This window comes from Sinohyriopsis cumingii, chromosome 19 (assembly GCF_028554795.1).
Source record: "Sinohyriopsis cumingii isolate HCF-2022 chromosome 19, ASM2855479v2, whole genome shotgun sequence".
NCBI classification, from domain to species: domain Eukaryota; kingdom Metazoa; phylum Mollusca; class Bivalvia; order Unionida; family Unionidae; genus Sinohyriopsis; species Sinohyriopsis cumingii.
In genome coordinates, this window is record NC_142979.1 from 32,811,165 (window position 1) to 32,873,609 (window position 62,445).

The window sequence follows — 62,445 nt, forward strand, 5'->3', positions numbered from 1 at the left end:
GGTGTGCTATGCTGGCATTTTGTTGGATAATCTTTTCTTAATAATTTCACACCTTCATTTGTATCAGTGAAAGGGACTAGTATTGTTATTAAATGTACATCATTACCTTGTAAAACAAACAACAATATATCTAGCAATTTGCTAACATGTAAACACCCAGTGGATGTTAATTTTCTCCTCGAAAATCAGCTATCTAGTTTTTTGCCAACTACATCAGTTTTTGCTGAAATCATGAAAGTTATAATTGATAAGAACACAACCAGCATAAAATAGAAGGAATTAGGTTTTTAATCAAGAAAATTCTGATGTGACAGCATATCAGAATGTAACATATTATTATGATTCTATTGTCTAAATATAAGTAATGGAAAACAGTGAGAAGCAACAAGTTTTCTAAAATTCAACAACTAATTTATTTTCTTAGAAAACAAAGTGAAAAATGTACAGAGAACTTACGTTATTGTGAAATAAATCCCAAATAATCCTAAAATTTCTAATCCAAGTCCTAATTATTAAAGTTCTGAATAAACTTTAGTGGTATTCCAGAATAAATCCAACACTGGAAGTATTGATGTGCCTTTGGTGGCCTGTGTTGTGGTGATGTACCAAGTCTTTTGTTGGATCACAATAATACAATACAAGAATATATCCTTATTTGAAATTTGACTATAAATCCAAGTCTCTATTTCCAAGACTCTTATTTTTTTTATCACTTTGTATTTCCTGAGAAGAATAGCTTGAATTAAATAATTTGAAATAAATTTCAGCCAAAATGAAATACTGGACACAACAATAATTCAGCTGATTCTTCTTAGATTTTACAGCACAAATGAATAATTTCTACCAAGGCTGGATAACTGCAGCCGGTATCATGTAGCACGGTTTCCATCTCACCATTAACCGTAGCTACCGCTGTGTTAGTAAACTCCACTGTTATCTGTTTCTTAACAGTATTCGGAGTTACCGTTGTCAGACGATACTTCCTACAATCCTTAACGACATGGCCTGGTCGGTTGCAGTCGTAACACACCAGCTCACCTTTCCTACCCTTTATATCCTCCTCTGCCCCCTGAGTCTTCCCCGACCCACGGAAATGTCCTTGGACGAGATTTTCGGCCCCTGGCCTCCCACCATTCTGACCATTCCGTCTTTGGGGTACCACCTCAGTGGTCGTTCTACGCTCGCCGATGCCAGGTTGGTCCCAACCACCTCAGGTGGTTGGACGCGAGTTCGCGCTCCCATAGCACTCGTCCATCAAGCTGAAATCATCCAAGGTTGAAAATTCACGCTCCGCTAAGAACACTATTAAGTCTTTTCTGTATTTACTTAAGACGTGCTCTTTCAAAATTTCCTCGCGTAAGTCTTCATACGTTAGCCCGGTACCAGACATTTTCTTCCATTTATAAAAAAATTACGCGTATGCGGCTATGGAATTGCGCGTGCGTGTCGGTAGCTCTCTTCGACGAATCTCTAAACAGTTTCCGAAACGTTTCCGCCGATAGCTAGTGCTGTAGTAGCGCTTTCTTCAGAGCGTCGTAGTCGTCTACCTCGTTCGGTGTCATATTGTGGTAAACGTCTTTCGCGGCTCCCTGTAAGAATGCCGAAACATTGATATCTCACAGATCTTTGGGTAACTGATGAACTAGTGCCAACTTTTCGAACTGCGTCAGAAAGTTGTCAATGATTTCGTCCTTGTCGTTGAATATGGAAATGGTGATCTGTATTGGTCGCCTGTCTTCAGATCGCCTACTTGTGGGTCCTGAACATTCATTCAGGTCTTCACCACTTCTGGACTCTGCTTCGTTCCTCAGCCTCTCCATGGCTAACATATGTTGGCGTTCTCTAGATTTCTCTTCGGCCTGCAATCTGGCTAGTTCGAGCTCTCGTTCACGCTCAGCTGTTTGTCTGTCTGTCTTTCGGTCAGCTGCTTGTCTGTCTTTCTCTTGTTCGCGCTCAGATGCTAGCTGCTCCGTTGTATTATCTAACACTCCGCTCAACAAATTCAGCTAACTGGGCTCCTTCGAAACCTAATTATCTGTCTGTCGCCACCCTGCTCTACTTGTACGGTGACACAAGAATTAAGTCCTTTACCTACACTTGTTTTACTGCCCTACTCGAAAATAGTCCCACACGTATTTATCCTACTTTTAGTATGGCCTACTCAATTAAACCAAACTATTCTTCCACCAACAATCAATAAACGGGAAGTACACGGCTTTAATGTCTGCCCAAATTCGGCGTAATGCTTACACACTACAGGCGTAATTACTACTGCGGGGTTGGCCCGAATATCTCTTCTCTCAAGAGGATACAAAGACAATTCTTCACAAATTTAGAATACGACCTGAACCACAAGGAATTTGTCTCAGTCTCTTACAATATTTTCATCACAATATGAAAGAAATGGCAAGAAAATTACATGCACAGATTATTAAAAGAAAATGAGCAGACAATGATTCGATTCACTCTGATCGCTATTTTTGGACAAGTACTATTGAAATTATCAGTTTAGATACTTATTATGTTCTATATTTGCTCAGACTCTTTACTCGAATCAAACGTTCTGATCCCTAGACGAGCGCCCACTTTGTAGCGGCTGATACTAGTGGTGTGGTATTATGCGATAGTACCTTCTTACAATGTGTCCGCTTTATTTTGGCTATCGTTATATAGAGGGTGATCGCCCTCGGTATTGTTGTTGCACGGATCAAGTAAGTATTAAGATAAAGTGTGAAACTTACAGATGGAATAAATCTAGATCTGAGCAGACATATAGAACAGAATGACACGAGCCCCCGTCTATGGAAAAACAAAATTTAATCAATTACATAAACAACTGTGATAATACATTACATTAGGAAGATACACTTACTTTTAAAAAAAAAAATCTTTCACCGAATGACAAACACATATATATTTATATAAATAGCCGATCTGTTTTAAATGGTAGAATTAGTTGATCATATAATCGAGTGAATGATCGAAGTCGTTGCCTTGTACAACTTAATAACCTGCTTATTCTAGTTCACTCCAACTTCACTGTGGTGGTTCCTCAAGGTCCTTTCGCTTTTTCCCTTTTCTGACCTCTCCACTGTCTCGCCTCTTTTCGGCCCTCAAACTTGTGTGGGTAGGTGGATACGTTAAGTACGTCGATACTTGGATAAGTAGATACATGGGTACGTCCGTGGAGCTATTTCCACTTTCAAAATAGAAAAACAACCTAAATATTCTATCAGTTGTCCTACTGGAAACAGATCATTACTCCCCTCTCGTTATGTCAGATATCGTTCTATCGGAATTCAAACAGACCAAAGGCTGTCGGGTCAAGCTAAACATGGCAGACCATAAACAAACCTGGTTTCACAAGATTAATATACTTCCTAATGGCTATTTCATTACTGATTCCCATTAACATTACACAAGACATAACGTTTCCGTTCTGGTCTCAATTACACAAATGAATGAATGAAATGTATTAGATGCCTTAACTACATTACACACATTCAAGTCTTTAGCATACGCGAAATCAACTAAGATCGGTGAGTTCACACGGATTCTCTTAACTCGTATCAACTAAAGTAATGTATGAAATTCTTAGATTCCTATAACAATCAAGACGACAAATTCAAACAATTCGTCAAACTTATATAAAGAAGATCATTGTACTGATTCAGATAGATTAACTCAAACACAAGTTAGTTTGATGGACTAAACGAAACAAAATTCTGTCTATAAGACTTTGGAACAACAATTTGATAAATCACTGACCACTCGTCACCAGCAAACACATCAGGTTATTTCCATTTTCTCATAAGGACCCCATTTTTAACTAAATAAACTGGTACTTCTGTGGATTAAGTTTCGCTAATAGCTCTCTGAAACAAACAGATCTCAGGATCTTTTTCCAGTTCGACGACAAGTAATTGTCGTTTGTCACCCTGATTGGAACAAAGAGAATGAGTAGTAAAAAGAGGATCACAGTGATCAATACCTTTGATTGATCAATACGGGAAGCAAAAGTGACCTTCTCATCAAAAGCCTGGACAATACAATATCAGCTAAAGGAATAATTTCCTGATAAACATCATTCTCAAGTGCTTTCTTTGCCATAGCTGTAGTAACTGCATAAGTTGGGTATAAATCAATGATTTCGTTTTCAGTAGGATCGACTTTCTGATCTAAACAAGGCTTGTCAGTTTCAAGTGGATTGACCGCAATCTTATCTCCAGCTAGGTAATTGCCTAGTAATAAATGAATACCCTCGATGGGTAAGGACGACATGGTTCCGACTTTCACGGATCTTCGAGACTAAGTCTGGTGACCAGATAACACAATGGAAAAAGCAGCACTCTACTCCCTGAATAAGAACACTCATTAGAATAAGACTGGAAAAGGTAAAGTACCTGGTGATAAAAGATTCTGAAAAGCCCATGTGCCCTTACAGTTTTAATAGGGATCTGATTGGCAGAATTACTAATGAGTGACATAGAATCGTGTGACGTAAATGATTCTTAACTGTCCATATTCAGTCAGACCGTGGTTTGTTTGACCCACCAAGAAATAAGAGCATTTGGAATATGTCTCTCTTGATTTTGTTGCTTATGTTTTAATTTGTAGCAATCAGAAATAACATGCCCTTTTTACTTGCAATAAGTGAAGAGACAATGATTACTGGTCAATCTTATCAGACATTTGATTCCTAAAAGTTGTGCCAGTTTGAAATTTGGATGCGCTGAAATCGATTTTTTTAAAACCAGATGAATGCTGTGTGGAAGACGTACTGACAAAATAAACTTAATGAGCTGAGAAATACTCGTCAACTGTAAGAACAGTATTTTCTAAAGTTTAAACCTTGTGCTCATCAGGGCAATTTTTAATTTGTATGGACGCAAAACTTGAACTCTTCAACTAATAAGAGTTGTCTGAAATTTTCGCAATCTTGACCAATGTTCTTGACTCTCTTTCTCTCTCTCCAGTTGCATTTGTTTATCTTCTTTTTCAGTGCATTTGTCCCTCCTCTCTCTCTCTCTCTCTCCGCTTTTTATTCTTGTATTTTATTTTCAATTCTATAACTTGCAAGTTAGATCCAGATGGAGACCTACTAATGAAACTCAAAAAACTTTAATCCAAAAAAAAATAAATTATTTTCTACTAAATACTGAACCAAAATGTTATTTCTTGCTTCGTTAAAGAAGTCTTTGCCTCCGAATGATCATATGCTCTGGCAAGCTGGGGCAATTTATCCTTTTTCAAGGAGTCTAACCGTTCCTGGGTAGGATTTTAAATAAGGCTCTCCACTTTAGATGACATTGCAAATGCTAGTTGGTTTATTAAAGTATTCAAACATGAGAAATAATACCGGGGACTTAGAAAATTCCAAAAACAAGGCGAATTTTAAATTCAAAATCAATATTTTCTTAAATATTTTAAGAAATTTGTATCCCGGACGAGACCACAATTTAATAAGATGACTCTTTAGTCTTCAAAGAAGTTGCAGAAAAGAGTCAGAAGCGACAAGCTTTGTACAATTAAACAAATAATTGATTTCCATGAAATACAAAGCTGAAGGTACACTAGAAAAAATCGTAGTTATTATATTATAAGAAGGTCTGTTATTAAAAGTATGATATAAAACGTGGCAAACAACAGGTAAACCGGCATTTTATGGAGAATTTCCAATGTTCTGAACTCAGATTGAGATAAAATAGTTACTAACCAAAATCGACGATTCATGTCAGGTAGAAAATGAGCTTGATTTTGGGCAGGATCAAATCCAAAATACAGTTATTCATAGCATATAATTCATTTTTAAAAAAAAACTAACAACGAAACAATGCAAATTAAATATTTATAATGGTATGCTGACATCAAGCACTTCAGGTAAAAATCATATCAATTTACCGTCGAAATTGCTCATTGCTACTTAAAATAAGAAAACCTTTAAACAACGTTTCTAAGAATTGTTGCATAAAACAATTGTATTGAAGGGTTTTGAAATAAAAGTAATCTACATACACTGGTTCTTTCAGAGAGTATAAGCTATTCTTTTCAGGAATGTTGACAAATGTGAGGACGTGTGAACACAATGAAGTGCTGTTCTCATCCTATATGTACATCCTGTATAAAGTGTATACAGTTGTCTATGGCCTGACGATATTTGATACCAGGTCTCGAGTCATTGCACCTATAAAGGGAGGAAAAACGCATTTCTTCCTTATATTCTATGCGATCCTAGGAGTGTGAGGAATCCTCATTTCATCGATCCAAATCATATTGGATCTTCCTTTTCCAGAGAGGAGTACTGTCACATTGCCCCATGTTGACAGTTTCCTATCAAATCCAAGGAGATTTTAAATATAACTCCTCTTATCTGGGGGTATGGGATTTGTCTCTCCTGAAGTCCAAAGACGCAATGTTCTTAAATAGAAACAGAACATTATCGATCTAAAAAGGGTGTAGACTCTGTCTGGCAAAGTCAAGAAACGTATATCTCCTGATCTGACAACATTCCAGAACTCTTAGCAGGGTGGGCAATCCTCGATCCCATGACCATGTTGAATCTGTCTCATGTCTCGCGGAGTAGAGAGATGTAATATCTCTGAAAAGTCTCAGTACTCTGCAGTACTCTCTCGTGGGGGAGGAGGTGCGCAGACCCAGTTAATGTGTCAGAGAGCAGATCGTGCTACCGTGAAAATGGAAAGCGGCGATATCACTCTGGATCTTTTTATGGAAGATAGGCCATCAGGTCATTGTCATCTGAAAGGGATCGATTCGACAACATCCCGTCCCCATTCTACCGTTCAATTATGTTGAAGATTGGGAGTTGGCGTATATTTATCTGACTTGGAATGGGATCGGATTGGCATTACTCCTTTCCTTTGTTCACTTTCTATCCCTACAGCATGTCGTAAGATCCATACCGCGGAAGCGAATTATCCGTCCCATAAACGGCGCAATTGATGCCCAAGCTTTATCTTCAGAACAGATTAAATATGGCAGGTCGCTGACCTGTATATTTGCTCATTTCGAGCTCCAAAAAAATGAGTGAATAGAGCCCAAGCCTTATATCCCAAAATTTATATTCAAATGGATTATTTAATGTTTTTGTTTACGGTTTCTCGCTGCACTGCAGTAGGCATCGACTACTTCGGAATTCTAAAAATTTAGTAAGTACTAGGAAAGTACTTAAGATTTTACAAGAATAAATTGGGAGAGAAAATGACGCAGGGAATGTTTCGAGGCTTTTTCCTATATCCTCTTTTCTAACTGGGGCTTAGTACTCCCCAAAAGAAGGATATTTTCGAGTGATGCATCTTCTTTCTTATGCTGGGAATGAAATCCTTATTTATTATATAGATCTTGATATGTGCTTTATGAAGTACATCAGATGATTTAGTAGAAATGGTTTAGAATCTCGATCCTTGGGCTCTGCTTGCAAAGAGAGCTTGAGAAATTAATCAGACTGCAACCAAAAAAAATTCAGTGTGAAATAATGCTTGAAGTAATTTCAGAAACTCCTATCAACAATTTTCTGCAAGTGTGGAGACCAGATGATTTGATAGTTGTAAGTAGAAAAATAGTTCGAGAAAAACTTCAACAACAATTATTTTTGTTACATAAAGAAAAAAATTAAAATCTACCTGTACCATTATGTTATCGCATTTCAGATACTCGACGGCAAAATATCGACGTTGAAATTCCAGGTTGTGGTAGTAAACACAATCTTGTGTTAATTGATATTGTTTTACTTCTTCTCAGTGTTGTTGAGAGCGCGTTAACGATGGATAAAACTCCATGGACGCTAGTATATGCTATAACGATTCATTCGTCACAAGGATTAACTATTTCTGATACTAACATTTGGATTGTTGATGATCGTATTGGGTGGTCACATTTAGTTCATCTCGCAGTGTCTCGAGGCTTATCGTAGACTTCAAAGAAATAATAATCAAACTGCTGGCGACAAATGCGAAGTTGTAGTAAGAAACAGTTAGTAATACACAGTGTGATAAAAAAAAAATAAACGGAAATAAATCCACTCTGCAGTTTACAACAATTATTATTTACTCAGTATAATCATTTGTAGGAATCCATCATAAGTAACTTAATAATAATTTCTGAAACATATTAGCAAGTTTGGTTCGTTGGTACAGTTGTAGCGTGACTGATTCTCATCCTCTTGGCCTGGCGTTCCAATCCCGTGACTGACAAATGTCGACGGTGGCGAATATTTCGCGGTATATCGTTTAAAAGGTTGTGGCTTCAGCCCAGGTATTTCGTACACACCTGCTAACCACGTCGAACAACGTTGTGAGTGCGTTTTGCACTCTCCACGGGTCTTGATATTTGGGTGGGTGTGTGTGCTTGAAATTGAAAGGCCTAGACAACCCTCTAAATCTCAAAATTTTCGTTTCGTTTAGGGATTTGCTGGGGGTGGGGTGTCTATATAAGATTTTGTCGAGCCTCCATAACTAAACAGTAACGTGATGTGAGTTCTCAATCCACCCCTCATAAAAACTTCATAAAGAATGTCAGCCAAAACGAAAAGCCTTCTGGGGTGCCAAGAAGACCATAAGAAATGTCTCACCAAAGGAAAGGGAAAAAAGACATTTAAATCTCTATTTATTATATAATGATTTTTGAAAATAGTAATGCTATTATTTCTGCAATTAAACAATTAAAACATGACGGTATAAAAATATATGATGAACTGAATCCTAGAAAAATTATTTGTGATTTTGAGTCATTACAACAACGAAAATTTAAATATAGATATACACTACCAGCAGAATAACATTTCATTAAGCTAATTCAACAATATGTTTCAATCCTTGGCGACAGTTAAAGATACAGAAGTTGAGAAATTCGTATGTCTCTCACAAGCGATTGAAAAAATTACGAATTAAAACCATTATTAATACACGGGTAAGACAATTGGGAAAGATAACGTGTGCAAGTATTTCTGTTACTGGTGAAATCAAAGCGATGTTATCAGTGACCGTAGTGATTGTGAAAGTGAAAGTAGTGAGAACGTCACGAAAGGGGATTGTGAAAGTGAAAGTTATGGCAACAGCGAACGTTTCAGCTTTGTCTGGGGTAACGGATTATGAAAATGAAAACAATGACAGTCATTAGTGATTGTGAAAGTGAAAGTGTTAATACCAAATAATAACACATTATAATATTTAATCTGATAATACTATTTATTCTGATTATAATATTTTTATTCAGATCTTTTTTCAGATTATAATATTTATTTTTATTCAAAATCAGATTATAATATTTATTATGATAATAATATTTTTTTAAATTCCGATTTATTTTTTTATTCAGGATTAGATTATAAGATTTATTCTAAATATAATATTTATTCTGATAATAACATAAGTTATTTTGTTATTCTGAGGAAAGTAACCAGGTCATTCATGTATATATATATATATATATATATATATATATATATATATATATATATATATATATATATATATGTGTGTGTGTGTGTGTGTGTGTGTGTGTGTGTGTGTGTGTGTGTGTGTGTGTAATTTTGGCACTTTCCTCAATATTATTGATTATTGTTTCATATTAAAACTATCACGTGATGATATGTTATATAATACCCCTTTGATTAAATCAAGAATAACTTATTTTTGAGTTCGTAGATTCAGAAACAAATTTTACAAAATCCTCTTCGAAGGAAAAAAGATCTATGATCTTACATACGGATTCAAATTCAAAACATCAAACCGTAAATCCTAGCATTATAAAGTTTAATAAATCTGCTTCATCTACTTTATAATGATTAGCAAATAGTTGCTTAAAATTTATTATTTTCCCCTCTTTTTACAGAGTAGAAACATTTGCCTCCCTAACAATAATTTGATTAGCACATTCATTGTTGATGTGTTCAATTTGATAATTACCTGTGGGGATACAAACAACTTTCAAATCGATGGTTCCATCTGGTTTATTTTTATGTGCAAATACCAGTAAATTATTTGCGTGCAACCCACCGAATGAATTTGATCCTATGTTTGGCAAACTATGATATATTCGTAATTTTGCTACTGCTATTTCTTTAGCTGAAATTGCAGTTGGAAAGTTGACGCTGAACTCAGGACTGGTTGAGCTTGCTGATATCATCTTGGTTTTTTACGAAGTTGTATTAGCGACGATATGTTGTAGTAATTCGTTCGACGTTGACATTATTTATAACCCCTGATTTTAAACCCGGACTTGTAATCCCCTATTTTCTTAATCTGACGTAGATTCTGACACAGTCATTGCCTCGTTGTAAATCTTAATCATTTCTGTGAACTCAGTATCTAATATTATTCCATCGCTAAGGCCTGATGATATCAATGAAGATAATTTGGAATACCTAACGTCGCTGTATGCAATTTTATTATATATTCATATAATTTTGTATTTCTGCACGTACATAATTTTTGCTTTACTATTAGGATCACCAGCAATTGTTGTTGCAGCTGAAACACAAATTGTTATATCTGCTGGTGATGTCATTTTTATTGTTGACAGGAATACGCCGGTTCCTGCGATAACAGCGGACAACGAATAAACAATTATGTCAGCGAAAAATACACGTCTGCGATATTTTTCACTTTTACTGTATACTCGTCAACGATATTTTTCAATTTGGTTTGCCACTCACACACTTGACTACATCTGTAATGTTGAACGTTGATTGGGGAGCTCATTATATTTTAAGTAGGTGCTAGTTTCACGACTAATTCAAGACACCGATAATACAGTACAGTGTTACCTTTTCTTCAGGTTCCACCACGAATGTTCCCTCGTCGTTTTGATCCAACATAACTAACACACATTCAGTAAACTCGTTAATTGTATAACGCCGTGGTATTTTTGTGGATATTGTAAATCTTGTAAGGCGAGGAATGAGAAGCTGTTTATGCTGGTGACCTCAGCGCGATGTTTAATTGATTTGTTGAGTGGTGAACATAATATTAATCTAGATGCTACCGTAATTACTACACTGTCGGTATTTATTTTTATGTCAGTGCGCTTGCGTCCCCAGCTGCATTCAGTCTCACGTTGCGGCTCTCGGGGTGATCAGTGGTATCCTTTGCAAATATCAATGACTGACCAGCTGACCTCGATTAATCATCGGAATATCTTGCCAGACCCAGTATTGTCGCGGCAACATCAACATTTTCGATATTTGTTTTCGTCAATCATGTATTTGGCGCTGTTAAATAACGAGATAACACCATTTTTAACAAAATCATATGGATCTAAAAGTCTGTACGCTGTATCATCTGCCTTCAAAAGTCTACCTTCGATCTCAGTGAATGTCTCAGCAGGTTAGAAATATCTTCTTGTATCCTGAACTTGCAACTCGATTCGTACTCGTGCTTTAGGTACACGTGAGTCATAAGAATAATACCGATAATCGCGCACAGATTCATCTTTGAGAACTGGCGCATCCATGTCAAATGCTGGATCAGATGTACGTTTGAACATTTGATTATAATTGTTGTCGTCTAACACGAAGACCACTTCCTGCAATCAGACTAGCAGTTATATTTTTCTTTTTCTGATAGTGGTACACCAGCCAGCTCTGCTAGTTTTTGATTTTTTTGCAGCTTGATTTATGTTTTTTTACTGACATTTGCAGGCATATCTTCGGTACTGGGTAATTTTACTGGCTGAGGTTTTGGTCGTATTAATCGTGCTAGTCTATCCTTGGTTGCTGAGAATACTTTGCTGGCAACATCACCAACAGCACTAATACCATTATCACGAACAACATCAAAAGCTTTCATCAATTATTGTTTTGCAATCGGTATTGCTTTTGGTGCTATCCTTCTAAATAGACTCTGAACAGCATCACCGAGTCCATCGCCGTAGATTGCTTTGTATGGTGGTAATCGCGAATTTATCACCCTGACCATTATCAGTCCACGTTGAACATAATGTATGATCATCTTATTTTAGTTATTGTATTTGACTACATACCCCCAATCACTGTGTTAATCATCAACGATTTCATCGATCAGAGACCGATAAACATTAATGTCCATGATACCGCCTGTGAATAATCTTTGACAAATATTAGCTGCTTCATTGATTATTTCTGCGGAATTATTACCGGCCCGTTTTCCGCAAATCAGAATTTCTTTCCTATCAACATCTGCAAGGACGTTATTGGGACAAGGTTTTTTGGGTAAGGGAAATTTTTTTTTACACTGCCAGTGTCAAGACCTTTTCCGGATGTTTTGCCTGGTTGTTGTAATTGTTGTTGTCGTTGTTTTATTTGTGCAAGATAGTTATAAATTCCATGGATAAATGCAATATATCTTGGATCACTATTTCGTGCCTTATCAACTTCGGAGTGTATGCGATATATCCATTTGTACCAAACTTCATCAGCAGCAGCATACTCTGGTTTCAGGATTTGTTTTTCGATGATTGAAACGGTACATGGCAAACGGAGATAACTCTTCCGTGTTTTTAATTTATTTTATGAAGGTAATACTATTTTCGGTAAATTTATCATTCACTTCAGTATCAGTTCTATCTCTTGCTTGTTCTGGTTCTGGTATAAGATCCTTTATATCAGCTACTTCAGAACGAAGCTGGTTAACACCCTTTAATATTTCATGTGTTTGTGGTTGATAAGTAGCACCAGCTATTTTACCTGGAAGTTCTTGCAGAATCTTTTTTTGTGTTGTCCTTTTTTGTTATATCTGTTATTTTTCCAGTTGCTTTAGCGGTTTGCTCCAACGTGGGAAGAAGACCTTCGGTAGCCTCTGTAACTCCTTCGGTAACCTTCGTAAACAGTTTAAATAATTGTTCTGCACCTTCTGCTAATTCCACCTGAGACTCCTGACGCGATTGTAGTTACTGCTTGACAGCGTCACGAACAGAGATATATTTCTTAATTGCCTCTTGTCGCTCTCGAGCTAATCTACCTGTGCGAGATTCCATTATTGATATAATAATTATTTAATTAGGCACACAGCAGGGAGGCTGAACGACCAACAATGAGTGTCCGACGGGTAAACAAACACGCATGCAAATTTGAAAACACGAACGACAAAGATGAAGTAACAAAATGAGCTAACCCGATTAGAGAAAATTTCGGTCAGTTAGAGGCTTCAGTTTGCCGTTATTAACCTTGTACTTTCAGTTTTCGCAGAAAGTTTTATTTTTCGCGAACAGACAATCCTATGAAAGGTTGGTTCACCCTCCCTGCTGCTACAACACAAAATGTTTCCTTGCAGGAAAAATACTCGCGTCTTTATAAGCCTTTAGCTCATATATATGAACGTCGCTGTCTTGCTGTATGTCTGCTGCTCGTGATATGAATCGAAACTACTTCCTGTGGCTTTTACTTCGGCCTTTTCTGCTTTACGCAGAGTATGTGAAATTACATCATTGTCTCGTGAACCAGATATATCCACCTTCTTTTGTTGTGTTGATGTTTTTATCTACCCCAACTCTCAACCACACTTAATGTAAATACCAATTACAGATTCCAAGACCGACCAAAACAGGCACTGGCACTATCTTAGTTTTAAAGGCAATTCGTAATATTTTCCCTTGTCCAGTTCACTTGATGCAACAATATTCATCAATACACCCCAGATGTCCAGATAAATCATAGTTATTCATTCATTTCGATACGTCTTCTTTCAGTCATTACCAATTCGCAGCAGTCCTCAAGCGAACTTTATGTGTTGTAAGAGCAACATTGGTGATGGTAGTGATTATAGAGCTGGTTTGTTTCGCATCGGGGCAGCAATGAGGCAGCTATGCGGGTGATACCTGACATAAAGATGTGGTAGAGGTGCTACATTCGATACATCCGTATTCTAATTTGGGAGACAAATAAGAATTTAATCAATGCAGTAAATAAGAACAGATATAGTTTCAAATATGTTTTAAAATACTCCTTTACATAGAGTAATTTTCGAACAAATGTCTGCACGGATTTGTCTTTTAAAATCTATTGTGTAATTCGTCACTGCCTGTCAAAGCATTTAAGTGATCATTGTTGAAATTTTAGCGAGTACAAAGCATAAACAGTATCTTTTGTGAACTCGGTGTTATTAACCCTAGAACAGACACGTGTATGATGTGACCTTTCCACTTGGAAAGCAAGTTGTCATAGTCGTCTGCATACATGTCATGTAGTTAACCGAAAAGAGTCGTTGTTTTATAACTGGCACAGAAAACCACAATATCAGACTGGAATAGCTAGAAAAAATTACAAAGGAATCTGATCAAACAACGCTTTTTCAGACTTCAGGTAAGTACTGATTAGTACGTGAGTCTTACAAAAGGAAATAATTGTCCGTAACAAAGCGATATAATGATAATAAAGTATATATTACAGTTTTCTGTAGATTTTTTTTTTTAAAATAAGGCTAACTATCCCATGCCTTTTGCAAAAGTGTGCCATTTCTAAATTACACGGGACAGATTTTACAATCACACAAATGGATATATTTCAAGTTATTATGGCAACCTGCCAACAGGTGAGCATTGCTGTAATGTAACTTAATGTATGTTAGCAATAATTTTAACTTGTATACCTACCTGATCCATGATTTTAAACATATTTACCAGTTGCAAATGTGTTCCTTTTTGTGGTGTTCATATATATCAAACATTGGTGTAATAAAGATGCAATGAACTTGTCATCATCGCTAAAGCATGATAAGGTGCCCCAACAAGTTATTTGAAATTATCAATGTTCAAATTAAGGATAACGAGTTATTAAGTCTTTCTTAGAAGCATAAATAAACATATATCAAAATCAAATTTGGTATGGACTTTGGTATCATCAATAGAGAACGAAAGCATGAAAACAAGCAAAATTTAACAAGGCCTGTAATTACAGGCTTGCTGTCGCTTGTACAGCTACCAAGTGTTCAACTGACTTTATCTTCCTGTCTATTGTATTTGTCCAATAGTGTGTGCATCCTACAGCAAACAAATTTGATTTTTTGTTGTTGTTGTTTTACACAGTTTACACAGCAACTCCTTCGCTGACTTTTCGAACCAAAAACATTTCTTGAGCCAGTTCGACTGGAAGTTATGGTTGTATTGTAGGTGGGGAGTCGCTGGCACTTGCAGTGTCGGTGGTGCTTCGTTCGAATAATTTGATTCCGCTTTATCAAGAGATTCTCTTTCGCCGTCTCTTCGTTCAAAATAATCAGATGTAGTTTTCTTCACTATTCCTCCTGAACCAGCATTTGCCAAACCATCATTAGGTGGCTATCAGTGCGCATGTACAATATTTCAATTCTGCCCAGGCACTGAGCACAAAATACATAAAAGCAAGCTTCAAAATAAAACGGAGAGTGTGAGAAAAAAGTTATGTTAAAAACCATAGTCTCTAAAGGTCAAACTTGTCATGGACAAAGAGTATAGACGGAAGGATCTTCTTACACACCGTTCCAATCATAACGCGCACGTTCTTGCAAAAACACGTCTGCTTTATGTACCATTTTCAATCTATTGATGTGTGTTATGGATAAAAGATCGTTTGTGGAAAGTCGATAGTTTTGTTTTCGAAAGGATAGCAAGTTACCTCCGAAAGCTTGGCCCAGACAAGCTGGTTATCTTGGTAGATGATTATTACTGGAGGAGGGTGTCTTTGTTTGAAGACCTCACAATGTGATATGAGAACATAAATATTTATTTTGCTGCATAGGCAAGTTAATTTTGGGTCGAAATCGCGTTCCAGAAGCAACTCTGCTTTATTATTTACACTAAATTAAATTAACTAAAGCGCACTGAACTGCACAATTTCATAAATGGACCTGGCCATATTAATTTATAAAGTTGATCTACATGGTCAAAGTGGCGTCTTATGTTTAACACGCTCTTTTCTCGCAGTAGAAAGTAGGTAATCCATGGGGAAACAATGGGGAAACGTATAGCATGAACAAAAGGTATGGTGCATTCAGCTTTTAACACAGAATCGATTTGGTAATCTCAATGTGACGCATGACAGGTCTGAAAAGGGATCACGGACTTACTGTGTCAGCTGAAACTGTGACTATGCTTCTATGCTTGTGAAAGTACACCGAATTGGCGGTGGGGTAGTTGTTCGTGTTTCCAGTCATTTAAAGTTCAAACGTAGATTAGATGTTGAACGTGACATCGTAAAACTGATATGTTCAAACTAAGGCCCGGATCCCGCTACCTGTTTCACCACCACCACCCCGCTTATATACATCATAGGCGTAGCTTTAAAAATCGCTTATCCGGCCCGCCACCTTGAGGAAGTTATACATGGCTGCCATAGAATCTACATGGATATAAATTTCCCTTTTTTAAATCAAAACCCTTTCTTTTCTGTTCCGTTTACCGTTTCGCAAAACTCGCCTGCTACTTTAAAATGAGCATGCCACTCCCTTCAAGCATAATACAGGATGTATCGTAATGGGTTATTTTAACATAAATCTCTTGAATCAAAAATATGGAAAGTAGGAGGACATAATTCTCTCTCATAACCTTACTCAATTCGTTAATAACCAACAACGATAGCGTTGTCAGCATTTACTTTTATTACACTTAGAATACGCATCCCACCCCCCACACCCGTGTCCATATTCGAAACCATTATACCCTGCCTATCTCCAAGTGGCCACAAACCGATCTGCAAATTGATCTTTAAATCTTTTTATAACCATTTTTGTTCCGTTATAAATTATCCTCATCGTTCGACAAAAAAAAGCATTATTTGTATCACTCTATACCGACAAAGCGTCAAAAATTTGGTCTGACGGGTTTTTCTCCTGGTACGCAGATGATATAAATCTTGATTGTAAACTGAGTGAATTATTTTACCAAATCGACGCAGAATTATAAAACATGTCAGAACAGCACGTATTTTATCCAAACTGTACGTCGTCTATTATCAAGACTGTACAACGTCTCTTGTGAAGACTGTACAACGGCTCTTATCAAGACTACGAGAAAATAATATTCCTGTTTCTGGCAAGCATTTCATCTGGAAGCATTTCAGAGAAAATGCTGTGAATAATTGAACTCGACATGATAAATAGGAAATTGCAAATAGGATCAATGAATTTTTCGTATCTGTTAGCAATTGCATCCCACGTGACATTACCTCCTTATCAGATTTTGTTGCAAATCAAGTACCTTTCGATAGTTGTTATGCCTAGATTTCTGTTCATAAAGTTTATAACATTTTGTCAGTCTTGATTAGGAAATACAGCTATCTGGCCAGATGTAGTGCCAATATATCTTCCTGCACATATAGCCTCCTCTCGTACTGATCTCTTCAATATATATGGAAACTGATATATCTGTATACGTTTATATTGTCTCCATATAGAAATAACGTCCAAACAAGCCAGTACTGTTATAAAGGAAGTTCATGAGAGTATTGATTAAGAAAATACACAAACGATTATCCACACACTGTTGAATCCGATCGTTTTAATATCACATTATTGTGATTTGTTCGTACAAGATGTGATGGCCATCTCTTTGCATGTACTGGTGACACGCTTGCCACAGAGAATCTGCCGGTAAAAGAAATCCAATAAATTCAGTCACAAACACACCACGCGCACGTACGCGTGACGTTGCCCTAACTTAAAAGGAACCGTATCGTCTTGTGAATCAGTACCTTTTTTAAAATACGTTTTAACCCACTAACTCTTGAATGCTATCCGTGGCTTCGTTAACACTAACGACGAGTCTATTAGCGTTTTCACAGACGAATCTTATCAAGTCTTTTAATTTCCTAACAATTCCAATTACTGCAGACTCTCTCTCTCTCTCTCTCTCTCTCTCTCTCTCTCTCGAACCGCAGTATTTGTATAGTGTCCAAAACGCCTTTCGCTCATAACTACGTCCTAGGTTATAAGTAGAGAGACTCTTTATGTTTCTATAAAAATGTTTCTGTAAATGATTTATCGAAACTCTCCAAAGACTACGAATCCTCCATATGTACCCATGACAATATTACTCTGGACACACCAAAGGACGGTAATGGCAAGAATAAGATCAAGACATCTTTCCTCCACAGAGTTCCACACAATGCTGTATCCACATTTCTTGACTTTCACACAATTGGTATTGTCAACGCAAAGCTTTAGCTGAATATCGACGGCTTGTATAAGGATTGAAAGGACTGAGGTGGTATGATTTGCTGGTTTGTCTTCTGGCATGAACGTCTTTCGGTTTATAATCCACAACATTTTGGCAATGGTAGAATTTTTCTTGATGACTTCGTAATTCAGAAATTACTGTCGAAAGTTTCCACAACAAGTTCCTAAAATGTCCAAATCCACCGGAAATATTTCAACGTTTCTTCCTAAAAACCAAAAGGGTCCGAAAAGTTGAATTGATACCAGGAGAAGAAAGCTTCTCGCTGTTATGATCGCATATCGTTTGGGTGACAGCAATAGGATTTTGGGCAAATGCGGAGGAGTGACGTGTAGATTTGCATCGATATGAGATGATGTGGAAAATAACCGTTAGCCATTTCTGTAATTCTAGATGGTTTAGGCATTTTTAGTAAAGGTATGGCTAAATAACTCATGTAATCTTCAAACTGTACGTTTCCTGAGATATTGGGAGCAATGACTCGTCAATACGGTTTAAACACACTCGGCAAACTCGGAAAGGGTATCGGAGCCAAGAAATCTGGCTGAGCGAAGGAAACTACCATAAACGTTTCAAAAAAAGATATATGTTTATTTTATTTATTTATTCGTTTATTTTAAGTATTGTAAAGTTAAAACGTCACAGCCATTATCTGAAAGTTTTGTGATGACAACTAGGGTGCAGAGTACTCAGCAATACAAAAATGAACAGAGTTTTGTTAAACTACTTCCCTATTAAATGGGTAAGAACTGTTTTTGTATAGCAAATTGATATGCAATAAATTTTAGTACTCATAGATGTTTGGTGGAGACGGTAATTTTTAACACAGGACTAAATATTAACCTATGGATTGTTGCAAGAGTCGGTTCTTTTTCCCTTTAGTCTAGGCTTTTGTTTCCGAAAACACTTTGTGGCACATTCTCCTTTTCATACGTGATCAGTGGTTTCCTCACTAGTTCCTTATGATAATGACATCACCTGGAGAATGTTCTTTGACGCCCTGTATATTACATTATATTAGCCATTTAGAACCAGAGCTTCTCTGAAAATTTAGCGTCAGTATTGCTAGATTGATTGGGGTAACCGAATTGTGTGGATAATGTTATCGATGATGCAATAAGCATTAACTCTGCATACAAGGATAAGACCCCTTCTTTTTTTCGTCACTTAAGAGATCGGTTTTCGAAACCCAGAAATTACATTGAGGAATGAAAGACTAATCTTTTTGTATATTATATTTATATTATCTATGAATTGTACTATTAATATAACAACTGAAATTGTAGGTTTGATTCTTACATAATTGAAGCATTAAAGGATAATTGTATTACGTTTTCTGACTTTGTTAAGAGAGATTTTCTTGAGTTTAAAAAAATGTTTTATCTTAGAGAGCAATGGAGTATCTTTGTAATTTTTCCGCAGTCAAAACCCTCGAGAGAAGTAGAGATAATATAATTTAAAGATGGCCACCGTGTGAGCCATATTGGATTGTCGGATCAGGTCAGCATGATTTTCGTGCAGGACCGCTAAAATCTTTAGTGAAAACCTCGTGTTTAATCTCCAAAACATGTCTTGCTCCATGTCAGCCTTAATTAGCTTTTGTCAATTTCATTTGGGGTGGGTGTGTTTTGTCTTTTTTCTCCATTATTTTTCTTGATAATATTTTCGACTTACGGAAATCATTATTTTACGGTGAAAAGATGTCAAATTTCAAGAGCGACTCTTAAATCTCATGTGTCCTGAACGACTTATTGCAAAAATAACTTTTTTAAACAAATGTAAACATTGCTATTTGTTAATCATTAATTACATTTATTTCAAATTAATACATACTCGATATATATATATATATATATATATATATATATATATATATATATATATATCATGAACGCGTGTGGCATGAGGTTCTTTTAAGTCTAATTTATAATGATTTATTTCCAAATGATGTAACAAATTATTGTTTACAACACCTGATGTTAAGAGACTGATCATTGTTATATATTGTAATTATGGCTGGGGTTTATTTTTTTGCACTCATTTCGAAAATTTACCCGTGTTCGGTGCTGACAATGACTTTAATATGAGAGAAAGCCTTGAAGGAGTGTCTTTTTATGTTAATCAATTCAATATATTTTCTTAAAATATTAATTAACTTAAAGAAATAGGGGCAATTTAAAAAGAAAATAGTGATTCGCAGACGGTGCAGGTTTTGCATAACAATATTTAATTGTTTTAAAATCTAGAATAAAACTTTTTAAAATTCTTGTAATTGGTTATTACAATACGTCCATGAAATTCTTTGTGTGAGTACTGGTCATGTACAGAATGATTGCAAATATTAAAGGTGACAAATGGTGTAACCCTAATGACGTTGTCACCAGTGCGCCTTTCCAATGACAATAACTATCACTACACACACACACACACACACACACACACACACACACACACACACTATCCTAATGTTGGGCTGTCACGATTATTTTTGTTTTAGATGAAACATTGTCCATTACAAGTTCCAATCAACTATGGCTTACCAGTAATCCACTTACCAATCAGCCTTTCAGCATGGCCTCTCCTTACCAATTAGTCATGCTGCACGGTCTATTCTTACCAACCAGCCTTGGATCATGGTTTATTCTTACCAACCAACCTTGGATCAGGGTCTGTTCTTACCAACCGCATTGGATCACGCTCTATTCTTACCAACCAGCCTTGGATCATGGTCTGTTTTTATCAACCAGCACAGCATCATGGTATCTTCTAACCAATCAGTTTTGCGTCGTGGCATGTTCTAAGCAATCAGCTTTGCGTCACGGCTTGTTCTAACCAAACGGCTTTGCGTCATGGCATTTTCTAACCAATCAGCCTTGGATCATGTTCTATTCTTACCAACCAGCACAGCATCATTACCTAATCTAACCAATCAGCCTTGCGTCATGTCATGTTCTTACCAATCAGAATTGCATCATGATATGTTCTAACCAATCAGAATTGCATCATGGCATGTTCATACCAAACAGCCTTTTGATCACAGTCTGCTTTTATTTATAACATCCCTGCAAACTACATAATTAGAAGCTATGCATTCCGGGAATTTTAAGACGTCATGATGGATTTTCGCTTCAAATGAATGTGCATTTTGCTTTTAATTTTTTTATTAATCAATCATTTTCAGATAAATGATTGTGTGTAACGAAGACAACAGATTATCGGCTAATCAGTTATCTTTCTTTGGGAATTGTATGACGTAATTTCTTCGAACACTTCAACCGATCATCGTTGAGGTGTCTCAAGTTGTTAGCTGGGCTTGGGATAAATATTTAACATCGATAAACAGAGAACATGCTGACTTTGGTGCAATAGGTATTTTTGTATGAAAGCAATTGAAAATACCCATACATTGAATAAACTTGCATTGAATAGACAGTTCTGTCAAATATGGCGGCTCAAATTGTTGATGCTACCATCCAAGGTGTAGAGAGGTGCATTTCTGATGTGAAATCATGGATGACATGTAACAAGCTGCAGATGAATGATGATAAAACTGAGGCAATTCTGGTCACAACACAAAGACTTTCTCATTCACGTCGTTTACTGCAACCAACAAATATCAGCAACACCAACATTAAATTCACACAGTCAGTACGAAACCTAGGTGTTACTCTGGACAGTACTCTCACATTGCACCAACATGTCATGAACATATGCAAGGCTGCAGATCTTGAGCTGAGACGCATCAGCTCCATTCGCAAATATCTTTCAGTTGATGCCACTGAAATACGTGTGTGTTCATCAGTACTTTCAAGACTGGACTATTGTAACTCAAATCTGTCTGTTTCATCTCAATATCTGCTCCAGAAACTTCAAAAAGTTCAAAACACAGCTGCTCGGATCATACTTAGAGTACCACGATCAGAGCACACCTCCCCGCTGCTCTGTACCCTACACTGGCTATCCATTCGATCCAGAATCAAACACAAAATTAGTTCTCTGTGCTGCGTTTCACTGATCGACTCTAGTCCAATATACCTATCTGACCTCACCCATGTGTACACACCAGCAAGATACTTACGCTCCTCTTCTGACAATCGTATACTCATTATTCCAAGTATGAAAACAAAGTCTTATAGACAGCGTTCTTTTGCATACCTGGCTACAGCAACGTGGAATGAATTGCCTACTGAACTTAGACACAAAGACACAGTGATTCCATTCAAGAGGGCTCTCAAAACTAACTTGTTTTGACTGCACGAACAAACTTAAAGACCTAATAATGTTTCCTACCTTAAATATTCTCATCATATTTTTTATGTTTTCTAATTTCATGGTGTTTGTTTTTGTAATCATATCATTATATATATTTGGTTTTTTAATCTTATAGGTGTTGTCTAATGTTGTAAAGCGCGTAGAGCTTCTAAAGATTAGGCGCTAAACAAAATTCTCATTATTATTTTGTTGCTGGTTTTTTTTTTTTTTTATTATTATTATTAACCTCAATGCTCTGGATAGCAGGAAATGTCTGGACATTGTTTCTATACATCTATACACACATAAACAACCAAGAAAAATTATGCAGATTTGTACTTTATCGAAAGAATTCTAACATTTATACGTGAACGAAATTATCGAAAGGCGCGAAAAAAGACAAATTTGAATTTTTGGCAGGAAGTATAATCTACGATACGGCTGTTTGAAGTGTTAGCAGGGTTGCTTCCCTTATGTAAAATTTTATGAAGGAAATACGACAGTATTTCCCTATTCATTTATTACCTACATTTCCTTGTCAGTACTGAATATTTCGTTGTGTCCGAATTCTAATAAATCATATGTTAGTCTAAATCATATTCAAACATGAACTGACGGTTACAGGTTAACAAGCATTTTTTGGAGAGGCTGATGTGTGAACTAAACCAGTCAATTGTAAGCAACAATACGAGCCCCTGTGAAATAAACGTGTCCATGGGTCACAGATCTCACATCTGGACATGCATGAATGCCGGATCATTCACTGTGTCTGTCGCCAAAGCAGCCAGACAATGACACCAAACTGCTCATATTCAAAAGAATGAAGTTTCTTTAAGTAAATACCAGCTATGCCTCGATATAAGCCAATGATCACAGCAAAAAATGGAGAGAAAAAACTCTAAAAATAGATAAATGTGACCCGCGTTCATGTACATGTATGACCTATATAAAGCAAGGTACATGTATAAGGTCAAGTAAAGCTGGAATCCGTCAGAAGTGTAAGTGATTCTTCAGGAGCCTGGTGTTTTATCAATAAATAAATAAAAATTACTGAAAGTTTCGTCACTGTTTATTGATAAAACGTCAGACCTGTTCTCTTGTGAGTGATTTGAAGTTTGTAGAATCATGACTTAACAACACTTGCCAAGTCAACGGTTGACATGACCCACGAAGGTACTTGATAGGCGTAGGGTTTATCATTTTCGCTGTCGATGATTCTAGTCTTTTAGCTTGTGTATACATTTTAATAAATCGGAAATTGGCAAGTGATGATGAGGTTTTATTTATAGAATTTCCCGAAGCTTAACTATACGGGGGTGGGGGGGGAGAGTGTGTGTGTGTGTGTGGTTACAGTAGTTCTACATGTAAGACCTCGACGCTGATATTTATGTTTTGAGCGTCTGGGTCTTACTGCCAAACCAATGGCACTGTGTAGCATGTTTTGATGTTGATTAACATCGTACCGAAAGTCAAATTTTCAGGAATATCTCACACAACTGGCAACCAATAAAGACGCGTTTCTACAAAGTCAAGTCATAATGTTTTAGTCAGACTGTACTGACTGGTGTCTTTTCTCTAATAAATTCAAATTCTCATAAAAGAAATGGACCTGTTTTCAAGTTTTAACACTAAAACAAAGATAACATGTGATATGTCTTACATTGTAGGACTAGGGTCACAGCAGTGTAGACATCAGTACATGATAGAAAGAAAACGTGTTCCTTCCGAATCCGCGTCTTGTTTGGGGTGGGGAGTGTTTGTGTAGAGGAATGGATACATTTCAGGGTTGTTGGGTGGGTGTTATAATTCTTTATAACATCTCTCTCTCTCTCTCTCTCTCTCTCTCTCTCTCTCTCTCTTGACCATCTCACTCCGTGTTTAGTGATCAGAATAGGCCAAGTTTGTTCCTAGTAATCACGAGATCAAACAATGTAGACCCTGATCTGCTGAGCGTCATGTGCTGGCAGATGTGTCTGCATTCTTTGCAATTTAACTTGACTTATTTGCAACTATATATGAGCATCATGTGATGGCATATCAGTTTCAGTGTTGTTTGCAGTTGGACTTGACTTATTTGCAGCTATATGTTAGATATTTGAACAATAGCTCGAGACTATTGTTTTAAAAAAAAGGTCATCAGTCAAAGTGAAATTTAATTTGAACATAAAGAAGAACCTGGATGCCAAAGTTGAATGGTATTTGATGGTAAATCAGTGTACTTAGTAATTATTTTTGTTATGTTTTGCCAAATAACACAGTGCAAAGGTTTAATCTGTTTTAATGGGTAGATTACAACTTTGTCGTTGTGTTACTCAGCAAAACATAACATGGTGTTAGAAGTGAATATTTTTGAATAACTTTGATGTATACCATTGTTATGTATATTATTATTAGTTTTGTTTGTTGGCTCCATAAATATATATATATATATATATATATATATATATATATATATATATATATATATATATATATATATATTGTACTTGACCAGTGTCCAAAATCTAGTTAATTGTGTACTTGACCAGTGACATTTATTTTTTAAACAAAATAATACATAACTAATATTTCTCTATTAATATAGATTAAATTTTTTGATCATTATTAATTGAAAACAGATTTACTTTGAGTTAAAGATGCAGCCTGGATTCTGACATACGAAACTTATCGAAAGAAATTTCCCATTGAGTTGACAGAGTATTTCCAGAATATGATAATTGCTTAATAGGTCAAGTAGAAGGGTATATGAACTTGTTTACATTAGGATTATTCATTCTTGTATTAACATCTTAAAGCTCTGAGTCAGTCTTATTGTTGTATTAAATTTTCAATTTGGATGGATTAATTTATTCAAATTTATTATTCACTGGAATTACAAGTGCTCAGTAATATTCTTGGACTAAAACATTAATTTGGAATTAGTGTGAATTGAAACAGGGACTTTTTGGATTATATTATTGTGATACATCAAAAGACTGTTAACACATCAACACATTCCAGGCCATTGGCACATTTGCATGTTCAAGACTACAGACACATCAACGCATTAAATATTGGAAATTATTTGGAACATGTCTGGAATTCATTTGTAACTCTATACATCTGGACTTCTGGTAGAATTTTTATGACTATTTGAGATTTAATTCTCAATACTGTAAGTTATTTTTAAATTTTCACTTTGTATCCTATGGAAATAAATTATGTTTTTGAATTTTACAAAACTTGATTTTCACTTATTTCTGTTACATCGTTTGAGACCACAGAGTGGTAACACTGTTTAGAAGTATATCTCCATGACATTACTAAAATTTGGATGCACAAGTTTATTTTAATTGTGACACCATGGAAAAACTCGATCAGTCACCTGAAATAGTCTTTAACTCACACCATCTAGCTGAAATTTGGAGGAGTTGGAATCAAACTATGCAGTTTCACTTACATGTTGCACTTGTAGATAAAGAAGACAAAGAAAAATTCAGTGTTTTCCCATACATTATTGGTCACAATGGTAGAGACATTAACAACACATTTACCTTTGAGGTCACTGAAGCTGAGAAAACTGATCCACCTATCAGGACATTTGACGACTATTGCAACCCCCAGCAGAACATTATGGTAGTTAGAGCTATCCTTCATGTGGTGTTGTTCAGCAAAACATAACAGTTTTGTGTAAAGTCAGTAAAAAAGTATATCTGTTCTTAGTGTTTTATATTTTTAGGATTACCAATGTTAAATAAAATTTGTTGCATCTTGGTAACCTTGAAAATCTAGACCTAACCAAAGTAGTCTCATTTTGCTGTACAGACCACCCCATAAGCCCCCAAAAATGGACCAGGCTCCTCAAGGCAGATGGTCTCTTAAAGCTATGGCTCCTTAAGACAACTTTTACTGAGCATGTCTATGGCTTTAAGATTATTCGTTGTTTATTTTGTTGCACTGAAAGAAATTGGCCAACATATTTAGTTACATTAGTGTTCATTTTTTTAATCTCACTTGTTTCCACATTTCAGCATTGACTGCCATGATAGATTTCAATTCTGTTTACAGCATACATAATGGCAGCTGATTACCCTCTTCTGGTGTCTTGTGATTGGCTGAAAGAACAAGAAGCCGCTTGTGTCAAGAATCTTGTTGTGATTGATGCCTCATGGTCAAGTACCAAAAATTGCCAAGCTGAGTATGAACAGTAAGTTATAGTATTTATTGTGAATTTACCAGGGTTTTTCAAAGGATTATAGTGCTGGATGCCTCATCAAGAGACCCAGATATGCTAATTATAATTAATTTTAGCAGTGTGAGCCCCATCAAGAGGCCCTAATACATTACCGGGACAAATTGGTGAGTCCTATGCAGATTTTCTCACAAATTTTCGAGACAGAGATTATCCTAATGAGATAAGAGAGACCATGTTTAGTTTATTTTTTTAATTTATTTTTGTCCTGATGCTTTTGGAAAAGAAACAAACAGGATCATTTTGACCCATTGTAATTGTTAGTGTCATATGGGTTGGCCTTTGGATGAGATCTAATATTACACATAATCTGGACATTGAACGATAAATGTGTGGATTTACCTCTAGTTGAGATCTAAAGTTAGACATTGAACAATAATTGTGTGGATTTACCTCTGGTTGAGATCTAAAGTTAGACATTGAACAATAAATGTGTGGATTTACCTCTGGTTGAGATCTAAGTGGACATAGAACATTGAACAATAAATGTGTGGATTTACCTCTGGTTGAGATCTAAAGTAGACATAGAACATTGAACAATACATGTGTGGATTTACCTCTGGTTGAGATCTAAAGTAGACATAGAATATTGAACAATACATGTGTGGATTTACCTCTGGTTGGGATCTGAAGTTAGACATAGATAGGACATTGAACAATGCATGTGTGGATTTACCTCTGGTTGAGATCTAAAGTAGACATAGAACATTGAACAATAAATGTGTGGATTTACCTCTGGTTGAGATCTAAAGTAGACATAGAACATTGAACAATACATGTGTGGATTTACCTCTGGTTGAGATCTAAAGTAGACATAGAATATTGAACAATACATGTGTGGATTTACCTCTGGTTGGGATCTGAAGTTAGACATAGATAGGACATTGAACAATGCATGTGTGGATTTACCTCTGGTTGAGATCTGAAGTTAGACATAGATAGGACATTGAACAATACATGTGTGGATTTACCTCTGGTTGAGATCTAAAGTAGACATAGAACATTGAACAATGCATGTGTGGATTTACCTCTGGTTGAGATCTAAAGTAGACATAGAACATTGAACAATACATGTGTGGATTTACCTCTGGTTGAGATCTAAAGTAGACATAGAATATTGAACAATACATGTGTGGATTTACCTCTGGTTGGGATCTGAAGTTAGACATAGATAGGACATTGAACAATGCATGTGTGGATTTACCTCTGGTTGAGATCTAAAGTGGACATAGAACATTGAACAATAAATGTGTGGATTTACCTCTGGTTGAGATCTAAAGTAGACATAGAACATTGAACAATACATGTGTGGATTTACCTCTGGTTGAGATCTAAAGTAGACATAGAATATTGAACAATACATGTGTGGATTTACCTCTGGTTGGGATCTGAAGTTAGACATAGATAGGACATTGAACAATGCATGTGTGGATTTACCTCTGGTTGAGATCTAAAGTAGACATAGAACATTGAACAATAAATGTGTGGATTTACCTCTGGTTGAGATCTAAAGTAGACATAGAACATTGAACAATACATGTGTGGATTTACCTCTGGTTGAGATCTAAAGTAGACATAGAATATTGAACAATACATGTGTGGATTTACCTCTGGTTGGGATCTGAAGTTAGACATAGATAGGACATTGAACAATGCATGTGTGGATTTACCTCTGGTTGAGATCTAAAGTGGACATAGAACATTGAACAATAAATGTGTGGATTTACCTCTGGTTGAGATCTAAAGTAGACATAGAACATTGAACAATGCATGTGTGGATTTACCTCTGGTTGAGATCTGAAGTTAGACATAGATAGGACATTGAACAATGCATGTGTGGAATTACCTCTGGTTGGGATCTGAAGTTAGACATAGATAGGACATTGAACAATGCATGTGTGGATTTACCTCTGGTTGAGATCTAAAGTAGACATAGAACATTGAACAATAAATGTGTGGATTTACCTCTGGTTGAGATCTGAAGTTAGACATAGATAGGACATTGAACAATACATGTGTGGATTTACCTCTGGTTGGGATCTGAAGTTAGACATAGATAGGACATTGAACAATGCATGTGTGGATTTACCTCTGGTTGAGATCTAAAGTAGACATAGAATATTGAACAATAAATGTGTGGATTTACCTCTGGTTGAGATCTAAAGTAGACATAGAATATTGAACAATACATGTGTGGATTTACCTCTGGTTGAGATCTAAAGTAGACATAGAATATTGAACAATACATGTGTGGATTTACCTCTGGTTGGGATCTGAAGTTAGACATAGATAGGACATTGAACAATGCATGTGTGGATTTACCTCTGGTTGAGATCTAAAGTGGACATAGAACATTGAACAATAAATGTGTGGATTTACCTCTGGTTGAGATCTAAAGTGGACATAGAACATTGAACAATGCATGTGTGGATTTACCTCTGGTTGAGATCTGAAGTTAGACATAGATAGGACATTGAACAATGCATGTGTGGATTTACCTCTGGTTGGGATCTGAAGTTAGACATAGATAGGACATTGAACAATGCATGTGTGGATTTACCTCTGGTTGAGATCTAAAGTAGACATAGAACATTGAACAATAAATGTGTGGATTTACCTCTGGTTGAGATCTAAAGTGGACATAGAACATTGAACAATGCATGTGTGGATTTACCTCTGGTTGAGATCTGAAGTTAGACATAGATAGGACATTGAACAATACATGTGTGGATTTACCTCTGGTTGGGATCTGAAGTTAGACATAGATAGGACATTGAACAATACATGTGTGGATTTACCTCTGGTTGGGATCTGAAGTTAGACATAGATAGGACATTGAACAATGCATGTGTGGATTTACCTCTGGTTGAGATCTAAAGTAGACATAGAACATTGAACAATAAATGTGTGGATTTACCTCTGGTTGAGATCTGAAGTTAGACATAGATAGGACATTTAACAATACATGTGTGGATTTACCTCTGGTTGGGATCTGAAGTTAGACATAGATAGGACATTGAACAATACATGTGTGGATTTACCTCTGGTTGGGATCTGAAGTTAGACATAGATAGGACATTGAACAATGCATGTGTGGATTTACCTCTGGTTGAGATCTAAAGTAGACATAGAACATTGAACAATAAATGTGTGGATTTACCTCTGGTTGAGATCTGAAGTTAGACATAGATAGGACATTTAACAATACATGTGTGGATTTACCTCTGGTTGGGATCTGAAGTTAGACATAGATAGGACACTGAACAATGCATGTGTGGATTTACCCCTGGTTGGGATCTGAAGTTAGACATAGATAGGACATTGAACAATGCATGTGTGGATTTACCTCTGGTTGAGATCTAAAGTTAGACATAGATAGGACATTGAACAATGCATGTGTGGATTTACCTCTGGTTGAGATCTGAAGTTAGACATAGATAGGACATTGAACAATGCATGTGTGGATTTACCTCTGGTTGAGATCTAAAGTTAGACATAGATAGGACATTGAACAATGCATGTGTGGATTTACCTCTGGTTGAGATCTGAAGTTAGACATAGATAGGACATTGAACAATGCATGTGTGGATTTACCTCTGGTTGAGATCTGAAGTTAGACATAGATAGGACATTGAACAATACATGTGTGGATTTACCTCTGGTTGAGATCTAAAGTTAGACATTGAACAATAAAATTATATAATTAAAGTTCTCTTTCTTTCCAATAAATATTGCTACCAGACAGCTGTGGATCGGATTTTACGATTTCTTTTATGTGATGCTGAATACAGTTTATCTTGTGGTCAGTAAGGTTAAAGTGTTTAGACACTGGGGAATCCTTTTGGTTTTGAATTTCCCTAATGTGTTCTTTTGTTCTCACTTGGAATTCCCTTTTAGTTTTCAAGTATTGTTTGCTACAAAATTATGTAGATGGCAAGTAAGCAAGTAGATGAAATTTCATGTAATACAATAATTCATTTTGATTTATATTTGAGGTTAGTAAATGTTCCTTTAAATATTGTTGATTTATCCATTTTCATGCAGAAACTGCAATTAACTATCTCACAATTCAGTACTTCGTTTGTAAATGTTTGTTAGGAATGGATGCTTACTTGAAAACTTATCCTGATAAGTTGGTTGCTTAATTTAGAGCCAGTCCTCTGTGCAAAAAATCAATTGATTTTAGAATATCTCTGGAAGAGTTAATTTAACAAACAATTCAAAGGTGAGACTAGAAAGAAATTCCAAGTGCTGACCACAACATCAACTGTGTTAATTATTGGATAATATAAATAATAAAATCTGAAATTAAGATGGTCCACATAACTTAATGGTAACATATTTGTTTTGAATCTTCTTATTCCTGATATTCGATCTTCATTGCTGGCACCTGCATGTCATCACATGTGTGTGTGTGTGTGTGTGATGTGATTTTGAGTTTTAACGTAGCTTTAACAATTTTTCAGTCATATCGCTATGATGTCTGCAATGTGGCAGTTTATAGTGATGTCTAGCACTGGGGCATCATGTCGCAGACATGTAGCATGATGTCCCACCCAGTCACATTATCCTGACACTAGGCCCACCAGTCCTAACACTAACCTCTTAATGATGAGTGCCAAGCGAGGCAGCTGTTAGTACCATTTTTTAAGTCTCTGGTTTGACTCGGCCGGGGATCGACCCCACGACCTCCCGCATCCGAGGCGGACGCTCTAACCACTAGGCCACCGGAGCGGTATATGTCATCACATAAGTAAGATCTGTAGTTTTTCCCCAAGGATCATACCTCAGTTACAAACTCAGATGCCATTCGTTAAGGATGTTTGATTTTGCTACCTAAGATTTTTTGAATTTTCTGCAAACCCCATATTATTGTATGACTAAGAAGGATGACGGTTGAAACATCATAGGCTGCCGTTCATCTTATTGTTAAGTCCATGTTAATGGGAGGCAAGATGTAGCATTCATTTTTCTGACAGAAATGGTGGCAACAGTTTGTGAAAGTTTATGTGCACAGCTGTCATAACTAGTAGGTGATTATTATGACCACCTGGGATGCCAAGTTGAGTGATGGTACGTGTGTGTGTGGCACCATTTCACAGTTTGTGGGTTTTTTTTCAAGGGTAGGGGGGACCTGAAGACCACACTAGCCTAGGGTGCCTTTTGTGTCCAGTGCAGACTTGAGATGGTCTATTTGTATACTCCATTTGGTCATTACACAATGTATTTGGCTATGTGACTTCAGATGAGCATGTCAAAAACTGTACATAGTTAAAACTGATAGCAATACCTATATTACATTGTTTAATTATAGTTGGGTAGAAATATTTAATCAGCTGCTAGAACAAGAAATTTTATTTGCTTATTTTTAAAACTTCACTGAAAAATGAGAAAGTCTAAAACACTTAAAGATATTTTGAAACAAAACCCAGTAAATATAGATGAGAACAACATATACAATTGTCTTCACATTATATTGGTCACCAGTGATCACTGATGTTATTTTGTGAGTAATGTTAAACAGGTTGATTCAAAATTGATTATGAATCTTGTGGCTGTTGTCAAATATTTGGTGAAGTTTTAGAAATTGAAGATAATTAGATTACTTCATAGATCGAAAAATAAGGAAATCTATTATAAAGATGCTAAAAATATAGAAAAGAAAAATATGAAAAGTATTTTCCATTTAATTTCTATATTTCATTTTCATGTATATAGGTAAAGAGAATGTTACACTTGTATTACCTGATGTTCTCTGTACAGGGCCCATATTCCTGGTGCTGTATACATGAATGTGATGGATGGTGAACACAATGAGTATTTTCCTCGAAACATTCCCAAATCAGACAAGCTTGAGGAAAAGCTTCAGCAGGCAGGGATCAACCATGATTCTCATGTTGTCATCTACAGCAACTCTGATAATGCAGGATTTTTCATGTCTGGCCGAGCGTGGTGGACATTTAAGGTACTGGTACATTCAAAACATGCAACACCATTATTCGGGATAGCCAGGACTACCCAACTCTGCCTCCCTATATTTATTTCCTCTAGGTAATTTTAAAGGCAAAGAGTCTACGGTTTGTATAAAATAAAAAGAGTAATTGGAGTGATTTGATTGGATCTTATTTAAATTCTAATTGTAGTCCACACACCCACACACTCCACCGTGATCACTTGGTGCCACAATTGTGGCCTGTGAGGGAAAAGATTAGCCAATCAAATTATTTCTTTCCAAGATATTTTTAGTCAAGTAATATAAATCATCATGGTTGAGTAACAAGGGGCAACAACATTTTCTTGCCACTAAAAAAAGAGTGTTGAATTTGTTGTGAAAGATATGATTGGCTAACAAAGCTTCTACATCATTCCATATTCATCATTTTATGTAAATGAAGATTTTGCTGGTCAGTGTCCGGAGCAATGCATGTAGAGAAGCAAAGTTCATTAGATCTAGGTGTCTCAGGATCACAGCATTAATCATCATACGCCATCTTTGGGCAACATCTTCGGGAATTTTGCTCAAACACAAAGAAAACATTATCTTATGTTCTTGCTTGTTCCTGGGTGTGTATAGTTTGTCACGTAAACTTGAAGTTTTTTACTTTTGAAAATTACTTTGATATAAATCAATACATGAACGTTACAAGTTCATACTTGAAATTTCATTAATTATTGCTGGCAAATTAGGGATATAAGCAGCTGAATAAATGCATAATATACAGTGACAGTCACATTGAGTCTATGATTCAACCAGTGTGGGTATGTGAGAAAGCTTGCCAGTAGCTTCTCGTGGGTCGGTGGTTCTTCCTGGGGTTTTCACAGGTTCTTTCTCCACCATTAATACTGTCTGCCATACATAGCCTATCGTGTACTGAAAAATGGCGTTAAACCCAGCAATAACAACAACAACAACAACAGTCACATTGATGAACATTAAGCTTGAATGTTCTCAAAAGCTGACAGTCTGTTAGCCAGAGTTTCCTCTGACTCTCCAAACACTTTTAAGAAAAACCTCATAACTCCTTATCCCTTGGAGGCACATTTGTGCATTGAGGTAGTACCCTAGTTCCCCAATTCAGAGGTATGTGATAACCTCATTCATGATATACCAAAGCAGGTGTTATTGCAGACTTTCTACCCATGTTAAAAATTGAAGTGGAAAAAAGATCATTTGAGACCAGATTGTGGGTGGGGGCAGAAAATTTCCAGTTTTAGAACTAGAGTTTTGTGTTCAGAATTTAGACTTTTTGCTGTTAGATATAAAGCGGACTGGTCCAAACTGCACATGACAGATGAATCATTACAAAAGTTGAGTCAGTTTGAGATTTTGAGTATAAAGGGTCCAAGTCACAGAAAGACGATGGACACAATAGCGAGTTAGTAATGTGTTTTGTACACTAAAGCTTCCAGCAGAATGAAAATCTCTGGGAAAGAGATGTTGTTTGGATGCAATCCAAAGTATCCCCAAAGTATCCCCATTTCAGGTGAATAGTAAAAGAATCTTTAGTAGAAAATAAGTTAACTAGCTGGGAAGACATTTTGATCCATTGATTACATGATGAATGAATCTTTCATTTGGTAGAACTTATTTCATTTATATAAACCATTATAGTCATTCTCTTTCGTGTGAAGTCATATCAATGAGTGATATGTTACATGCTGGTCACTGACAAATGAAAACCAGTTAATTGAGAATTTGTTTGTGCTTATCAAATTTAAACAAAACATTAAATATACACTTTTATATTATTTTTTCTTGATTGTACATTATCATAAATTTAAGGAAACATAGATGTTAATTTTTGATTTGGTTGACATTGTCACATAACAGCCTAAAATGGTATTGATTCATTAGTTTTGCATTATTAAAGTTGACCAAAAATATGTACTTTCTGCAAAGAAAATGTTGTTGTAAATAAATGAACAACAAGAGTGTAATCTGAACTATCATTCATTTAAAGCTGAGATAACTTTTTGTGTTTGATTTTTTCTGCTGTAAATGAAATACCATATATACTCACATACAGGTCCATAGATTCAGATTAGCCAGAACTTTATTAGTGTTTCGCTTTACCTTCATTTGTGTATCAAAGACCACCAAAATTTGTAATTAGACCCCAAGTTCTGGTACCAATGTTTCTCTGACCCCAGTTCTAACACCAAGAGACTTTTTGGCACTTAATATTGCATCCGTAATGGAAACAGTGATTATGCAATGGCAGATCTGGGTCTATGTTGTTTGCAGATGGGTCGGACAAGTGTATCCTCATGATTATGTATACTAATTTGTTCATTGTGCCTTGTTCTGTTTCAGGAATTCAATATAAAATTGTATGTATGTATGTTTGTATTTATGTATGTATGTATGTATCTATGTATGTATGAGAGGGGCTTAATGGCACATCAGCACAATCCTGACTATATAGTGCCCAATAAATTTAGACATCCCTAAAAAGATGCACAAAACAAGTCCTTAAATACAAAGTGGCATTTTTTTAAAACGTAAACTGCACTCTTTAAAATTCAAAGATCTCAGCTGGAGCAGAAAGTTGATTTTTAAACACTAATAATAATTATAGTTGTTCTGCTACTACTATATAAAATAATATACTATAATACTATATATATAAGGGGCCCATAGTGGCCGAGTGGTCTAAAGCGCTCTCCGTTACGGATCACTGCCATCTCACCTCTGTCTGAGTGGGTTTGAGTCTCAGATTCAACCAATGTGGGTATGTGAAAAAGCTTGCCAGTAGCTTCTCGTGGGTCGGTGGTTCTTTCCAGGGGTTTCCGGGTTCTTCCTCCACCATTAATACTGGCCGCCATGTATGGCCTATCGTGTGCTGAAAAATGGCATTATACCCTACAACAACAACAACAACTATAGATATATATATATATATATATATATATATATATATATATATATATATATGTATGTATGTATAATACTATATAAAAATAAGTAACCTGTTTCTGGAAAAATATTGGTATCTTTTCATATAAGCCTTATAAAAAATGGTTGGAAATTGAAATCTGAATAAGGGGTACAATTAAAGCACTTGTGACCTCCAGACCCATTTCAACTTTTCTTTAAAGTCTAATTAAGTAAGGTAGTCATTATTTGAAGTAGTTGCATAGGCTTAAAACACATAAAACAGCTCATTGGAGCTTTTAAATACAGTAATACTTAATTAAACAAGTCATTACAAAAGTATATATGTATATGTGTGTGTATATATATATATATATATATATATATATATATATATATATATATATATATATCCAGGTATCTGCAGTGTATTAGAGTAATTAACAACAAACAACATAATGTACTAGCAGATCGTGTTTTTTGTAGTTGGACTTTACTTATGTGTGAGTATATATTGTATTTGAAAAATATTTTATTTTTTATGATCATACAAATATTCATAGCTATTGGCATTTAATATCATGTAGGACACACTAGCCATTTGCCTAAGTCTTTTAACATGGGGAGTGTCTACTTTGGACCATTCCCACCCCTGATTATATATTATCATATATTTACACTTTAAGAAATGTTTGTATATAATTGACTTTTGTACCATTTTCCAGTTATTTGGGGTAGACAAAGTTTCCATTTTGGATGGAGGGCTTGAGAAATGGAAGAAAAATGGCTATGCATTGAAGTCTGACATTCCTACTCCTAAGGTAACCTTTGGTAGATTGTCTGTGTGTACACGTTTTTGGGTGAGAGGTTTTAATTATGAAGTCAAGACACTAACGTATATGCTCACAAATAAGTTGGATCTAACTGCAGACTGCATAGAACCAGATTTGCCATCGCAAAATGTCCTGGCAGATCTGGGTCTATTCAATTAGTTAGAAATAAGCACAGGAACAACACAGACCTGATTTGCTGGCACATTATGCCTGAGCACATCAGGGTTTGTGTTTGCAATTGGACCCAGCTTATATTTGAGTATATATGATAAGTCTATAGTTAAAACAAAAGTTATTTACTGTTAACATTAAGAATATGATGTATTTCTGGATCTGTGTTATTTAAGTAAATATATTCCTTCTCTTGTCTGAATTGGGAATTGTTTGATCAAATTCATGAAAATACTGTCATTTTTGGATCAGAAATTGGGCTGGTATTTGCCCACACATTCAACCAAGGAAATTTCTTGGGATTAAAATGACTAGTAAATTTAAGCAATTAAGACCCCTACCAAATTACTGTGGCACAGTACTAAAGAAATAAGCTGCAACAACAAAGCCAAAAAGGAATTATAATGCAGATCTGTTTTCTTCTTTCAGAGAGGAAATATAAAGGTGAAACGCCATGATAACCTGTACAAGACTTTTGAAGATGTCCAGCAAGGTCTGAAATCCAACAACTTTCAAGTCTGTGATACCCGACCAGCAACCAAGTTCTCAGGGCCAGGTACACAGTGAAATGAGAAACTCTATTAAATATAGTACTCTCTTACTAGATCAAAAGCTCATGGGGTCCAAGCAATTTGTTCATTATAATGAGGCTATAATGTTTCTCATTGCTGATGAAAATGTTGTTACTAAAACACAAATATGATTGATGCCACCGAAACCAAATGGAAAGTACATGAGACTGCATTAATATGAAACTAGAATTATTTTCAGCTCTTTTATGGCCTTTATAAACTGCTCCGGTGGCCTAGTGGTTAGAGCTTCCGTCTCGGATGCAGTAGGTTGTGGGTTCGAACCCGGCCAAGTCATACCAAAGACTTTAAAAAAATGGTCCTAACAGCTACCTCACAATTCACTCAGCCTTAAGAGGTTAGTGTTAGGAGTGGTCAACCTGTAGTCTGGATAATGTTACTGGGTTTGACATCATGCTACATGTCTGCGGTATGATGCCCCAGTGCTAGACATCACTATAAACTGCCACACAGCAGACATCATAGCAATATGACTTTAAAAAATATTAAAGCTACATTAAAAACCTAAATCACACACACGCACATGCCCTTTATATTTGATAATTGGACTTACAAAAAAGTACAGTATTTGTATTTCAGCCAAGCTGTTTCACTTTCAGTTTGCATACATACTCTACCTTCTACTTTTGGAAGAGTCTCTTGAAATTTTGGGTCTCCCTCCTGCAATCCTGCACTGGAGACTATTTCCTGCATTTAAACAAAGTGGTTACACTGTCCACCTTGGATGCGAGAGGTTGTGGGTTCGAACCCCAGCTGAGTCATACCAAAGACTTATAAAAATGGTACTAACAGCTGCCTTGTTAAGTGCTCATCATTAAGAGGTTAGTGTTAGGACTGGTCGGCCTGGTGTCAGGATAATGTGACTTGGTGGGACATCATGCTGCATGTATGCAGCATCATGCCCCAGTGCTAGACATAACTATAAACTGCAATACTGCAGACATCATAGCAATATGACTGAAATTTTTTTAAGCTATGTTAAAAATCACACACACACACATTGAAGGGTAGCTTGCAGACATACAATTTTCATTTGAAATTATTTTTTAAAAATATATGTAGCAGACTCTGTTACAGTTAGCTTCGTCTTGTCACAAAAGTAAGCAAATCTAGGTTTCTAGCCCGAGGGCAAATTCATCCTTGCTGTGCCTTGGTTTTACTGCTCAACTGACCACTGGAAACCTCATTTGCATTTCAAGAGCCCCAAGAATATCTGGCTCCTCATTGGAATTGTTAGTTCCAGTGTTATATGCTATCTGCACATACATACATACATATACATACATACATACATGCATATGCACGCACGCACGCATGCACACACACACACACACACACTTTGCCATAACATAGAAATCAGATTAAGGGAGATAACATTTTATGGCTTTCTATGGTAACTGCAAAGAAGTATACTAGATGGGACATCTGTTCATTGGAATTTCTCTTATGCAATAGTTGATTAATAGAATGCAACATGTGGCCAAGAGGGTCAGTTGATGCTGGTCATAATAAAATCCTGAAAATTGTCTGTTTTTTGTGTAGTTGTACATGTATAAGAAATCTATACCTGGTGGGAAATCATTAATGACCTGTTGTAATTGAACTATGCATATGACTAGGCATGATTTTCTAATGCAAGGGCAAAGGTCAAAACAACAGAAAAATTGTAAAGTTCCATAAGCATGTTACCATATGCACTAAGTTATAAGACAGATTCCAGCTGCAAACTTCACAGACCCAGATCTGCCATTGCAAAATGCACCAGCAGATCTGGATCTGTGCAGTTGTTTAGGAGCAATATGTAGAACAAACAGCATAGACATTGATATGCAGGTGCATTATAATCTGGCAGATTAGGGTCTTTGTTTTTTGCAGCTGCACTAAACATATAAGCAAGTAAATACAGTAATGTGAATCTATTTAATGTGTGACATATGATATTTTACTTAATAGACTGTACCTACTGTATATACTCACAAGGTGGACCAACTGCAAATTGTGTTGACCCAGATCTGCCTTCACATGATGTGCTGTAAGACTTGTGTGTGTAGTTTGCCAGGAGTGATCAATAGAACAAAACGAACATAGAGCTTGATCTAACAGCACATTATGTAATGGCAGATAAAGATGGACCTAACTTATAAAACAATAAAAACGGTCAATTTGTGGATTGGGGAAGAGGTCCTATTGTTTTTGTAGAAGGATCATTGTTCCTGTCTCTTGAATATCATGGTTTGTAGCAAAGACAAAATCTACAAACTTTTTACCTGCAAAAAAGTAGTTGACCCACAGTAGACTAAATACTGAGTTTATTAATTATTATGTACAAGCCAGTGATGAAGTATTATGAGTCTATGCTCTTAAATTAAGTATCAGAAAAGAGTGAAGAAAACAAGCTTTGTAAAATTTAAAAAATAATTTATTTCCCTAGAATATAAAATGAAAAATAGGAAAAAGAATTTACAGTATTGCGAATTAAATCCAAATTGTAGCCTGTCCAAGAATTAAAACACAAGTCCTATCAATGAAAACTTCTAAGTGAATCTCAGTTCAAATCCCAATGAAATTCAAGGTGGAAGGCGATGATGTCTGTAGTAACCTATGAATTGCAGATGTGTCAACAGTCTCTTGTCGAATCACAGAAAATATTATTCCAGTCTTGAATTCAGTATAAATTGCAATGAATGTCTTTGTCCAAGAATTATCAGAGCACTTTTTTATTTCCAGTGTAAACAGTCACTTGAATTCATTAATTTGAAGAAAAATGAAATTCAGCCCAAACTGGTCACATCATAATACAACTTAACATGTCAAGTGTTTTCAAGCCCAACTAACAATCCTTTATCAAAACATCAGTTATACGACTAACTAAGATGCAAAACAGATTCCCTGCAAAAGTTCATTACTCTGGAAAAATTAGAAGTTTCTTATCAATTGGCACATAATAAAATATCATGTAGTCCAGGTATGACCTTGACTCAACTTACTGATTCTTATTCTGAGAAAGATATAAAAAAAAAAATTGAAAAAGTTTACCCAAATTGTCACTGATTTTGGAACAAGGTCAGCAACTAGTTACAGTGTTTCATGAAGCTATTATTAGTTGTTTACATCATTAAAATAAACAAATTAAAAAGGCAATCAGGAAAAACAGAACAGAACTCAATTCTGGACATGGTCAAGTCCAGTAAACAATGTTACATTACAATATCATGTAATGGAATAAAAAAAATGTAAAACTAACAGACAAACAATTAAATTATATATACATAACAGAAGGCATTTATGAAGATTAATAGAATCTATCACGTGTATTGATGTGGCATTGGTGTAATAAATCATGAGCTGGATATCAATCTACAATAGTTCCTTTCTCTACAAAACTGGGATTTAAACAAAATTACAGGTAACTTAGGCAAAACATTTAAAGGACAAATTATCTACATTTTTGGACATTTAGAAACTGTAAAAGATTTGATTGACACTGAACAAACTGGTGTCGTATTGAAATATAGTTTATTAAAAACAAAACAGATTTTGATATCATGGATGTTATAGAATATAATTCATAGTAATGATCTACCAATCCTAATCTATTTTTGACATCAGATAATAGTCACATGCCGTAAGATAATAGTCACATGCCGTAAGATAATAGTCACATGCCGTAGGATAATAGTCACATGCCGTAGGATAATAGTCACATGCCGTAAGATAGTAGTCACATGCCGTAAGATAATAGTCACATGCCGTAAGATAATAGTCACATGCCGTAAGATAATAGTCACATGCCGTAGGATAATAGTCACATGCCGTAAGATAGTAGTCACATGCCGTAAGATAATAGTCACATGCCGTAAGATAATAGTCACATGAAATAGGTTAATAGTGAGATAAAGTTGGATAATAGTCACTTGAGGTAGGATAATAATCACTTGAAGTAGGATAATAGTAACATGAAATAGGATAATAGTCACATGAAGGAGGAAAATTGTCACATGAATTAGGAGAATAGTCACATGAAGTAGGATAATAGTCACATGCTGGAGGATAATATCCACTTGAGGTAGGATAATAGTCACATGAAGGAGGTTAAAAGTCACATCAAGTAGGATAATAGTCACATCAGATAGGATAATAGTCACCGCTCTGGTGAGCTAGTGGTTAGAGCATCTGCCTCAGCATTAAGAGGTTAGTGTTAGGACTGGTCGGCCCGGTGTCAGGATAATGTGACTGGGTGGGACATCATGCTACATGTCTGCAGCATGATGCCCCAGTGCTAGACATCACTATAAACTGCCACATTGCAGACATCGTAGCGATATGACTGAAGAATTGTTAAAGCTATGTTAAAAATCCAATTCACATCACATCACACAGGATACTAGTCACATGTAGGATAATAGTCACATGAAGTAGGATACTAGTCACATGTAGGATACTAGTCACATGAAGGAGGATAACAGTCACATGTAGGATAATAGTCACATCATGTAGGCTAATAGTCACATGGAGAATAATAGTCACATGTAGGATAATAGCCACTTGAAGTAGGATAATAGTCACATGGAGAATAATAGTCACATGTAGGATAATAGTCACATGTAGGATAATAGCCACTTGAAGTAGGATAATGGTCACATGAAGTAGGATCCTGCACAAGTGTTTCATATTAGAAGACATGGTCCTATTGAAGAGGGGATGTGAAAATAATGTAATTTTCCTTATGTATTTTCTCAGTGAATTATGCTTTGTCAGATCTGAGTCTGTGCAGACTGAAGTAGACCTGACCTATAAATTAGTATATTTGGTAGTTACTTCAGTGAGCTCCTGACCATGCACTTTAATTGGCTGACATAGTACATGAAGAAAATGTACTTTGGTAAATTTTGTCATGTTTAAAAGAATGGCCAGTAGAATATCTGTTATGGGGATAGCCAGTTGACTTTGACCACATTATGCTGTGAGGTCATTTAGCAGTGATGTTGTTTCTGTCTCCTGCAGAAAGTGATGGACACATACCTGGTGCCAAAAATCTTCCCATGGCTAAGCTAGTAGATATGGAAAAAGGAACATTGCTTCCTGTCAGTCAGCTCAAAAAGTGTAAGTAGACAAAAAATATATTCTCCCATTCCTTATTATCTACTAATTAAACTTTATTAATTTATATGTACATTTAATTGTCTTGCCTGTGCTTCAGCTATCAAAAACATCTTTTTAACAGCAAAGGCAGGGGGCCCCGAGTGGCAGAGTGGTCTAAAGTGCTCTCCGTTACAGATCACTGCCATCTCACCTCTGTCTGCGTGGGTTCGAGTCTCGGATTCGACTAATGTGGGTATGTGAGAAAGTTTGCCAGTAGCTTCTCGTGGGTTGGTGGTTTTTCCGGGATTTTCACGGGTTCTTCCTCCACCATTAATACTGTCCGCTATGTATAGCCTATCTTGTGCTGAAAAATGGCGTTAAACCCTACAATAACAACAACAGCAAAGGCAGTATTGTCTTTCTCAAGAATTTTGTTCTAAGCTTTTGTTGCAAAGATGTTTTATTAGAGTCTTTTTTTCTTTATTTTTTTGAATTGGAAAGAACTTGTGCTTGGTTTGCAATAGTGACATGTATATTCATGTTCTACAAGCAGTAGGAAAAAAATATCAGTTTAATGTCCATCTACAGCACATACAGTTTTATAGTGAAAATATATTATTTTCATTCGTTCTATACACACATTACAGAAACCAGACAGAACCAGTCTGCTGATGACTGGAACTGTGGATCTGTTCCATCAGTGCAATGACTGGTGCAGTAATGTGTACTGAGTAGTCAGACTATAAGTAGCATGTGTGTAAAACCAGATTTTGTGTAATAGATGTGTGACACCAGATTATGTGTAACACACATGCTCACAACAAACTGTAAATTGATTATCCTATTGTTGTAATTAAACAGTTTGAAGTTAAAGTCAGGATATTTTTTTGAGCTGTTGTATGTAATAAAGGGATCATAGATAGTCCATGATGGATTTTGAGTCTTTGATTAAAAATTAGCCACCCCTGACAGAGGTGAGATAGAGAGGCATGACCAACCCAAACATTTGTCAGCAGTAACACTTGAGTAAGTATTTTAATTCTTTTAAGAGGAATACTTAGTAGCTGTTATCTTTTTTCCTGTCAAAATGCCAAAAATGTACACTTTAGTCTATATGCTGAAAACCACTAGCTAAGAAATATTATAAGTTCAGCATTGCATGGAATTTAGAGATTAACTCATTTTCCTCTGGAAATTCTTTGCATTTTCACACAAAATAGTGGTAGGAAATATATTTTGATGGTTACTGTATCCAGACACAGCTGGTTCAGGGATAGTTTTATTTGAACTGATGCTTAATTATGTAAAAGACATTATTTTTTATTGGCTATTTTGTCTAATATCAGCAGATGATTGAAAATTGCACTTTCTTTCGTTTGCTTATTGAACCATTGATTTTTGTTTTAGTAATGACCCTTTTTGCTTCCAAAATGTCAAACTTACCCTACTTTTTCCAAAGGTTCATTTGTCAGTATGGAGTTCAGTTTGGTTTGCTTTAGGTCTAGTGGAAAAATATGTCTTAGATACAGAAAAAACTCTAGTTCTGGAACTGTAATTTATAGCCTAAAAAAATCTTATCTCAGACATTATGTGTTTTTGGCTGTGTTTCTTAATTTTAGTAGAAAGTCTACTTTACTTGGTATAATTATAGAACTTTACTTTTCCCCTTTTTCTATAATGCCACCTGTTTTGGTGTTTCATGTTAATGCCACAGAGCTTGAAACTAGGGTACTAATTCATGATGCAAAAGTTTGCCACGTGGAGATGTGATACAAAACATGGGGGGTGGGGTAGGAGGTCTCTGGTTATAGAGTAGTCCAATGCGCTCTCCTTTACCAACCACTGCCATCTCACCTGTGTTCCTGTGGCTTAGAATCTCAGGACAAAGTTCAGTTTACCATTCCTCATTGAGATCATTTTACTAAACTCATTAAAGTTATATTTCCAGACTCAGAGATCACACAGTAATTTTCATCCACAACATGGGTGGACTCCCATCTTAGTTTATTTTTATCAGCAATCTGCAAACATCTGTTGAGTCCTTGCTTGTCTGTCACCCCACACTTCTGACAGCAATCACAAGCCACTTCTTTTTTTACATCAAATCCTCGATGGCTTGGGAAGACTTAGACTTCTGTGCCTTTAATGAAGAAATCTTCTGGTTATTGCCCTGAGTTCTGGAGTTCTCTTGCTCCCTCAGTGGCCTCCACAAATAGAATTCCTGTATCCACTGACATTTCAAGCAGAAAGAACAGCCTTTCTTCAAACGTTTACAACTGCCTTGTCGATATAAGAAGGGTGTCAGCTAGAACCATGAACTTTCTATGCTTCTAGCCAATTTCAACTTGTCTGAACAGAAGGTTTTGGCCATTTGTTTAAAGTGAAACCAACTTTGGCATTTAAATGGGTTATGCATGTTACCTTTCAGACCACAATCCAAAACCTCACTGGCTCAGCTTTATACTAAAACACCTTTCTAGTCACCCTGGCTTTATTATTAAGAATTCACAAAACTCCTACCTTGTCAGACCAACTGCACGTTTGCAGTTCCATCACATTGATTCAATTCCTCTCAAGATTTCCCTGGTTTCATTGCCTAGAACAGGCTTCTATTGAAACTCCTATCTTCAGGGACCCCTTTCTTTGGGGGCATCTTAAGGACTCCATCATGGTACTGAAGTGGTATTGGAAATATACTGAATTAATCAGAATGTTCACCCAGGCATTTTCAGGACTCCATCAAGGCAATGCAGTGGTATGAACTAGAAACATGCCAATCCACTGGAATAGGGAGATCTCATATGTTCATAACTACTCAACAAAACAAAGGACAATATTTCTGCTCAGAATCTTTCATCCTGAATCCATTTGAACTCTCACTTAGCCTTGAAAGATTTAGCCCAGAACTGGATTCATTAGGACATTTAGCCTATAAAAGAATTTACCCAGGCCTGGAATCATTAGGCTATTCATTCAGCTGATAAAGAAAAACCCATGGCTCTTTTTATTTCTTGACAAATCATCTCATGAGGTCAGAGAAATTACTATCAGTCCAGTATCCGAGTGAAACTGCTTCTTGACAGACGATATTTAAAGCTGAAGATGGAGGTCAGAATCATCAGTCAGACCTATAATCACAAAAGGCTGGTGCAGCATATATCTGCAGTTCAGCAGGCTAACTTCCCATGTGCCTCAGCAGCTCATTAATGACACAGATTACTCAGCTTCCACTGTAATGTGTGAAGATGAAAGTTGTCCCCTTTATGATCTGAAGTCTCACATTTATCTTTTTTGCCCATATTGCAAATGAGATTTGAAGCTGCTGCTGAAAACATTTTCAAGAAAAATGTATACTTACATCTTTGGATTGGTTAAGGCATTTAGAATTGTCTTGGTTACCAGAATTAGGGCTTAGCTGGTCCTTGAAAACACGAGCCTATTTCCACTTTTTAAAAATCTCTTACAATCTTTCATATCTGGTTAGGAGACTGAAGCCAGGGTCAACTCTGGGTAAGGGGATGTAAATCTGCCAATCTCTTCCCTAGTCTCCTAATGTATTAGGTTCAGAAAGTATATTGAAGAAAACTAATTTTTGAAATAAAATATGTTTCTGTGATAATACATTTTCAGTTACTTCATGGAAGACCATGTACTTTCAGTAACTGAAAAATAACAAGATTAAGAACCAATATTTGTACTGAAGGGCAGACAACTCTCATCTCATTCCCATCTTGGTAAGCAGATAACATTTTTGGACTGTTAATGCTAAAACAAGTCGAAAGGCACTGTAAATGTCTTGTTTTTGCATGGCAAGAGTGGAAGGACTCCTAGCATTTTATGATCGAACATGAATTATGGTACAAAGTCTTTTCATAATATTTCTGTATTTCACTCTGTGCCAAGTCAGATGAATCTATTGATAATTGTCCTTTATGCTGTGGAATGGAATTTCAGGGGGCAATTATTTTCCCCCTTTTCATTGAATTTGTGCGTTTGAAAGAGGGCGGTGAGAGTGCAAGATAATCCAACCAAATTTGTAATAGTCAAATGATAAAGTTGAAAACATTTAGGTCTTGCTCTCTTTTTAACTTTTATTAAGTAATGATTTATGAATGAACTTAGTACATATGGTAGAAGCAATGGCAATAAGATTGAAATGTAGATATAGTGTTGAGTACTGTATTTACCATATATGATGCAGCACCTTCAGTTAATATTCAGTTGTTTTAATACTGTGAAGTTTTCGGACATAAAAAGTGAATGATGTTTTTTGTAAAAAATGTTTTGGACAACTTGTATAAAAACAGTGAACTTTGTCCATGAGCATGGTTTGTTTATTCAGTTAGAATAATTATTTTATAACCCTTTTACGACCCCTAATATAAAAATCAGGTTCACAGAGTACTACAGTGTGTTGACTGTATGATCTACAGTGTACTCACAAGTTACGTAAGCAGTTGGGTTTCCATTCAACTAACCATACACATTTGACATACTCAGACAAACTGTTTATCAAATAAGTGTTGACCATACATTTAGAAGCATTATGCAACTGTTTTAGTCCAAATGTGATTACATTTTGTGATTTTTTGAGAGAGAAACTAAGCCAGGATAATTATGTTTGCTTCTTTAATGTATGTAGACAAGCCCCTTACATCAGTGAAAATGTTTAACATATATACTCTTTTTAAAGTCCAAGTGCGCTTAGCATAGACTCTGATCTGCCAGTGTATTATGTGATAACAGATCTAGATCTGTGCAGTTTGCAGATGCAGTTGACTTGAAAGCAAATATATATACTGCACTTTGCAGTTGGACCCGACTTAAAGGTGTTTGTGTATGAGTGTGTGTGTATACATACATACATACATACATACATACATACATACATACATACATACATACATACATACATACATACATACATATATATATATATATATATATCATCATTGGCAGCTCAGTCTCAAGAGACCATGCAAATATCGCCCTTTGAGTGTCATCTGTCTCTGGGGTTTTGGCATTGAAAGGATGTTTACTATCACGACAAGCAGAATGTCTCATAAAGATGAAAATTGGGCATATATCAACTTTTAAATTCAAAAAGGATTCTTTAACTTTGAAAATTATCATTTCTGAGGTATTATTTTTCAGGCACAGGATTGGCAAAATGAGTTACTGGGAAGTTTTAAAAAAAAGAGATTACCAAATCAACATCTAACAACCTCTCTATCTGTGACTCTGTGTTATTATACATATACAGTATATACACACACATTTTTGTCAAAGTTGTGGTATATTTTTTATATATGTTTTTATTTATATAAGGTAACTCTACTAATACAAAACCATCTCCTGAGGGCTGTAGAATTTATATGCTTTATTTATATAAACATAACTCAATTAGTACCAGAGCATCTTCTCTGAGGCCAGTAGAATTCATTGGCTTGGTAAGCATGAATATAAATTATCAAGTTCAGCTTAAAATAAAATTTATTTTACATTTAATTGAGATTGATGTTTGAATGTGCTTTTGAAGTGTCGGATTATCTCTCTGACTTGGACTCGTGTAGGCTAGAAAATGTTCAACATGTAGCAGCAAGAATAGTCATAGGCTTTTAGGTCTATATTGATAGAAACACTCTTTACTTTTAAAAAAAGGATATAAAGTTTTAAAATCCAGTAGAAATTTGTTAAAATTGCCATTGTTTTATAAAATTGTGAATGTTTTGGGAGACGGTTGTGTGACTTTTAACGGCCTTTTTAACGCATTATTGGTGATATCATGCTGATGAAATGCAGGCTAAATGCCTATCTCAAAGAGATGCTAAAGCAGTCAACCTGGGCTGGACTGGGTGGGTATCTAACCTGCTATCCTTGGATCAGGAGTCCAGTGTTCTTCCAACTTAGTTACTGCAGCACAGCCCCACCATATTTGTTGGAAATTTTTCTCCTTATAGAAATAGTATCAAATTATTCTTTTTGTGATGGATGTGAAATTACTTATGTGCCACTCAGGCTCAAACCCTTTTCTTCCCAATACAATTTGTTATTGGAATTCATTCCATTTGTGATTTCACAAAACCCTGTCTTTGCAATGGTTATGTGTAGAAAAACATTGTGCCCAATATTGAAGACACACCAACTCTTGACATGAGGTCATAGAAATTAAATTTAATATTATTTTTTTTAAATTTAGAGAAAATTGTGACAGTCATAGTTTAAAAGCTGATTTGTATCAGGGGGAACTAACACAGGATCCCTTTTAATGTGAATTCCAGTTTGAAACTTCAACACAGTTTTTGTACAACTGTCCCATTTACCAACACAGGTTTTGTTAAAAATTGTTACATATACCAACACAGTTTTTGTTAGACTGTCCCATATACCAAATCAGGTTTTGTTAGACTGTCCCATTTTCTAACACTGTTTTTGTTAGACTGTCCTATTTACCAACAACAAAGAAAAAAATTGTTTGAATCTATTATTAGATTTTTTTGTTTTTCTTTTGTCACTACCACAAAACTTTTGAATGGTAGGACAGTACTGACTATTTTCCCACAGATAATTTATATTTGGGACACTCATAAATTTGATTGATGTGTTTTACTTGTCCTTTATGGGTCAGTACAAAATCAGATTGAACTGAATATGTGAGTGTAAGACCCATGCTTCCTGTTAGTCTGCTACTGGTTTCTTTGTGCAAAAAAAGAAGAAGAACAAAGTTAGACTATTTAGAATATTCTGGTGAAAAGTCATTTGCATACTAAGTAAAACATTAGGCATAAAAGGAATGGTGTTGGAGAGAAAACATGTTTAAATTTGCCGTTTTTTTTGTTGTGGGGGGTATGGGGGGTGGGCTTTTCACCCTCTCATTAAAGTCAGTTATTGTATACAGTTGCTAGGAATAAAAAGGTGAATATTGTGTCTATAACATATGGGTCCATAGGAAAACAAGTAAATAAACAATATTAGTCATTGAATGTGTTTCTCAACCTGGAAACCTAGCCTTTGGGCTGTACCTATTAAACTTTTGAGATCCCGACCCTATGACCACATTTAAAGTTATAGAAAAAATAAGGAGAATTTATTGGTGTGACCATAATATACCTCTGTTGGTCTTTCTCCACCATGGGGACTTAGCCTCAAGGCCACAGCTCAAACACTATTGAGATTCACCCACATGCAAAAGTATTTGCAGGGTATGAAAATATGTAATATATGTAAACGCTAACGAAATATAAAATATTTTTTCAGTTGTATGAGATTTATGTAACTATGAAACATTTGTAAGTGTAGCCCATTATTTATTTTGAATAATTTGATGTGATGTGTTCTTTTCAGTGATCCTTGAGACTGGACTAGATCTTACAAAGCCTATGACTGTCCACTGCTTCAGTGGAATGTCTTCATGCACTGTAGCCTTTGCAGCCATTTTGTGTGGATCCAAGAATGTGTCAGTCTATCACGTAAGTCAGAGACAGAGAGAGCATGGAGAGATCCATGCTAATAGAAATTTTTAGTGAACACCTTAGATCTCTTTAGATTAAAACTATATTCTTTGGCATACATTAAAATAAATTCTGAGTATTGTATGTTCTGCTCCGGGTTTTGGGTCACAGTTGAAAGTGTGCAAGGCACAGGGCAATGTTGTTGGCTCTACATCTCTCACAGTGTAGAGAAAGTTAATTTGCATGTCTTTCATCAGCTTGAATTGACTTTCATATTTGATCACCATTAGGAAAACTATATGCTCACCGAAGTTAACAATTAATAAATGTACTCATTGTATTAGCACAGAGTACACTCATTGTACCTTAAACTTGAAACACATGTTCATATTGTAGGAATTATTATTTTCTAAAAGTGTACTTATGAAATTTTTAAATATCAATAGAATCCATCCAAAGTTATTGACTCAGTTATTTTTTTTAAGATGGTGTCATATGTTCAGAAAGTGAACTAACCATGCAGAGCTAGGATTCTTCTGAGAGATGCACATCATAAGATCAGAAAAGTGAAAATAGCCATGCAAAGCCAGCAGTCCTTACTACCAAACTTTGCAAGAAATTTGCACTTGGGGCATGGAAGAAACCTTGCAATAGCAATTTTTTAATGTCAAGGTCACATTCAAGAAAAAAATGAAAATGCTTTCCACACATTAACTTGACTTGTATACCAAATATATGTTGACAAAACTTTGTAAGTTGCTTGTATTTAAGATAAGAAAGATACCTGATTTGGGTTCAAAAGGTAAAGGAAAAATGGTTTCCATGTGATATCTTTATCTTTTTTCTCCACTAACTTTGACTAAATGATGTGGATGGCATGCATTTGAAACAAATAAGACACTTATTCATTTTGTAGGTCAAATGTCAAGGTCACATGGACTGAAAGAATGAAAAACTACTTCCACAAAACTTCTAAAGTTCTGTATCATTTGACATAACTAAACATTGTAGATAGTTTGCATTTAAGATAAGAAAGACACCTATTGTCAAAAGGGCAATAGGTCAAAGGTCAAAGATCACTGATACTGAATGACAATGACTACTTGATGATGTTGCTTAACAACTGAGGCATATAGTACACACTGCTCCGGTGGCCTAGTGGTTAGAGCATCCACTTGGATGTGAGTTCGATCCCCTGCTGAGTCATGCCAAAGACTTTTAAAAATGGTACTAACAGCTGTCTCACTTGGCGCTCAGCATTAAGAGATTAGTGTTAGGACTGGTTGGCCTGGTGTCAGGATAATGTGACTGGGTGGGACATCATGCTATATGTCTGCTGCATGATGCCCCAGTGCTAGACATCACTATAAACTGCCAAACTGCAGGCATCATAGCAATATGACTGATTTTTTTTTAAAGCTACATTAAAAATCCAAATCACACGCACACACACACACACACACACACACACACATATGCATAAAGTACACAATTTAAATGGATGTAATTTAATATCTGAACATCCTATAAATGTATTTACATACAAGAATATAATACCGTGTTACTCCACTATTGCATACTTCATTACAACATGATTTTCATATCTGATATGGAACTGTTTACTACATGGTGATAATATGATGTACACCATGGAATACCTTTTCTTTGCATTTTGAACCATGTACAAAAGTGTCAAAAACTCATGAGAGAAGTAATATGATTTTACATGTATTTTTACTATTATTTTTCACATGATATCATTGACATTAGAGTTGGAAACTGTCCCAGTATCTTGTACTTGCCTGAAACCATGGTTTCATGACATAGAATTTTAAATAATCCAGATTTTTCCTTCACATTTTAAAATGCCTTTGCCCAATTTAGATGACAACTGCTCCTGTGGCCTAGTGGTTAGAGCGTCCACCTCGGATGCGGGAGGTCATGAGTTTGATCCCGGCCGAGTCATACCAAAGACTTACAAAAATGGTACTAACAGCTGCCTCGCTTGGCGCTCAGCATTAACAGGTTAGTGTTAGGACTGGTTGGCCTGGTGTCAGGATAACGTGACTGGGTGGGACATCATGCTACATGTCTGCGACATGATGCTCCAGTGCTAGGCATCACTATAAACTGCCACATTGCAGACATTGTAGCGATATGACTGAAAAATTGTTAAAGCTATGTTAAAAATCCAAATCACACCCACCCACACAATTTAGATGACAATTGTTCTTGCCCAGTAAATGTTTTTGAAATTCTTTAATTGATATCACTTGTATGCCATATTTGCCAAAGGTATATGATATTTACTTGTTCAACTCTTCATAAATTTCCTAAAATGCATTATTTGAACACACACATGTGGACCTATTTTTATATTTATACAGGGAGGAGCAACAGAATGGGGGAAGAAGGCCTCCCCTGATCAAATACAGAAATAAAGATCTTCACATCATAAAGCAGTATAAATTGCTCAGAGAGTAAGGGAAGTGACATTACATCATGGCAAAAGACTCTCTATGACCAAAGGAATATTTCTACAAACAAATACACGACTTGAGGAAATTATTCAATTTTTATTAGCCATACTGATTAAAGACCAACAGTTGGTGTAGTCAGCAGAGTTACATAATTATGATGTATTTGTATCTCTCTTGGCAGTCCAAGAATTTTTATTTTTAAATGTCCCAATTGAAAACTTGAAAATCTTGTTTCTCAGAATGTTTCCCTTATTCCATTCATATGTGTAACATAAGTTACTGAATTCAAACCATAATTTTACAATTTGTCGTACCGGGAGCCCTCTTGATCCCACAGAAGCATGCCATTACTTTTAAGTGCGTTCAGGATTATTCTTATTATCCAGCATGTGTGCATCGTTGAAGTGTTGTTGTCAAGCAAGCCAACTGCTTGTCCATTTTCATTGTGATTTATTCCTTACTTCATTAGAAAATTATTAGCTATTTGGATAATTGATAGTACAAGCTGGTAATGACCAATATAAACACATTTTGTACTTGAATTGAACACAGGGACCAAAATTTGTTTTTAAATGACATTTTGTTCAATGTTTTTCTATTTTAAAAAATCTAGTTTTAAATAGTGTTCAGTATTCTAGTTTGTTGACATGTCTGCTTGTTTGTTGACATGTCTTCTTGGTAAGTGTGCTGCACAATATATTTGCATCTTTAGAAAAGAACAGAACTTTTATTCGATGAGAAATTAACTAAAGGTACCATGTCATTATAGAGTTCATTGTACCAAATGGCATCTGCAAGTAATTATTAATTTCTCAGATGATGTAGTGCATATTCTTTGAAATTAAAAAGATAATATATATCTTTCTCAGGGAGTGAAGCTATTGTAATATAACCATTTATTTTGAGACTGATCAATTATTTGATGGGAGAAGGTAAAAGCCACTAAAGAAATTATTTTTTGGGAAATAAAGAAGCCTTCTCTCCGTCATTATTATTGGGGAAAAAAACTGTTTTATGATTAAAGAAAAAAAATACTGGTCAGCAAGAAATTCCATGCAACAATCCCACCCCTCCAAACAAGTGGTAGTTTCCATATTGACTAACAATTTCTTTGAAGTAATAGTCCATTTGTTACTTTTAGTCTAGTCAGCTTTGAACTGTCTAAAAGACACTGGGAGGAAAAGCTTGAAAACATTTTCAGTATCCATTTTTGATGATATAAAATTTGTAAACTTAGTATCCTTTAGAAAAGCATGCAGTATCCAACAGTAAGAACAGAGCTTAGTGTTGCATGATAAATTGTGTTGATATGGATTTCCTGTTTTGCTACATATCTTATTATTTATTACCCAAAAAATGTATTTATATGTATATTTGATGTTACATTTGTGAATAAAGTGGGATATTTTTTCTAGCCAGGATATTATTTTTCTTTATCTCTTTCACTGCAAGAACTTTTTTCCAAGTAATATAAAGGCTGTATTAGGTTTTATATATTTGTTTCCTATAATTCACAGCAAGATGTTTTCAAGTGATCTGTGAACCTGAAAATTGTTTTACCCACACCCACCCAATAAAAAATAATATTCAATGGTCAGTCCCTAAGATTATTTTCACCTTGTTTTTGTCTTTGCAATATTCCATTTATTTGGCAAGGAGAGTTTACTACATACAATTTCAAGGTGTTAGCTGCAAGATGACTTGTAATGTTACAAACCAGTAGTGGACAATAATTTAAAATGTAACTGGGTAAGTGAAAGAGATTGATTTCAAAATATGTTCTAACAGTCAAGAATAAAAAGACAAATTAGAAGACTTGTACAGAAACAAACAGTTACTGTGAACCTTGTCAAAAGATGTACCAGACAAAACTGGTGTGAAAATGAAAACAAAGAACATCAAAGAAAACAAGTACACCCAATGAAGAGATTATATTTATTAAGTATGATAAAAAATGGATGGATGAAGAAAACATTTTAATATGATGAGTATAAAAGAAAAGGGAAGTACAATGATGAAGTTAAAAAATTTCTCATTGGCTAGAATTAGACTTTTATAAGCTTTGAGTAATACCCAAAATCAGACACAAAATTCATTATTAGTCTATGGTCTTAAAATAAGTAACAGAAAAGAGTGAAAAGCAACAAGCTTAGTAAAATTAACAAATAATTTATTTCGCTAGAATACAAAGTAAAAAGATAATAAAAAAAGAATTCACGGTATTATGAATAAAATTCCAAATAATCATAGAATTGCATACTTAAGTCCTAATAATTTGAAGTCCTGAACAAAATTCAGTAGAAGCCCAAATTAAGTCCAAAAACTGAAAGTGATGATGTGTCTGTGGTAGCTTGTAGAGTTTTGATGTGCCAACAGTCTTTCGTTGAATCTCAGTAATATAATTCCAGGTTTGAATTCACTGTAAATTCCAGTGAATGTCTCTATCCAAGAATTTTATCAGAGTGCTTTTGTATTTCCAGAGAAAATAATCACTTGAATTCAATAATTTGAAGAAAATAGATTCCAGCCCAAAATAATACTGGGCACAACATGCTGATTGTGCTAGAACTTAAAGCACAAATGAATTTTCCATTCAGTGACAAGATTATATAGTCTTCTACTTGACACTTGACCTCAAGTCACAAAACTATTGCCTGATAGAAAATAACCTTATAGAACAATCCTGATGTTTACAAAATGAAAGTGTTAGTTATAATTAGAATTAAAATATTGAACCTGGACTATGTCAGGTACACCAGATAATTTCCAATAATTTTGACCTAGACCCAAATAAGCTTGTTTACTTCTATTAATAATGATCTTGATATTAAGCCCATACACATAGGGAATATTTTAGCTATGTATCAGTTGTTTACAGAATAAGATGTTTAAAAAATAAACTCAGGTCAGGCAGAAATGAAGCCTATTTTGGGCAAGGTCTAGTCCAACATACAATGTTACATTAAAATAGAATGTAATGAAATAATATAACAAATCAAAAATAACTAACAAACAATGCAAATTATTTATACATACCACATTCAAGATAACTAAAAGGTCCACCATATGATGTCTACCGAGAGTGATTAAATTTAATGAAACCTGAAGGTGTCTATGAATGAAGATGATCTAAACATGAATCATGTTACTCCATGTTCCTCTTTTAATTTGATCTGGATCAACAAAGAATGTTTTCACTCGACAAATACTAGATACATTGTAGCAAGCAAAAACATCCCAAAAAAATTAAAATGCCATTAAGTAAAGAGAAAAAAGTTGAATCATTCAAACTTATTAACTTCATCATTGAGGAGATGTTGAGCAGTATTGTTCAGTTTGATTTCCCTGCATGATAAGCAGTATTGTTCAGTTTGGTTTCCCTGCATGGTAAGCAGTATTGTTCAATTTGATTTCCCTGCATGGTAAGTAGTATTGTTCAATTTGGTTTCCCTGCATGGTAAGCAGTATTCAGTTTGGTTTCCCTGCATGGTAAGCAGTATTGTTAAATTTGGTTTCCCTGCATGGTAAGCAGTATTGTTCAATTTGATTTCCCTGCATGGTAAGCAGCCACTCCTGTAATGGTAACTATTGTAACAACAATAAAGAAATCAGAACACATTCTTCATTGTCTGTTTTCTGCTGACAAGGTATGCCAGATAGAGGTGCAGTCGAAATGCTACACTTTTATATTTGTCTGTCATTGTTTCAACGTTGTGCCTTGCATTGCCATTGGCAAGAAATGCCGTTGGCATTCCACAGTCTTCAGCATTTGTTATTTAATTATTGCTTTTTATTATCTTGCTGAAATTGATGTTTTAAAGTTATCAAACTAACACTTAGAGTAGATGGCGGCAAACCTCGCTTAAATGACACAATTCTGATGACTTATCCAATTCTATTTGATGCCATGTAGTTGTAGTTCTACTTGTTAACTGTCAAAGTTGTTAATTGGAACAAATGTTAATCAACACTGTCACTCTAAATCACAATATCTGACAATGATTTAGAAAGTTTTGTACACACAGTATTTCTTGGTATGCTCCATTTAAATTGACATGTTCAGGTCCTTTTTTGTACTCTTCCAGTTTTTGTCTTTGATAAATCCCAATAGTTTTTCTAGCTGTTACTTACTTGTATTCATTTCTTCACTATTTAAATAATGGAAAATAATTGGCTTAAGGTGATGAAAGATTTTAAACTGAAATAAATTTAAAATTTGTATAGGAAGATAATTAAGTAGAAGATGTAAAGGTCCAAATCGACGTCGATGATACCGTAGAAATGGACTTTTTAAATCAATATTCAAAATGTATGCATAGTAATGGTGAAATTTGTCTCAAATTCAGAAGATACAGAATGGGGTTTAATGTAAGGATCATACATGAAACCTTATTTTTATCAGCTAGTTAAATCAACAAGCCAGCAGATTCTATTTTATCAAATAATGGTAGGATTGATCAACGTGAATATGACATTAGTACTTCCACCTTAATTGAACACTTTTGAGAGAGTTTAAATTAACAATATTGTAGGATAAATACAATCTAACTATCTGAGTGAAGCTACTTAGACCATAATAGATCCATTTCTAGATAAGTTTGAACAGAACTGGAGTTACCGAAGAAGCATAACTAAGATGCTATTATCTAGTTACACCAACTATTGCTGTACAAAGGCAGCTATGAGAAGTACCACAGGTAATTAAGATGAAAGATTTCAGTCATGCAGATCCAGAGATTGGCAATGAACTATGACAGCTGGAAACTGAAAATAGGAAATGTTTGATAAAAAATTAAACAGCCCAACATTTATCAGCAGATCTGTGAACTCTTGTTAGAAGGTATCAATTCCACAGGAACACCAGAAAGTCTGATGGTTATTTTCTGAACAAGATGAAAGAGATAAAAGGATATATGGGACCAGTTGGAATTGCAGGCTCAAACACAGAAACGTTTAAAATAGAACCCAAACAGTATGTCTAGCAGATAAAACGACAAAAAATAAATTGAAAGAAATAGATGATTGGAAAAAGAATTACAGGATGAACTGGACAAGTTTACAAGTATGATGTTAGAATTTTCGTTTTGGAGTGCAGTAAATTCTCCTTTAGAATGTGGTTTCTGTTGAAAATGTAATATTTTAATCAGCATCACTACTGACTGGAATTATTGGTGGCATGAAAGGCTGCGTTTAAAGAGAGCTGTTTCTTTTTGTTATTTTGACATTAGTTGGTTTGTTATTTGATTTTTTTATCCTAGATAAAAACAAAGCCTCCAGAAGATGAGAAGGTTCATAATCTACTTAAAACTATTAACCACAACAGCTCTTGAAACCATTACAAACAAGATTAACAATTGTTTCCTCATATTGTATATTTGCAATTGTAAATTGGCCTTCATGATTCCTATGTGCCATTGTGTCAACATTTGGAGAACAGCAGGAACAGCCTTGTCTCTAAGAGACAAGACTTGTTGCTAAGCAACATAATCTTCATCATAGTCCTTCTTTACATAAAGATTGCTCTCACTGTCCTCCTTTTTTTCTTTGCAAGTTATTGTCATACTGTCACAGATTGGTTATGAGCCCTTGAATAGTTATTGGTTACTGCCTTTGCATAGAAAAATTAGCAAGATTTTCTGAACTATGCTGCCTGACCTTGAAAAAAACGAGATAATATTTTCCTATACGAATGTAGTAACTTTTTTATTATATGCTTATTTTGATTTTCAGCCTAAGGCTGAATAATAAAACAAACACAATACACAAAATAAAATAACAATATCTGCGAGATTTCAAAGTAAACAAACGTGTAGTGAAGCAAATACGATTGCGGCTCTATGTTCTTAAAATAAGTAATAGAAAAGAGCAAAAAGCAACAAGCTTTGTAAAATTCAACATATAATTTATTTCCTTAGAATATAAAGTGAAAATATAAAAAGAACTTAGTGTATTGCAAATCAAATTATTATAATCCTAGAAATACAAACATAAGTCCTAAATTACTTCTAATGAATAAAATTCTGAATAAACTTTAGTGGTATTCATTTCCAGCACTGAAGATGTTGATGTGCCTGTAGTGATCGGAAGTCTCTAATGTACCAATAGCCTGAATTGTAACAATGTGCCAACAGTCTTTTGTTGAATCACAGTAATGCAATCCATGGTATCCTTGTTTGAATTGAGTACTTTGTATTTCCAGAGAAAAATAATTGAAAAACTTCAGCCCAAATCGAATACTGAATACAACGAATGATTCTTCCTCAAAATCTTACAGCATAAATAAATAATTTTTACAGTAAGCAAGATTGTAAAGCCTTCTATTCGACCTAGGTCACAATTAACATTTTCTATTTTTAAAAAATGTATTACTTAAAGGAAAATTCCATTTTAGAAGATTCTTTTACTTAAATTACAATAAACATCATGGTAGACACAATGTCCTTGATTCAGACCAAGATAAATTTGCTTACTTCTATTGATAATGATTCTTATTTTAAACCCACACTCATAGCTATGTATTACTTGTCTACAGAATATAAAAAAAATCAATGATTCTGGTCAGGTAGGCAACGAACTTGATTTTGGACAAGGTCAGGTGCAAACTACAATTTACATAACCTATGTCATATAATGAATAAAAATGAAACGAACAATGCAAATTAAATATACATCACACAGGTTGTGCAGTATCCATCCAAAAAAATTGTTCATATTTTTCCTTACAAATGCAGGAACCTATATTAACAATACACAGTAAAAGTATTCATTCGCACATAGCACTGCCATACGGCAGTTAAACTTAATAGCATTTCACGTACTCAATCGTTCGTTTAAAAAGAAATTTAATTTTGGTGTACATAAAATTGAAATTTAGAGTCATATTGTTAATGTCGAACCAACTAAATTCTGCCTATCTAGTTGTAATGGACTTCAGTTAGCAGCTGTGCCCATTCTGTACAATGTAAATGTGGCTGGTGGACTGGCCTTCATGCACGATGCATGTTTCCATTCTGTCATTGATAGTTTGGAATCATGATGTGGACAAAATACAAAATTCTTTAAACAGAAATTATGAAGACGAGGGATTAAATATTGTTTGTTAGGGAATGTAAAATTAATTTCGTTTTGGAGTGCAGTAAATTCTCCTTTAGAATGTGGTTTCTGTTGAAAATGTAACATTGATTGCAGTACAATTTTGCACTGTGGATCAAGTTTTGGAACCCTTTAAATACTGATTAGCAGAAATTAATTTTGCATATATTTAAGGTGCAGAAAGGTAAGTATATTTTTTGCCGTTGTTATTCCCAACTATAGATGACACCTGTTAGTGTCATATCTGTCGCATGCTCTTTGTTGGATTGACCACAGCAAAATGACATATATGAATTGTACTATAAATCCAAATACTTCCTCAACGTTGTTGGATTGACCACAGCAACATGACATATATGAATTGTACTATAAATCCAAATACTTCCTCAACGTTGTTGGATTGACCACAGCAACATGACATATATGAATTGTACTATAAATCCAAATACTTTCTCAACGACGTAAAATGGCCAGCGGAAATAAGGCTTCTTCGTCATTTTGGCTTGTTGGCTCTGAGACTCTTGCTTTTAAAACAAAACCCGCTTTCTTCGGTTGCATTTTGTTTTCAATTTGAGTGCTTGAACTAACTTGCAAAATGGAACGTCTCTGAGGTAGACGAGATATCCCTTGGCTTTAATATGCCTTGTTATGCCATTTTGTATAGACTAGAGAGCGCAGCTCATATCCTGAACCATTCGATTTGCAAATCGTTTACTACACTTCTGCAAAATAAATTTATAAATTATCACATTGATATTTTCAAGACTGTGTGTCTCGTGTATATTGCCATCGCGGGACATTGTTCTCATTTTCATTCCTTTCCTTGGTTGAAAGTTTATTTTGTGGCTCTGTGAACTCATCCACATCGTTAAATTTGTCATCTCTACTTTGTATGGATCAAAAAGCTTGCTAAGCTGATGCACAAACAAATCGAAGCTTCAAGGTATGCAACATGAGCTTACATTGTTTACAATCAAAGGAAGTTCCTAACACATTACTATTCTAGACAAGCAGGTAGTGCAGTATGACGCAGTGCAATAAGGAGAAATACTATACGATGCTAACAAAGTAACGTTAGGAAGAAAATTAAAAGTATATAATAATTTATGTTTCCCATGTAATGGTATTAGGATTTAACCGCCCGCTCCGGGCTAAGTGGTTAAAGAGTCCAACTCGTATGTGGGAGGTCACAGGTTCGAAAGCCTGTCTGAGTCATACCAAAGACTTATGAAAATAGATTGCAGCTACCTCGCTTGGCGCTCAGCATTAAGAGATTAGTGTTAGGACCGGTTATTTCTCCTAAACTAATTGGAGGAATGCCACGAAACCTCACATGTAAATTAATCCCATAGTCTTGCTGGTTTTATATTAAATGGTGCTGCTCGGAAATCCAATATTACCGCCCTCGGACATATTGAAAATATTGTTACTGTTTGTTACTCTTTCTGACTGAAGGATGTTTTGTTGGTCCTGAATGAAAATAGTACCGATCTGACGCCCAATTTAACGGCTGTAGCGTTCATCTTTAAAATATGTTTTCCGTGCGCCTCATGAATAGATTGTCAAATCTGCATGGGAGTGACACGAAAGACTTTTTATGAGTTCTAGTTTGTCCTAACTGAAAATTATGCCAATCTGACGTTCAGTAGTAACTGCCACGTCAGCCTTCGTAAACATGTTGCAATTGCTACTCCTGTTGAATATAACGTAGTACTGACATGCAATTTTCACTTGAAGACTTCTTGTGATGTTTCGTTGGTCCTAAAATAAAGGGTGACGATAAGATGTCCAATCTGGCAGCAACCCACATTTGTCATCTTGTTATAGCTACTTCTCAACTGATAGTAATATTTCCATAGGGTTTTCACCAGAAGAATTATAATGTCTAGTTGGTTGTAACTGAAATCTTCTTTACCCCTACACGTTCTAGAAAGATTTTCATATCATCATGTAGTTTTCACTGAAAGGTTTATTATGATGTGTGGTTGGTCGTAAGTGAAAATGGTGACTTCCAATATGGCCACTACAATGGTCATCATGAAAACCTTGCTATTCATATTTCTCGATGGTTGGTCAAGTAGATATCGTGCTTTCACCAAAAGACTTCTTGAGATGTATAGTTAGTCCTAAATACAAAAAGTGTCAATCGGATTTCAATTATGGCCACCATGTCAGCCATCTTGAAGGTCCTTGTTATCGGTACTCATTTAAAACGGAACCTCTTTTCAGCCAAAGTTTCCACCAGAAGAAAATCTTTTGTATTGGTCCTAAATGATGCCTTGATGACCCCTAAATAGAAATTATGCCAATATGACATCCAAAATGTCCAACACAGCAGGTAATTTGAAATATTGTTATTGATGACGAATATCCAGGATGGTTCCAGTATTAAGCAGTTAAAATGAAGAAATTATCTTATCTTGAATTCGTGAATATTCGTTTCGGCCAGTAGAATATCAGTCCCATGATAGACCTTTGTTTAATCTATATATAGATATGAACTGATTTTGGTTAGTTTTGTTGCATTGCTTTGTAAGTGAAGCTTTTATGGATGCTTTAAAATTGAACATGATAGATATTTTGTCCAGGAAAATGCATAGATGATACGGTGCATGCGTGAATCACTTCTAAACATTCTCTGAACGAAATTTGAAAGATGTCTGAATTTTCTATCGACTTTATCAACATCTATTGAGTCTTATAACTTTTTATGTTGTTAAAGGTTATATAGATCAGCTCGTAGTCTTTTACATTGCATTTGCTTATCAGTTTTTTATAGCGAAAAACAGCTTTATATGTGTAATGTTTCCTTTTATTTCTTCAACGATGTTAATCATTACTGTCACGGAATTGTATAAATCCTTTTATTTATTAAATACATATACTCGGGTTTCGTTTTTATTTGTGTGTACAAATATACCCAAGGGTGATTTATGTATATTCTACAAAGATTTCGAAATAGTGAGTTCGGTTCATCTTATTCCGCACGTGAGAAGTGTTTTAGATGGGAAGAACCGAATACTTCCAGCGCACAGACGATGTTTTGTGGCATCGTCTGTGTATAAAAATGCCTCACCGTAAGACTAAATCTTTACATTATGGAACGTCTTGTCCGTGAGCGGTCTACTTTAAGGACTTGCACATCTTCAGCTGTAGAGGTATGCGAGTTTTTAATTTCGTTTGTATAAGTTATAACTATTGTACTACCACGTTTATTTTTGTATATTTTCTATGTAGCTTCGGCTTACGTAGTA

The 62,445-nt window shown here is 35.4% G+C and overlaps 1 protein-coding gene across 4 annotated transcripts; it reads left to right on the top strand.

The window, feature by feature from the left end:
• The first annotated feature begins 14,197 nt into the window (after positions 1–14,197).
• On the top strand, positions 14,198–53,513 carry LOC149775401 (thiosulfate sulfurtransferase-like). Of its 4 annotated transcripts, none has more exons than XM_089943793.1 (8): positions 14,198–14,293; positions 26,434–26,572; positions 32,381–32,582; positions 36,218–36,313; positions 36,926–37,052; positions 42,091–42,189; positions 49,513–49,637; positions 52,007–53,513. In XM_089943793.1, exons 2-8 carry the CDS (start codon positions 26,442–26,444, stop codon positions 52,058–52,060), a joined length of 834 nt encoding a protein of 277 aa, XP_089799919.1. In that variant the 5' UTR covers positions 14,198–14,293; positions 26,434–26,441; the 3' UTR covers positions 52,061–53,513. The 4 variants fall into 4 exon arrangements, with proteins under 4 accessions (XP_089799919.1, XP_089799920.1, XP_089799917.1 ...); XM_089943794.1 differs by lacking the exon at positions 14,198–14,293 and adding an exon at positions 14,433–14,522; XM_089943791.1 differs by lacking the exon at positions 14,198–14,293 and adding an exon at positions 23,269–23,384.
• The last annotated feature ends 8,932 nt before the right edge of the window (positions 53,514–62,445 follow it).

What these genes read in the sequence shown, in the direction of transcription:
- LOC149775401 (XM_089943791.1), top strand. Translation starts at nt 23,324, where the DNA reads ATGACCTATATAAAGCAAGGTACATGTATAAGGTCAAGTAAAGCTGGA. An exon ending in TGCCAAGCTGAGTATGAACA is followed by an intron (nt 26,573 to 32,380) that starts GTAAGTTATAGT and finishes TTCTCTGTACAG; the next exon opens with GGCCCATATTCCTGGTGCTG. An exon ending in TGTCAGTCAGCTCAAAAAGT is followed by an intron (nt 42,190 to 49,512) that starts GTAAGTAGACAA and finishes TGTTCTTTTCAG; the next exon opens with TGATCCTTGAGACTGGACTA.